General features: G+C 43.9%; 2 protein-coding genes and 3 long non-coding RNA genes across 5 annotated transcripts; all 5 read left to right on the plus strand.

Annotated features, from left to right (window-relative positions):
• Window positions 1-21,287: 21,287 nt before the first annotated feature.
• Window positions 21,288-23,622, plus strand: LOC136534436 (nuclear transcription factor Y subunit C-2-like). The gene is made up of 2 exons (XM_066526873.1): window positions 21,288-21,445; window positions 22,606-23,622. The coding sequence occupies exon 2, from the start codon at window positions 22,683-22,685 to the stop codon at window positions 23,415-23,417; it is 735 nt and encodes a 244-aa protein (XP_066382970.1). The 5' UTR covers window positions 21,288-21,445; window positions 22,606-22,682; the 3' UTR covers window positions 23,418-23,622.
• A 246-nt stretch (window positions 23,623-23,868) lies between these two features.
• Window positions 23,869-25,606, plus strand: LOC136540250 (uncharacterized). Its single transcript, XR_010779910.1, has 4 exons — window positions 23,869-24,154; window positions 24,686-24,946; window positions 25,025-25,226; window positions 25,305-25,606. It is a non-coding gene; the product is annotated as an uncharacterized lncRNA (long non-coding RNA).
• A 1,396-nt stretch (window positions 25,607-27,002) lies between these two features.
• LOC136540251 (uncharacterized) lies at window positions 27,003-28,025 on the plus strand. Its single transcript, XR_010779911.1, has 3 exons — window positions 27,003-27,205; window positions 27,480-27,680; window positions 27,762-28,025. It is a non-coding gene; the product is annotated as an uncharacterized lncRNA (long non-coding RNA).
• Window positions 28,026-28,187: 162 nt separating this feature from the next.
• LOC136540253 (uncharacterized) lies at window positions 28,188-29,242 on the plus strand. Its single transcript, XM_066532253.1, has 3 exons — window positions 28,188-28,324; window positions 28,406-28,721; window positions 28,807-29,242. The coding sequence occupies exons 1-3, from the start codon at window positions 28,307-28,309 to the stop codon at window positions 29,151-29,153; spliced, it is 681 nt and encodes a 226-aa protein (XP_066388350.1). The 5' UTR covers window positions 28,188-28,306; the 3' UTR covers window positions 29,154-29,242.
• A 38,501-nt stretch (window positions 29,243-67,743) lies between these two features.
• Window positions 67,744-68,409, plus strand: LOC136540254 (uncharacterized). The gene is made up of 2 exons (XR_010779912.1): window positions 67,744-67,894; window positions 68,006-68,409. It is a non-coding gene; the product is annotated as an uncharacterized lncRNA (long non-coding RNA).
• The last annotated feature ends 3,680 nt before the right edge of the window (window positions 68,410-72,089 follow it).

Here is a 72,089-nt window from a genome sequence, read left to right on the forward strand (position 1 = left end):
AAAGTTCGGTCATCTAAAAACGGAGATCAATCGGTTAGTTCTAAAACTTAGGACTAAGCAAATTCAGTCTCGATTAGTTCAGTTCGGTCTCGGTCATCGAACTAACTTGACTAGACAAAAACAATAAGTAGCATAATTTGTAGAAAAATTGATAATATTTTTTCTATTTAAGGCAAAAAATGAAAATACAACATATAGATTAAATAAAGTGATAAGAGTGATAGTTGATATAAATTCACTACACCACTAATAATAATATAAAGTACACACTATGTTAACAAAATCCAAATGTTCAGTTAATTCGGTTGGCATATAACCGAGCTAACCATAAAAAGTTCAGGTAGTATGGACTCGGGATTGAACTAGTAGTAGTAACCGAAAACTTCGGTCTCGATCTCAATTTGTTCAGTTTGGTCTTCAGTCTTCGATCAATTATGCCCATGCCTAGTTTTCTCCTCCTCTCGCCTGATTTTGCCCCTTCTGCTAAGATTTCAAGGTTTAGGAAACTAACAATTGGAACTATTCGAATTGGACAAAATAGAGCTTATTGCTAAATATTCTGTTCACTTGGCATGCCTGTTGATTTACCAAGTTATTTTTATGAAGCTTTTGGAGATGCTCTAACAATTGAAAGCCATTAGAGAAAGACAAACAAAGACCTCCTATTCGTTTATGCACTTGGCATAGTCATTGGTTTAGCAAGTGATTTTGAAATCTCATTCCATTTGGTTCCAGTTACACAGTTACATATAGTAGTCGTACGTAATTTCTATGCATCATGGTTTAGCGCTGTTTAGTAATACTTCCTCCATCCTAAATTATAGTTTATTTCAACTTTCTTGCAATATCAAAACATCGATCAAGTTTATATATAAAATAATAACATTTAAAAAAATCGATCTGCGGTGGCTAGGCAGGCCTCGGATATTACGGCTTCAGAAGATCTTCTCACGCAGATCGAGAAAACCTCCGAACGTTTGTCCACCCATACACAGCGGCACCGTAGCTCCGTAAGATGAGCTAGCCATAGACTTGTGCTTTGGATGTGGGACAGACGAGGGAGTTTTTTTCCCCACCCCAGTCATTGTAGCCGAGGACACGAGAGTGAGTCCCTCAGGACTCGAACTCTGACCACCCCAGAGAGGTACTGAGCCTGCACTAACCACTCGGTCAGTCAGCTGTTCCCAAATAATAACATTTATGATATCAAATAAGTATCATTAGATTCGTCGTTAATTATATATTTATAGTATATACCTATTTGATGTCATAAATTTTCGTAATTTTTAGGACGGTTACGCCTAAGAGGGGGGTAAATTAGACAACTTAAAATTCTACTTCTAACTATGGCTTCTAATTTTTACCTTAGTAAAATCTATGCAAGAAAGTAATCTATCTAAATGTGCAACCTATTGGACTACAAATTAAACACTAGCAAATTCATTAGTCTAATTTGGTTGTGTTGATCATCAAACACTAAAATCCAAAGTAAATGGGCCTAGGATCCATTTTCCTTACTATGGCATATGAATGATAAATGATAATTGATCACTCAGAGTACTCTTTTCTATGGCATTAGCATGATTAAATAGATATTAGAGAAATAATTCCTAAGTTATTCTTAATTATAAGTCAAAGCATACGTTGATTAGTGCAATTACACTTAATAATCATGGCTAAGATTAACTTGATATCTACACATATGGGATATTACTAAGGAAAATCAAGAACAGAGCATGATTTCCTTCATAACTAGATCCTACTTGACCTATATTCGGGGAGTGGATTACAAAGGACTCAACGAGAGTGTCACATCCGCGATCTACCATATGGCCCGAAATATAGGGTGCATCCGTAGGTAAACAACGTATAAGCACCACACTTACACAATGTTGACCACTCACCTCGTGTACATTAGAGCGAGCGCTATACAAACTTATGCTTGAATATAATGATAATCTAGCTATACTAAGCATATAATCAAAGTAGACGATGAACATGATAACTAGGAACGTGAACAATATTAAGAACAATGTCATATCAATTGTAGCAAACATATGAAATATGAAAGATACAAGAGAGGATACAGGGGCTATACCAAGCCACACTCGTGATAAGATCATGAATCCAAGCGAAGCTTACCTCCCTCTAGATCTAACCTAGCTAGCTATGCCCTAGAATATTGTGGAGCTCTGAGGATGATCAGGGTTTGATCTCTTGATTGATTGATGCAATTATTGATTGATGATCTCTGGGGGGTGGCAGGGGCTGATATATATAGGAGAGATCATCAATCTTGAGCCTTTGGATCAAACCGACTTAAAGCAAAGGCGTAGATGCAATCCCTAAGGCGGTGGAGAACCGACCTCACAAAGTGAGGTTGACATGTGGGCCCCTTGGGCTAGCCGGCCTGCAGGTGGGGACGGCCAGCGACGTCTTGCCCTCTGCTTTGGTGGTTCGCCTTCTGGTGCCTTCTAGAGTCTTCTAGAGTTGTTTTCGTCGCGTATAATTACGATTAATTCCGACGTTTGGGTCCACCTTGACGTTTTTCTAGACAATCCCTGCAGAAAATATAGATCCACCAAAACTTGTGAAATTTGTTAGTTTAAACCCCTAAACCTATGTTGGTGATCATATTCATGCATTATTTTGACGGTTTGTGATGGGTGTTAACTACCATCAACAATAAGTAAAGTTTATTTTTTTGTTCTGCAGAACCATCTCTAAATGTTGATACAAGACATCTCGAGAAGCTTATTGGTATATTTAACGTACACAGATAAATCCGCAAGCGCACGAATACCGCCGTAGCTTTCACCCGGAAGTATTACAAGTATCGTATCCACATGGAAACGTATGAGACTAACTACGGTCTAACTCAACTAGGGGTAGCAACAAGGTTAAGATAAATAGGAGCGTAAAGATAAAAACTAAGGTTGTCTAGTTCTGACTTGGGTAAGCTATATCTTCTACTATTCAACTAAGGACATTACTTAAGGAAAGACACCAACAGAGGATGCTTCCCGTAGTAACCGTGTCCTACTTGCCCTACAAATAGGAGGTGGACTACAGAGGATTCAATGAGGCTATAAGAGTCACCCTCGCGAGCTACCACCGATCTAGAATGTAGGATGCATCCACAAGTAACCAGAGTCTAAGCACCATGCTTACACTATAATTACTATTTTACTCTTCCCGGATAAAGAATAAAGCACTCAAACAAGCTGTGAACCTAATGAATAATATAAACAAGAAGCATACTTGAATTAGAAGTTGATTACCAGAGAAATCATAGAGGCAAGCTTAGATAAAACTTGGATCCACTGAGGTACAAGCCATAGAGAGAGCACCGATAAACCGGCATCTCCTCCAAACTCTTCCCTCACTCTCCATCTCACTATTATTTACAAGACTAGATCTCATGGAGGACTAATCTTCTCTTAATAGCTGGCTCTGATCTTGAAGATATGAATTAGGATTTTGGGGATCTACTGAGGGAGGGGGGTAGGGGCTGATATATACAGGTCGGAGCATCAATTCTGAGCCCTTGGATCAAATCGACTTGAATAAACGGCAAAGATTGGATCTCAATGGCGTTAGGAAACTGACTTTCAAAGCAGAGGCTGACTAGTGGGACCCACAGGCTGGCTGGCCTATAGGTGGGGTCGGCCGGCCCCACATGGCAGTCCCTCGGGGTTTGCTTCAGTGGAGGGCCTCCTGGAGTCTTCTAGAATCTTTCCACGCTGTTTACGCGGTGGAATTCCATAATTTCCTTTGACGAATAGGTCCCCCTTGATGATTTTCTAGATAAACCCTGTTGAAAATATAGATTCACCAAAACTCATGGAATTGATTAGTTTAAATCCCTATACCTATGTTTGGTGATGGAATTAAGTAAAAATGCAGGTTATGTTGACGGTTTATAATTGGTGTTAGTGACCGTCAACAAAGCTAAAAAGGCAAAGAACATTTGTTTCTTGATCTTTTCTTTTATACCATAAGAAGTTGTACATGGGTTGTAATTGATATATCTATGTGGGTTGTAACTGCTAAATTCTAGGACATATTAGGGTTGTAAACTATGTTTTTTGTTGAAATGGGCAAAATGTTTTCTATGAAGAAGTGTGGGTTGCCACATCATCAAACTGGTGTTGCCGCATCATCGCAAACGTGACTGTCACCTCACCACACACGTTTCTACCAAGTCATTGTGCATGTGTCGCCACGCCATCGCTCACGTGCTACCATGTAAATGCACATGAGAATGCCACGTGTCAACTAGGAAATTGTACACGTGTCGACCTCCCCATCATACATGTGTCGACCTCTCCATCATACATGGGTCTACTGGACCGTCAGCTAAAACAGTTTAGTGATGGGGGCTAAATCGTCATGTTTGTAAATTTATCTATGATGGAATATGCCAAATCATCATTGTGCAACAAATGTGACACTACAAAGGTGACGAATAGAATTTCGTCATAACTTTGTCATAGATATGTTTCAATGACATTATTGGCCTTTACTATGACAAAAGTAAATTGTCTTAGAAGTGGACTTTTTTAGTAGTGTATTATTGTCACTATCACTTGGGATAGACTTTTTGTTATCTCGTGCCATAAGGCACACATGTGAAGTGCTTGATGATGAGTGCTTGTGCCCTCGCCTCTTTGTGATGGTCTTCTTCTTCACTTGAAGAATCATCCCAGGACCTCATTGATGTGAGGGCTTTGTCCTTACACACCTTCTTTGTCTTGGGTGTGGGCTTATTTGGACAAACTTCAACAAAGTGCATTTTCTCGCCGCATCCATAATATCCTTTCTTTCTTTGCTAATTTCTTTGATTGGTGAATATAAAATCTTGAATTTAGATGGGCACACCCTTGACATTGAGATTTTGGATCATCTTCTCCACCTTGTTAATAAGTTTGATTGATTCTTCATCAAGGTCAGAGGTGGAGGAGGAAGATTGATCATCATCTATTGAATCGTCATCCTCATCATCTATTGAATCGTCATCCTCATCATCATCATCCTCCTCATCATCATCATCTTCTTCACTTGAGGAGCTTGAGCTTGAGCTTGTCTCAACTTACTTGCCCTTCATCTTCTTATGCTCATCACATGTGAGAGTTTTGCTTTTGCTTGATGAAGAGGCTTCTTCTTGACCCATCTTGCGTGACATCTCAAATGCCACTATCTTGCCAATCACCATGGCTGGGGTCATGTTGCTCAAGTCATCCATGTTGTGGAGGATGGTGATAATGCTTGCATACTTCTTTTGTGGTAGCACAGAGATGATCTTCCTCACGATGTCTACATCATCTAGCTTTGTTAATCCTATTGAATAAAGCTTATTGATAATTAGATTCAAATAAGAATACATATCACGAACAAGCTCATCATCATTCATTTTAAAGGAATCATAATTTTGTTTAGCTAGATAATATTTTTGCTCACGGACATTACTTGTGCTGTCATGGAGCTCTTCAATTTTAACCAAATTTCATGTGCTGTATTGAGCGATGGGTGCTGATGGTATCCCAATCAAGGCGTGGAGATGTCTCGGGGGATATAGCTATAGTATGGCTAACCAAGATGTTCAACAATATCTTTCGATCGAACAAGATGCCTAAGAATTGGAGAAGAAACATATTGCTACCATATATAAGAACAAGGGAGATATCCAAAGTTTTACTAATTATTAGGGAATTAAGTTGATGGGCCACACTATCAAGTTATTGGAGAGAGTCATCAAGCAGCGCCTGCGAGGAACGACGCAGATATCAACAAACCAATTTGGTTTCATGCCCAGAAGGTCAACCACAGAAGCAATCTTCTTAATAAGATAGGTTATGGAGCGGTTTAGATAGCAGAAGGACATCCACTTGGTTTTCATTGACTTGGAGAAGGCTTATGACAAGATACCAAGAAATATTATGTGGTGGTCTTTGGACAAACATAAAGTCCCATCAAAGTACATGACCCTCATCAAGGACATGTACAACAATGTTGTGACTAGTGTTCGAACAAACGATGGTAACAGAGATTACTTCCCAATTAAAATTGGACTTCATCAAGGGTCTGCCTTAAGCCCGTATCTCTTTGCCTTGGTAATGGATGAGGTTACCAGGAACAAACAAGGGTTATCCCTTGGTGTATGTTGTTCGTTAATGATGTAGTGTTTGTGGACGAAAGCCAGATGGGAGTAAATAGAAAACTAGAGTTATGACGGCAGACCCTTGAGTCTAAAGGTTTTAGATTGAACAGAACTAAAACCAAATACATGAGATGTAACTTTGGTGAAGTTGCACAGGAGGAGGTAGATGTGAGTTTAGAAGGTCAAGTAGTGCCTAAGAAGGATACCTTTTGGTATCTGGAATCGATGCTACAGAGGGATGGGGATATTGATGCAGACGTTAGCCATAGAATCAAAGCAAGGTGGATCAAGTGGCGACAAGCTTCTGGCATTCTCTATGACAAGAGGGTACCACATAAGCTAAAAGGCAAGTTCTACAGAACGGCGATTAGACCGGCTATGTTGTATGGAGTAGAATATTGGCCTACAAAGATTCAACATGTTCAACAACTGAGTGTTGCAGAAATACATATGTTGCGATGGATTTGCGATCACACAAGAATGGACCGAGTTCAGAACGATGATATATGTGATCATCGAGAGGTAGCACCAATTGAAGAAAAGCTTGTCCAACATCAGTTGAGGTGGTTTGGCCATATCCAAAGGAGACCTCTAGAGGCACCAGTGCATTGTGGAGTCCTAAGCCAAGCTAATAATATGAGAAGAGGTAGAGGAAGACCAAAATTGACATGGGGGGAGGTAATAAAAAGAGATTTGAAAGCTTGGGATATACCTAGAGATCTATGTTTGAATAGAAGTACTTGGAAAGCAGCTATTGAAGTGTCTGAACCGTGACTTGGAAATCTTGGTGGGTTTTAACTCTAGCCTACCCCAACTTGCTTAGGACTGAAAGGCTATGTTGTTGTTGTCGTTGTTGTATTTAGGTTGAACACTTGGTTAAAGACATTCATGCTAAAAGATTCAAACAAATAATTTTTAACTCTAGCATTGAAATTCATTTCTTTTTCTTCACTCTTAGTGGGTTTATCGAGGATTTTTAATGGGTTTCATCCCATCACGGGTGACTCTCCAAACACCTCAATCAACTAACAAGCCATTCTAACTTTATAGTAGGGGAAACTAGTGCCATCAAAGTGTGGAGATCCAGAGGTATCCATTCCAACCGCTCTAAATAGCATCGGCTCAACATCAGTGAAGCCAAAAGTTTAAATTGAGCCAACCGGCTCTGATACCACTTGTAAGGGATTGTGATGCCTAAGAGGGGGGTGAATTAGGAAACTTAAAATTCAACTTCTAACTATGGCCCCTAATTTTTACCTTAGCAAAACCTATGCAAGAAAGTAATCTATCTAAATGTGCAACTACGGTTTTGCTAGGTGTGTTGCTATCTCTACCGCAAAAGAGTTATGCAACCTAGGTTCTAATCCTATCAACTAAGCTATGAAAGTAAAGCACACAACCAAGGTAGCAATAAAAATGCGGAAGATAAATATGAGGTAGAGATGCAAACTCCCATTGATGACTCTAGTATTTTTACCAAGTATCGAGAAGTGCGTAAGCTTCCCCCTAGTTCTTGTTAGAGGCCCTCGCAAGGCATCCCTTACAAGGGCCAAGCTTCCAATCGGGTAACTCCATAGATAGCCCCGGGCCTTCCCCACGCTCAAGTGGGTCTCCGGTTGAAAGCTCTAGTTTGGTTTTGGATAATTGATGAAACCCTAAGTGCTAACCTAGTTTATCAAAGTGATCATGAGATAGGTAGCACTACTCCAAGTGATGAAGCAATGACGATGATCATGACAATGGTGATGGCATGGTTATGATCAAAGGCTTGAACCCGGAAAAGAAGAAAGAGAAAAACAAAAGGCTCAAGGCAAAGGTATAAAATATAGGAGCCATTTTGTTTTAGTGATCAAGACACTTAATGAGTGTGATCACATTTAGGATAGATAGCCGTACTATTAAGAGGAGTGAAACTTGTATCGAAATACAGTTATCAAAGTGCCACTAGATGCTCTAATTCATTACATATGCATTTAGGATCTAGTGGAGTGCTAACACCCTTGACAATATTTGTGAAAATATGCTAACACATGTGCACAAGGTGATACACTTGGTGGCTGGCACATTTGAGCAAGGGTGAAGGAGATAGAGATGATAGAGGGTCAGTCTTGCTATTTTACAACTGACCGGACGCTGGTCTCAGGGGGACCGACGCGTCTGGTCAGGCGTCATGGCAGTGATACCCAAGTGTCAGTCATGTGACCGGACGTTGGGCCTCTGACTGACTGAACGCTGGAAGGCAGTGTCTGGTCAGAGGTGACGTAGCTACACAGTAATCAGGGTGACTGACCGGATGTTGGCTGAGTCCGGTCAAGTACCACCGGACGAGTCCGGTCGAAGAAAACTGGTTTTGGAACCTTATTGTAAACGACCGGACATTGGGGGTTCAGCGTCCGGTCACTTGTGCTGGAGCGTCCGGTCAACTATCAACTGTTGAGATCAGACGACTCCTGTTGAACGCAGGATGACACGTGGCTGCCATCAGGCGACCGGACGCTGAGCCCTACATCCGGTCAGTAGTACCAGAGCATCCGGTCACCCCGATTAGTACCCAGTGAAGGGGTACAATGACTCTATTTCATTGGGGCTTCTATTTAAGCCCCATGGCCGGCTCAAGCTCACGCTCTTGCACATTTTCATTGACATAGCAATCTTGTGAGCTTAGCCAAAGCACTCCCACTTATCTCCATCATTGATCCTTCATCTTTGTGAGATTGGGAGAGAATCCAAGTGCATTACTTAAGTGATTACATCTAGAGGCACTTGGTATTCGTGTTGCGCTGCAGATTTCGCTTGTTGCTCTTGGTGGTTGCCACCACGTAGACGACTTGGTGCAGCAGTGGAGGATTGGCACGAGTTGGTGATTATTCGTGGCCATCTCCGGTGATTGTGAGGGGATTTGTACCTTCCCCGGCGGAGCGCCGAAAGGTAACTCTAGTGGATTGCTCATGTCATTGAGTAATCTCACTTGTGGGTAGGTTCTTGCAGTGTCCAATCATGTGGACGAGGTTTATGCAATACCTCTTAGCCGCTGAACCACCAAGTGTTGGTCGACACAACGAGGACGTAGCATGTTGGCAAGCACGTGAACCTCAGGAGAAAATCGGTTGTCTCTTGCTATTTGACATTCTCTTGGTGATTGATTTCATCTTCATCTTGTGATTGGTTCATCCCTCTAAACGGCGGTATAATCACCCTACTCACTCTTTTATATTCTTGCAAACTAGTTGTGGCAAGCTCTTTAGTGTAATTAGAATTGAGAGCTTGATTTGTTATTTAAGTTCATCTAGTGGAGCTCTTTAGTGTAGCAAGATTGAGAGCTCTTAGTGAGTAGTATCATAGCAATTTGTGTGTCTAGTAATCATTGCAACTAGAATTGTTGGATAGGTGGCTTGCAACCCTCGTAGAGCTAGAGTAAGTTTGCATTTTGTTATTTGTCTTACTAATCAAATTGCTCTAGTTGGTTTATAGAATTTAAATAGGCTATTCACCCCCCCTCTAGCCATATTAGGACCTTTCAAGTGGTATCAGAGCCATCGTCACCGTTTGATTGAAGGCTTAACAACCTCGGTGTCAAATTATGGCTCAAGTTGTGTTCAATCATGTGGGGGGGGGGCAAACCACCGTTCTTTGATGGCACATGCTATGATTATTGGAAGAGAAAGATGTGGATGTATCTTGGTTCAATCAATGATCAAGTATGGGAAGTGACCAAGAATAACTATGCTATCATTGATCCCGATGATCCCACCAACCAAGATAAGATCAACAAGCAATGCAATACAATGGCTCTCAACACCATATACAATGCCATTGATTCCAAGGTGTTTGAGCAAATCAAGGATTGTGAAAGAGCAAATGAGGTGTGGAAGAGTTGGAGGAAATATATGAGGGTACACCGGTGGTGAAGAGTGCCAAATTGTATATCCTCAAGGATAAATTAACAAGCTTCAAGATGAAGGAAGATGAGAGCATTCTGGAGATGTTCCATCGTTTGCAAGTGATTGTTAATGATTTGAAGGCATTAGGAGAGAAGATCAAGGATGATGATGTCTCTCATCGGTTCTTGATGTGCTTACCTCCAAGATTTGAGATATTGAGATTGCTCATCATAAGAGGAGGATTGAAAGAGATTACCCTCAACCAAGTACTAGGTGATGTCATGACCCAAGAGACATACCATGTGGAAAGGAAGGGGGATGACAAGGAGGACAAGAAGGAAGAAGAGGACAAGAAGAAGAAGAGCGTAGCATTTAAGGCTAGCTCATCATCATCCAAGAACAAGGGCAAGTCAAAGAAAGAATCAAGTGATGATGATGATCTTAGTGACATTGATGATGAAGCCATGGCTCTATTTGTGCGCAAGATGGGCAAATTCATGAAGAAGAAGGGATATGGTGCAAGAAAGAGAAGAGATCACACCAAGAGCAAAGAGTATGTGAGAAGATGCTACAATTGCAAGAGCCTCGATCATGTTGTCGCAAATTGTCCCTACAATAGTGATAATGATGAAGATAAGAAGAAGAAGCACAAGAAAGATAAAAATGAAAAGAAGGAAAAAAGGAGAAGAGAATGACCTTCCAAAAGAAGAAGGGTGGAGGCTATGTAGTCACTTGGGATAGTGATGGTTCCTCGGATGGTGATAGCTCTAGTGATGATGACAAGAAATCTATCAAGAGAGCACTAGCAAGTATCGCCATCAACAAGAAGCTCTCCATCTTCAACACTCTATTGACATGTCTCATGGCAAAGCCTACCAAGGTAAATTATGATGAGAGTGATGATGAAGAATGTGAAAGTGACTCTTGTAGGAATGATAATGATGATGATGAGGATGAGGAGTACACCAAGGAGGAGCTCTTGGACATGTGTGAGCAAGTGCACGCTTGCAATGAGATGAAGAGAAAGGAGTGCAAAGAATTGCGCAAGAAAGTAAAATTTCTTGAGCAATCCTTTGATGAGCTCAATGCCACTCATGAGAGGCTAATGGAAGCCCATGAGAAGCTTGGCAAAGCTCACTCTAAGCTTGAAAAGGCTCACTCCTCTCTCATTGAGCAAGTCAAAGTAGAGGAAGCCAAGAAGGAGCAAGTGATCATATCATGTGATGTGGGACTAACATGTGATCTTATTGATGAATCTAATTTTGTTGCTCCCACTAACACTTCTTGTAGCACTACCACTTCTACTTCACCTTTGAATGATGGTCTCACTTGTGAAACCTCACTAATGGTGGAAAATAAGACCCTCAAGAAGGAGGTGAATGAGCTCACTCGTGCCTTAGGCAATGCCTATGGTGGAGAAGCCCGCTTGCTAAAGTGCTTGGGTAGCCAAAGGTTTTCTCTCAACAAAGAGGGATTAGGCTATACCCCCAAAAAAGGCAAGGCAGCCTTTGTCACTCCCAAAGTTAGCTTTGTGAAGGGCAATGGTCGGTTTTGCAATAGATGCAAGCAAGTTGGGCATATAGAGCAATATTGCAAAATTAACAAGAACAAGCTACCTAATGTATCCTTAATCAAATTTGATTCTTGTTACATGCTTTTTAAGGGTGCAAATGGTGTGAAGGCTAAGTTCATTGGTACACCAATTGTGGGCCCAAAGAAGAAGGCCATTTGGGAACCAAAGACCTTGGTAACTAACCTTCAAGGACCCAAGCAAGTTTGGGTACCTAAAAGGAATTGATCTTCTTTTGTAGGTCAATTATAAAGCCAGAGGAAGGCATTGGGTGCTTGATAGTGGGTGCACACAACACATGACCAGTGATCCAAGAATGTTCAATTCATCAATGAAAATAAGAGGAATGGGATTGATAGTATCACATTTGGTGACAATGGCAAAGGCAAGGTTAAAGTGCTTGGTAAGATTGCAAAATCCAATGATTTGAGCATCTCCAATGTGCTACTAGTAGAGAGCTTGAACTTTAACCTATTATTGGTAGCTCAATTGTGTGATCTTGGTTTCAAGTGCATATTTGGTGTGGATGATTGTCGATGTTTCACCACCGATAGCCTACCACGAGGGTACCCGGGGCAGTTTGTTTGGGCTTCAGCGTATGCAAAACTCGACGGTAAACGTAAGAGACAGTCAATTTATTCTGGTTCGGACCCTTGATCATGATCGAGTAATAGCCCTATGTCCAGTCGGCGTTAGCCTTTGCGTTGGATTGATTGTAAAGTGTTGTCTCTCTCTCCCTTCCAGGAACCCCGCCCTCCTTTATATAGTCAGGAGGCCAGAATCCTAGTCGGTTTACAATGAGAGTTTCTAGTAGGATTATAGAATAATACTACTACTAAGATTACATGGAAAGAATCCTAGTTAGACTAGATCTTCTCCCTTCCTTGTGGGGTATCCCGTGGGTCCCGTATCGACAAGCCCCCGAGCACTTCATGGTTGAGCTCTGGAAGCCTCGTCTTGTTCCTTCAGGTCTTGCCGAGCAGGAATAAGCGTCGTCCGAGTGCTTTCTTGAGTGAAACCGTGTAGCGCTTCTTGGGATCTTCGAGTGGTGTGTGCCTTTTTGAAGAAAAAAGCACTCCCATCTGGATGTAGCCCCCGAGCCTCTTACTATTTGGAACAAGGAGCTGGAGGGTCTTGTTTTGAAATTGCTCTGATTCTTCATCGAAGGGTTCCCAAGCATATACCTAGGTTCTTTATCAAAAAAAACTCGGATATAGCTCAGTCTGGGTTCTTTTTGTCTTGAGGCCTTGAAGTGGTCTGTCTTGAAGAATTCTTCAAGACAGGAGTTTTCAAAAACATAAGATTCAAGACCCTCCAACTTTTTGTTCCAAATAGCAAGAGGCTCGGGGGCTACACTCAGTGAGTGCACTTTTTTCTTCGAAAAAAGAAGCTGTTGATGTTTTACCACCGATAGCCTGCCACGGGGGTACTCGGTGCAGTTTGTTCGGGCTTCAGCGTATGCAGAACTCGACGATAAACGCAAGAGACAGTCAATTTATCCTAGTTTGGACCCTCGATCATGATCGAGTAATAGCCCTACGTCCAGTCGGCGTTAGCCTTTGTATTGGATTGATTGTAAAGTGTTGTCTCTCTCTCCCTTCCAGGAACCCCGCCCTCCTTTATATAGTCAGGAGGCCAGAATCCTAGTCGGTTTACAATGAGAGTTCCTAGTAGGATTACAGAATAATACTACTACTAAGATTACATGGAAAGAATCCTAGTTAGACTAGATCTTCTCCCTTCCTTGTGGGGTATCCCGTGGGTCCCATATTGACAATGATGTAGAGATTATAAGTGTAGATGGCTCTAACTTGATATTCAAAGAATTTAGATATGATAATCTATACTTGGTTGATTTCAATGCTAGAGAAGCTCAATTGTCAACATGTTTGATCACTAAGTTTAGCATGGGTTGGTTATGGCATAGAAGGCTTGGTCATGTTGGAATAAAACAATTGAACAAATTGATTAAGCATGACTTAGTTAGAGGCTTGAAAGATGTCACATTTGAGAAGGATAAGCCATGTAGTGCATGTCAAGCCAGAAAGCAAGTTGGTAACACACATCCTAAGAAGAGCATGATGAGCACATCCAAGGCATTTGAGTTGATGCACATGGACTTGTTTGGACCAACCACATACACTAGCATTGGTGGAAACAAATATGGATTTGTGATTGTGGATGATTTCACTAGATACACATGTGTGTTCTTTCTTGTTGACAAGAGTGATGTGTTTGCAACATTCAAATCATTTGTCAAGGGCATTCATAATGAGTTTAAAACAACCATCAAGAAAGTTAGAAGTGACAATGGAAGTGAGTTCAAGAACACTAGAATTGATGAGTTATGTGATGAATTTGGAATTAGACATCAATTCTCGGCCAAGTATACTCCTCAATCAAATGGGCTAGTTGAAAGAAAGAATAGAACCTTGATTGATATGGCAAGATCAATGTTGAGTGAGTACAATGTGAGTCATTCATTTTGGGTCGAAGCAATCAACATGGCTTGCTATTATAGCAACCGTCTCTATTGTCACCCCATGATGGAGAAGACACCTTATGAGCTATTGAATGGAAGAAAGCCCAACATAGCATACTTTTGGGTTTTTGGTTGTAAATGCTATATATTGAAGAAAGGCACTAGATTGAGCAAGTTTGAAAAGAAATGTGATGAAGGTTTCTTGCTTGGTTACTCCACTACTAGCAAGGCTTATAGAGTTTGGAATTTGGCAAGTGGTACTCTTGAGAAGGTTCATGATGTGGAGTTTGATGAAACAAATGGTTCCCAAGAGGAAGATTAAAATCTAGATGATGTGAAAGGAACTCAATTGGTTAAGGTAATGAGAAACATGGACATTGGTGAGTTAAGGCCTAGAGAGGTGATTGATGTTGAAGATAACAAGAATCAAGCGCTCTCTAACTCAAATGTGCAAGCTAGTGGTTCTCATGATCAAATCCAAGTAAGCACCATTGATGGCAATGTGTAAGATCAACAAGTGGATAGTTCATCATCTCAACCAAGTGATCAATCAAATGCTAGCAATCAAGTGCAAGTGCTTCAACCAATCAATGTTGTAAGAGATCATCCATTGGACACTATCATTGGTGATATTTCAAGAGGTGTGCAAACAAGATCAAGATTGGCTTCATTTTGTGAGCATTTCTCATTTATGTCATCCATTGAACCTAAGAAGATAGATGAAGCTTTGAGGGATGTTGATTGGGTCAATGCTATGCATGAAGAGCTAAACAACTTCATAAGAAACCAAGTATGGGATTTAGTAGAGAGGCCTAAGAATCATAATATGATTGGAACCAAGTGGGTCTTTTGGAACAAGCAAGATCAAGATGGGATAGTAATAAGGAACAAAGCAAGATTAGTGGCTCAAGGTTACACTCAAGTTGAGAGTCTTGACTTTGGAGAAACATATGCCCCGATTGCAAGATTGGAAGCAATTAGGATCTTGTTAGCCTATGCTTGTACCCACAACATCAAGTTGTACCAAATGGATATGAAGAGTGCATTTCTTAATGGGTACATCAATGAGCTTGTGTATGTTGAGCAACCTCTCGGTTTTGAAGATGAAAAGAAACCCAACCATGTTTACAAGTTAAGAAAGGCGTTGTATGGATTAAAACAAGCACCAAGAGCATGGTATTAGAGATTGAGGGATTTTCTACTCTCTAAGGAATTCAAGATGGGAAAAGTTAACACCACTCTCTTCACCAAGAAGCTTGGAAATGACTTGTTTGTAATGCAAATCTATGTTGATGATATCATATTTGGGTCAACAAATCAAGATTTTTGTGAGGAGTTTGGTAAGATGATGGCAAGTGAGTTTGAGATGTCCATGATTGGAGAACTTAGCTACTTCCTTGGTCTTCAAATCAAACAAATGAAGAATGGCACATTTGTGAGTCAAGGCAAGTATATCAAGGACATGCTCAAGAAGTTTGGAATGAATGATAGTAAAGCTATTAGTACACCAATGGGGACAAGTGGAAGCTTGGATAGTGATGCTAGTGGCAACATGGTGGATCAAAAGATGTATCGGTCTATGATTGGAAGCCTACTCTATGTGACCGCATCAAGACCGGATGTGATGTTTAGTGTATGCATGTGTGCTAGATTTCAAGCCTCACCAAGAGAGAGTCACTTGAAAGCAATAAAGAGAATATTGAGGTACTTGAAGCATACACAACATGTTGGATTATGGTATCCTAAAGGAGCAAAATTTGAGTTGATTGGATATTCGGACTCCGATTATGCGGGATGCAAAGTTGAGAGAAAGAGCACATCGAGCACATATCAACTATTGGAAAGATCACTTGTATCTTAGTCATCAAAGAAACAAAATAGTGTAGCACTTTCAACCGCCGAAGCGGAGTACATTTCAGTTGGTAGTTGTTGTGCTCAATTACTTTGGATGAAGGCTACTTTGAGTGATTTTGGAATTAGGATCAAGCAAGTGCCATTGCTATGTGACAATGAGAGTGCCATTAAATTCACAAACAACCCGGTTCAACACTCAAGAACAAAGCATATAGATGTCCGTCATCACTTCATAAGCGATCACCAATAAAAAGGGAACATTTGCATAGAGAGTGTGGGCACCGAAGATTAACTTGCCGACATATTTACCAAGCCACTTGATGAAAAAAGGTTTTGCAAGCTAAGGAATGAATTGAACATACTTGACTTCTCCAATATGTGTTGATGCACCCCCAAATTTATATGACATGCCTCTCCTTCGAGCAATACAAGGTATAAATTGATTGACATGACATTCATCCTTGCTAAGGACATGTTTAGTGCATCTAGTTATTCCTATCATGTCCTAGGCTCATTCATGAAAATCAAATGAATTTGATGCTTGTATGGTACCACTATTGCTTGTATGTTTGAAATGATCTAGTGGTAGCATATGACATGTTTGTGGGCTTGTAAACCTAGTGTTTGATCTAGAAAATAAGCTACAAGTGTTTAATTCAACATAGTACAAGATAACCCTTATTTGGAGGTGTGAAGAAGCTTGTCCTTGGATCAAACCGAGTTAAATATCTTTTGCAAGTAATCTAGATTGAACCAAATTAGGAAAATGATCCTCATTTCATATGGTTTCACCCCAACCTATCTATAATTTGAACCTATCTATACTTTAAGCCTTTGTGGTCATTGATGACAAAGGGGAAGAGAAACAAAGATAAGTGATAGGGAGAGAAATAGTGTAGAGAGATAAGATATGACAAAGGAAGGGGATCAATTAAAATCTTGAGCACACAAGTAGGGGGTGCAAGCTCATGAACTTGTATGGTGCATTTGAATGTGCATCTCATATGTTTTGCTTGCATGGCACAAGTTTTAAATTTCAATATCCATTCTTGTGTGGTGTATGCTAGTTGTAGGTTTGAATGATAAAATGAAAAACTAGCATGCATAGGATATCTAATGATTTCATTTCCAAGTATTTACAAGTGGTATCTAGCTATCAAGTGGTATCTAGCTAAAGTAACTAGACTTATGTTCATCATATGGAAACTAGACCCTTACTTGTAATATTGATCTCATGGGGTATTCTAGTTTTTATGTATGTCTAGTTACTAATGGTGCTAAGGATGGTATATTGGTGCACTCCGATTGGTATCACGCTTCAAAGGTCCATCTCTTATACCTTAGCATCATTTGGTATAAATTGACTCCTATATTTCCTATCTAAGCATATGTGCAAGCTACAATCCAAACTCTTAGCACATATGTAGGGGGAGCAATTGCTACCATATGGAGTTCATGAAACTTGTCCATATCCTTTACATATGCTTGGGCAAGCAACATGTACTCAATTGAATCTTATTTCATATCTTTGTATAAGGGTTGTCATCAATTACCAAAAAGGGGGAGATTGAAAGCTCTAGTTTGGTTTTGGATAATTGATGAAACCCTAAGTGCTAACCTAGTTTATCAAAGTGATCATGAGATAGGTAGCACTACTCCAAGTGATGAAGCAATGACGATGATCATGACAATGGTGATGGCATGGTTATGATCAAAGGCTTGAACCTGGAAAAGAAGAAAGAGAAAAACAAAAGGCTCAAGGCAAAGGTATAAAATGTAGGAGCCATTTTGTTTTAGTGATCAAGACACTTAATGAGTGTGATCACATTTAGGATAGATAGCCGTACTATTAAGAGGAGTGAAACTCGTATCAAAATACGGTTATCAAAGTGCCACTAGATGCTCTAATTCATTGCATATGCATTTAGGATCTAGTGGAGTGCTAACACCTTTGACAATATTTGTGAAAATATGCTAACACATGTGCACAAGGTGATACACTTGGTGGCTGGCATATTTGAGCAAGGGTGAAGGAGATAGAGATGATAAAGGGTCAGTCTTGCTGTTTTACAACTGACCGAACGCTGGTCTCAGGGGGACCGACGCATCCGGTCAGGCATGGCAGTGATACCCTGGCGTTGGTCATATGACCGGACGCTGGGCCTCTGACTGACCGGACGTTGGAAGGCAGTGTCTGGTCAGAGGTGACGTAGCTGCACAGTAATCAGGGTGACTGACCGGACGCTGGCTGAGTCCGGTCAAGTACCACCGGACGAGTCCGGTCGAAGAAAACTGGTTTTGGAACCTTACTGTAAACGATCGGACGCTGGGGGTTCAGCGTCTGGTCACTTATGCCGGAGCGTCTGGTCAACTATCAACTATTGAGATCAGACGACTCCTGTTGAACGCAGGATGACACGTGGCTGCCATCGGGCGATCGGACATTGAGCCCTGCGTCCGGTCAGTAGTACCGAAGCGTTCGGTCACCTCGATCAGTACCTAGTGAAGGGGTACAACGGCTCTATTTTATGGGGGCTTCTATTTAAGCCCCATGGCCGGCTCAAGCTCACGCTCTTACACATTTTCATTGACATAGCAATCTTGTGAGCTTAGCCAAAGCACTCCCACTCATCTCCATCATTGATCCTTCATCTTTGTGAGATTGGAAGAGAATCCAAGTGCATTGCTTGAGTGATTGCATCTAGAGGCACTTGGTATTCGTGTTGCGCTGCGGATTTCGCTTGTTGCTCTTGGTGGTTGCCACCACCTAGACGGCTTGGTGCAGCGGTGGAGGATTGGCATGAGTCGGTGATTGTTCGTAGCCATCTCCAGTGATTGTGAGGGGATTTGTACCTTTCCCGGCGGAGCGCCGAAAGATAACTCTAGTGGATTGCTCGTCATTGAGTTACCTCACTTGTGGGTAGGTTCTTGCGGTGTCCAATTATGTAGACGAGGTTTGTGCAACACCTCTTAGCCGCTGAACCACCAAGTGTTGGTCGACACAACGGGGACGTAGCATGTTGGCAAGCACGTGAACCTCGGGAGAAAATCGGTTGTCTCTTGCTATTTGACATTCTCTCGGTGATTGATTCCATCTTTGTCTTGTGATTGGTTCATCCCTCTACACGGCGGTATAATCACCCTACTCACTATTTTATATTCTTGTAAACTAGTTGTGGCAAGCTCTTTAGTGTAATTAGAATTGAGAGCTTGATTTGTTATTTAAGTTCATCTAGTGGAGCTCTTTAGTGTAGTAAGATTGAGAGCTCTTAGTGAGTAGTATCATAGCAAGTTGTGTGTCTAGTAATCATTGCAACTAGAATTGTTGGATAGGTGGCTTGCAACCCTCACAGAGCTAGAGCAAGTTTGCATTTCGCTATTTGTCTTACTAATCAAATTGCTCTAGTTGGTTTGTAGAATTTAAATAGGCTATTCACCCCCTCTAGCCATATTAGGACCTTTCACCGGTGTGCCTCTTTCGGACCACGCCGCGCCGTTTTCACTATCAAGCTTCCGGCCTAAACGTCGCGGGCCTTGTTCCCTTCGGTACATGGTGGTGGCCACACCACAAACGCGGTTGGTGTGATCTCGCAAGACTACAAGCCCCGCCGAGTATAAACACGGTGCGCGTAAGCACCTTGATTTTAGAGGTATGCAAACCTCACTAGCAGCTAAACCTAAGCCTCGAGCAAGCGTATATGAACATGGTCTAACTAATCTAAGCACTTTGTAATGCAGCTATGCTAATCACCAAGTGATCTTCAAGCTCTATGCATGTGGAGGGCACAAATGAGGTGCAACAACACCCTCCTATCTTCCCACAGCTCCCTCACACTTCAAATGGTTGGTTGGGGTTTCTTTTATAGCCCCAAAGTGAAGAACTAGCCGTTGTGCCCGAGATGGTCATCTCTGCGAGGTCACCGGACAGGGCGGTGCCTAGCACCGGATAGGGCGGTGCCCTGCCACGTCAGCTAGCCATTGGTCACTGACACCCGATTGTTGGGATACTATTCATAGGGCGGTGCACCGCCACCCTTAGGGCGGTGACCAGGGTGGTGCCCAAGTCCCCCTTCGCTGCTCTTTGGAAATATAGGGCGGGGCACCGCCACCCCATGTCCGATGCACAACCACCCCATGGCGGTGACCAGGGCGGTGCACACGGTGCTGTTCGGTGCCCCCTTTCCTCCAGCTGCAGCAGCCCTCTGTCTTGGTGGCACCGCCACCCCCGGCGGTGCACCGCCATGCCTAGGGTGGTGACCAGGGCGGTGCTCCTTCTCCTCCAACGACGTCGGGGCTTCTTTATCTTCACGTCTTGAACTTCTTGCTTCTCTTCCATGCTTCCAACACTTTCTCTAGTATTTTTCTTTGAGTGATGAACCTCTTCTTCGAGCTCAGGTCCAAGTCCGCCGTGTAACCTATTGGACTGCAAAATAAGCACTAACAAATTCAGTAGTCCAATTTGGTTGTATTGACCATTAAACACCAAAATCCAAAATAAATGAGCTTAAGGTCTATTTTTCTTATACTTTCTTTTTTTTTTTTTGTCAAACTTGAGATATTTTGACTTTCCAATAAAGCTGAAATGAGTTGTAATTTGGACGGAGGGAGTAGTACCGAAGCCATACGTGCGGCAGATTTAGATTTTCAGGTGATGCATAGATCGGGATCGCCGGATCGATAAAAGTAAGCGCGAAATTTGAGAGGCTGCGGAACTTCCAGAACGGATAATATCCATCCATATGCATATCCCAAAAGACCAAGCCTGGCCACGAAACGCCTGCTCTCCCGATCTCCTCTTCATCTTTTCTTATCCGCAGGTACCAGCCAAAAAAGACACCAGCGACCCTTTTGACGGCAGATTTCGTGGGCGCGCGTGGACAAGGCATGTCAGTGCGACTAATAAGCAAGAGAGAAGCTGATCGAGCTCTGTTCTGCTAGCTGCGTATAATTCAGTAATTAACTCTGGTGTTAATAATCAGCTGGTGAAAGCTGATAACCACTGTCGCCATTTTCCTTTCGGAAGGATGAATACTTTTCCCCCCTTCGTGGAGCATTTAACCACGGCTTGACAACCATGAGTACTATATATATGGTCTGTAATAATTAACGAGAGAAATAATAACTCTCCATTTGCACCATGTCATTTACAGTTGACAGTGAACAAAGCATAGCTCCATATGCACGTCATTTTAACTACGTCCCAAGCAGCCAAAAATGACGTGCATATGCTTTCAGATATGCAATGTCTCCGTCTACTGCACGATTTTTTCAGTCCCGTTGGTTGGACCCAACCCAACCCCGGCCCAACCCCCCTTTCTCATAAGAAAATGAAGCTTGCCATTTTGCTCAGGCCTGCAGCGGCGGCAGCTGGGAGAGCTTGGGACTGGTCGGCGGCGGCCGCGAGGAACTCACTCCTGTTCCTGTAAGATAGCTTCATATATATCCATAGCCGGCAGTACGTATATGTAGCTACGCAAAAACCTCAGTTCAGGCGCAAGGTTAGTCTGATCTGACTTCATTTTGAAGCTCGATTTTGCTGCTGCATGCATGCATCATTGATCGTGTGCATTTTTTTTCTGAGATATGTCGTTCGCTTTGCACGTACAGATCAGTTTTCTTTAAGTTTTCTACACAAATATATGACAAACTTGAGCAGGCGTAGTGTCTGCATATGTAATTTCTTTTCTTCCCCTCTCTCCTTCGATCTAAGCATATATTTTATTTTTCTTCTTGGCTCGATCAAATAACTAACAGAATCATTTTGGTTTCTATTTTGGTTCAAATTAAGTAATGGATCGTACATGGATACCATCATTTACTTGTTCATTACTTTGTCATCCGACCCATACTGCTTTCTCACGGTCAATGCATGAAGTTTTTGTTTCTGAAAAGAAACATGTATTTTTCTCTCAACTCGATCCAAAATACTGAATATCACATGCGTCTAGCTAGTATCCAATATGTTCCGTTTTTCCTCCTTCAATTTGAAAACTGTGGAGTTCTCTCATCGAACTAGCACGCACTTCAACATACGCACAAAATTAATAAGGAGTAACACCCTGCACAAAACGAGCTTATATAACCCACCACCACGCACCAAGCTAAGATCGAGGGCAATACATACACGGGAGGACATGCATATAATCGATGTAATTTAGTTATGAGGCAATTGGGAAATTTAATAATTCCCTAATTATTACGATATATATAGGTAGCTAGCTTCTTCGATCGATTTGCATGCTTTGATAATTTTTAGACCAATTTGTATGTTTATTTTGAAGATATAGGTATGAAAAAGCCTCTCAAGAACAATATATGCAGCATGTGCATGATATATAATTATTAGCAGAACTAGATAAGTAGGCCCCCACGTCTGCGCTCCGCCACCTATAGCGAGTCTCCCCTCGTCATCTCCTGATCCGTTTGCACCACCAGTCACTAGAATTTGGATACCGATTTCAATTCGCAGTGGCTAATTCTCACCACAACGAAAATATCGATTTGCAGTAGTACTTATAGTAGACCTGTTTCTCTTCAGAAATAGTACGTCCGAAACGTTGCATGTGTATTGTGAACTGCTAGCCATTTGCTGCATACGTGGGACACGTTCAGATCATTCATTTGCAGCACGTAACCTAAATTTTCTACATCCATGCAGCTAGCCACAACGCCGACGACCAGGCGAGAAGAAGCATTGATAGGGTCACAAGCTACCCAGCAAATTAATCCAAATCCATGGACAACCAGCCGCTGCCCTACTCCACCGGCCAGCCCCTTGCCCCCGGAGGAGCGGGCGTGCCTGGCGCAGCCGGCCCTCCGCCGGTGCCGCAGCACCACCTGCTCCAGCAGCAGCAGGCCCAGCTGCAGGCGTTCTGGGCGTACCAGCGTCAGGAGGCGGAGCGCGCGTCCGCGTCGGACTTCAAGAACCACCAGCTGCCGCTGGCCCGGATCAAGAAGATCATGAAGGCCGACGAGGACGTGCGCATGATCTCCGCCGAGGCGCCCGTACTGTTCGCCAAGGCCTGCGAGCTCTTCATCCTCGAGCTCACCATCCGCTCCTGGCTGCACGCCGAGGAGAACAAGCGCCGCACCCTGCAGCGGAACGACGTCGCCGCGGCCATCGCGCGCACCGACGTCTTCGACTTCCTCGTCGACATCGTGCCACGCGAGGAGGCCAAGGAGGAGCCCGGTAGCGCACTCGGCTTCGCGGCGTCCGGGACCGGCGTCATCGGGGGTGGTGGCGCCCCGGGCGGGGCGCCGGCCGCCGGGATGCCGTACTACTACCCGCCGATGGGGCAGCCGGCGCCGATGATGCCGGCCTGGCATGTTCCGGCCTGGGACCCGGCCTGGCAGCAAGGGGCAGCGGATGTCGATCACAGCGGCAGCTTCAGCGAGGAAGGACAAGCAGGGTTTGCAGCAGGCCATGGCGGCGCCGCTAGCTTCCCTCCTGCGCCTCCGAGCTCCGAGTGATCGGCGCGTCTTGGTGCTGGCTTAGCTACATGTGCATGATATGTGTCACGCTGCGTGTATACTCTATAGCAAACATGGTAATGGAACTGCATACAGAACGAATAAGGCGTGACGTGTGAGACAGTGAGAGTACGTAGAATTTGTGCATGCACGTGATGTGTCAATTAATCAAAGATTAACATGCAGTCAATTAATTAATTAGCTATTCACTCCTCGTCCCACCCAGTGCCTCAAATCTCTATTTTTTATGGGAGTGGCTAGCACCCACACGCTCCGACGGACGCCCGCGCCTGCTGCCATCCCCAAATGATAAAATCAAACATGTCTACACATACCAGTAACGTGCAGTTTTTTTTTTATTTTAACACTTTTTAAAATTAATTTTAAATCTAATACAGTCGTTTTTTTAACTAACACTTTTGGCCGCGCCTATTACCCTAGCACGGCCAAATGCCTGTGCCGTGCCATGCATGGTGGCGCGGCAGAGGGCTGACGTGGCGGCGACTGGAATCGCTGACCGCTGACGGGGCAGGGCCTGCCGCGCCACCGATCTTGACGCGACATTGCTGCGCCCTGATTCGTGGCACGGCAGAGCCGAATAAATATCGCGAGCGAGCCCTCTGCCCACACGCACCCATGCCCGCCCGCCCGCCGCCAGCCGCACGCGCCCGCACGCGGCCGCGCCTGCCCGCGCCCGCGCCACGAACGCCGGCGCGTTAAGGCCGCCCGCTCCTAAGGTACCTCACTCTCGATTTTATGTTATTTTGATTATTATTGTTTTAGGATAATTAGTGATTTAGGATAATTAGTAATATAGGATAGTTAGGGTTTTATGATTGTTATTGATTTATGATAGTTAGTGATTTAGGATAGTTAGGTTAGTGAATTTGTTTGTGATTTACGTAGGTAGTTTTTAGGTTTGAGGTTAGGATTTTAAGTTTAGGGATTGATTAGGTATTTATTATTTAGTTTATAGTTAGTTATTTAGTTAGGGATTTTGGGTATAGATACTAGTTTATAAATATCGGTACTTACTAGTGCGTGATACGTCGATTTTGATGACTTCATGAAGTTTCATCAAATGCTTATATTCCTAGTGAAGTTGTTTATATTACTAGTGCGTGATATATCTGTTAATTTTACTTTGAATATATACATGTGCTTTCATATTGTATAACAAGTAGTTCAAATTTTACAATGCTACATAATGTTAATTTGAATTTTGTTAATTTGAATACTCTAACGCTTTGTTTATCAATTTGTAACAGGATGGCCCCTCCCACGCAGCACCCGTTGTACCCCATTCTTGAGGTGGAGTACGACGACCAGCACCGAGCACACATCTTGAGCGACAACGACGCAGAGGTGGCCTTGCCTACTTTGAGGCCCTGCACGCACACCAGGGCGCACCAGTGGGATGAGCGTTATGCGCCTTACATACGGCGTGCCGGCTTCCTAGAGCTTGTCCGTGTTGTCAACCACGGTCTTCCGCCCCTTGACCTAGCACTACTTACTGTAGCTGTAGGCAGGTATGATTGCATTCTTTGTACGTAAACTTTCTTGTAACAAATTTGAGGCAACTAACAGTCGTTTTATTCTTATAACAGGTGAAGGCCTGAGACCCATACATTCCACCTACCTTGTCGCGAGATGACCTTGACCAACCATGCAGGATGTGAAGGCTATTTTTGGCCTTCGGTTGGAGGGACTTCCAGTGATAGGGATAGTTGACAACGATCACTAGAGGGAGCTGGTGGCTCAGTTTACTGGCTTTCTTCCACCGGACGACGAGGCTTCCAAGAAAAATAAGTGAGAAATTAAAGCCTATTTAATACTTGCATTGCTTTCCTGCAGCCATCGGGTCTCATGTTCTTTGGTAAATTTCAGGAAAACTTCCGGTGTTTTGTCATCCTGGATCACGAAGTGCTTTGATTACTTGGACCCATAGGCTGAGGAGACTCAGATCGACAGGTTCGCTCGAGTGTGGCTCTGGCACTTTCTTGGTGCTTTCCTCTTCCCAGACGCCTCGGGCAAACCATCAGCTAGATCTTTCTTACATACTACGCCAGCCGTAGGAGAATATAGCGGCGTACAGCTGGGGCAGCGCAGTCCTGGCATGGACGTATAGACAGCTATGCGTTGCCTGCCGTCGCACCTCAGGATATGCGAACCTTATAGACAACCTAATATTCTTACGAAATATATAGCTTTTCAATTAAAAAATAGAGTTTCATTCTGAAAAGCAATGAAAAAAGCTATTGACTTAACTAAAAAGGCGGATATAAAGGGAATAAAAATCCAAATTGCGGGTTGTCTAGCAGGAAAAGAAATTGCACGTGCCAAATGCATCAAAAAGGGTATACTACCCCTCCAAACAATTCGCTCTAAAATTGCATTTGAGAATGTGAATACAGGGAGGAATTTTGTGTTTGGGAAAGTCTGAAGAAAAAAGGATTTGGAATCTACCTTTTCTTTTGCTTTTTCCCTTAGAAAAATAACTCAATCAAAATCCAATTATCTACTCTACAAGAATGAAATGCTTGTTATGCCTAATATACTTAGTTTAACCTGCTATCTGTTTTATTTCTGTTCTATGTCCGACTAGCTTTTTCTTCAGCCAAATTACCCGAAGTTTATGCCATTTTCAACCCAATCGAGATGCATGTTATGCCTGTCATACCTGTACTCTTTTTTCTATTAGCGTTTGTTTGGCAAGCTAGCTGTAAGTTTTTGATGAAATCTTTACTATTATGCCTGCCAAATTGAATGATGTATTCATTCCAAAAAAAATGGATAAGAGCCGAGAAGTCTTATATTATGAACCTTCGACTCTAAAATTCAAATTCTTCTACATCGAATGTATAGCTGCAGCAATAAATTTTGATCAGCCTTTCTACCCCCTGCGCCCATGTTGAGTTGAACGTAGTTTTAGGTACCCACACAATACCTAAACTAATTTTTTATGTTGATAAGAGTGCTTATTATAAAGCAATTCTTGCCATTTTTTGTAACTAAGAGCTAGTGTACGTGCTCCTGTAGGGTTACGCCCGCAGCCGCGGCCACCAACGAGTTGATCGCTACCACCGCCGCCGCCGAGGCCCCCTCTCCTTCTTCCTCTCCGGTGCATCTGCTGGGGACAAGAAGGGGAGGTGACCCATCTTTTTTCTCGTAGTTTTCATATCTAGTTGCTTTGGTTTTGGTTCAAATAAATCTTCTGGCAAAATCAGATGATTTTCGGCCAGGTTCGTGTTTCCTGTGATGACTTCGGTGATTGCCACGATGAGATCGCCATTGCAGTCGTCAATTTCATAGGTAGGTAACCAATTTGTGACCTTTATCTGCAAGGGGAGGAGTGTTTCTGGGAGCCCTTTTTTTAATTTTAACACTTTTTCGAACTTAATTTTAAATCTAACACTCTCGGTTTTTTTTAAAACTAACACTTTTGGCCGCACCTATTGCCCTGCGCGCGGCCAAATGACTGTGCTGCGCCATGCATGGCGGCGCGGCAGAGGGCTGACGTGGCGGCGACCGGAAGCGCTGGCCGCTGACGTGGCAGGGCTTTGCCGCGCCACCGATCTTGGCGCGGCAGTGCCGCGCCCTGATCGATGGCGCGGCAAAGCCGGGTATAACCTCCACCGTGGCCAGTCCCGCTACCCGAGCAGCAAAACGGCCTCCGCTCATCCAAGCACGCTGCGCCACGAACGGTGGCAGCCCGGCCCTCCATTGCCGCCTCCCTCCCTTCCCTTCCATTCCCCGGCCGCCTCCCTCCCTCCTCATCCTAGTTCAAGGTAATAACGCACATTTTATTTTCGTTTGAATGGTGGATAGGATATTATGAATGGGAGTTAAGGTTAGTAGGAAAATTATGTTTGAGAACTATGGTGAAGATATTAGTATGAGTTTGTCAATGTTAAGGTTAATTATTTAGTTAGAAGTATGTTTGCCATGTATACTTTTGTTGCTATAATTGTTGTTTATAATATTTTAGTTGCATTGCAAATGATTACATTTTGCATTAATTTGCGTTGTTTGATTGGTGTTTAATTTGAACCGTTTTATTAGATGGAAGACATGTTTCAGGAGCAGTTATGGCGAAAACAGGGTCGTCCTAGAGAAATGTACCCCGACGAGTCTAGCAAAGATGCCCCCGTCCCTCCTGAACTCCCTGTCCCTAATTGTGACTGTGGTCGTCCGGCCGACGTGTTTCAATCGAGACATCCGGACACAGTGGCTCGTTGCTTCTACACGTGCAGTCGTTTTAATGTAAGTTATTGTTTTTGTATATTTTTCTTCTTCATTTGTATTACTAGGTTACTAATATTTTGTTGAATTTTTGTTGTGTAGGCCCATGAGAGGTGCTTTTTCTTTCAGTGGATCGACGGTGCAGACAAGTTTGACCCCAGGTACCTCCTTTTCGACGATTGGTGGAGAGGGCAACATCCACGAGAGCACTTTGAGCGGTGGGTTCCACCTCCCCCTAACCCCCCTCCAATGACGGCTAAGGAGAAGCACTTAGCCGTAGTTAGACGACTCGAGGAACCTCCTCTGTGCCATTGCGGAGACCGAGCCATGATAAACCCAGACAATACATTGGAGTTTGTGTGTCCAAACAAGCATGAAGTAAGTGCAAAGTGTATGTGTTGAAATGTTGAGCTATATGTGTCATGTACTAATGTCACGTTATTTAGGTGTATTCAATGGCAAAGTGTCATTTCAAGGAGTGGTTGTATGGTCCTAAGAACAAATGGCCCGAAGAACCTCCAAAAGCAATACAAAAGAAGAAAGGAAGGTTAATTTACAAAGCACCACCAATCAAGTGCGAATGTGGTGTTAATTCTAACTATGGCCTAGTCCCTTCGGAGCTTGGAATAGGCCATTATTGCGGTCATATGGTTGAGTACGAAGAGGTTCGTTATTTTTGTGGTAAATATGAAATGGTATTTTGTTTCTTTTGCTAAGACATATGATATAATATTTCTTTTGAACAGAGCACTAGGAAATTCAGGTGGGAACGTTACAATGGTCAAGCTAAGTTCTTGGATGAACTGAAGAAGAGGCAACTACTTGCAAGGAAGAAGGGATATGGACCTGACTACATCAACCTATTCGTTAAACATCACAAAGAAAAGATGCGTGAGTTTGCTAGACAGCGCGGTATTTGTAACCCGATCGATGTTGGCCTTAACAAATGGGGATTGGAGAGACGGATGATGTTAGAGGAGGGGAGGGCAAGGAAGGAGGCAAGGGAGGAGACAAGAGTACAGATGCAGGTCTTAAACGAGCATGTTGCTGCATTATGTGCCAGTGAGTGCTTGAACGTCTATTTTCGTTGCCTGATTGTAAATGTAATATAATCATGTTGCTAACTGATTGCATTTTATACATGAAGGGATTGGATACAGCGAGAAACATGCTATAGAGGTGGCTCATGCAAGGTACAAGGAAAAGAAGTTAGATGAGCACAGAAAGCGAGCTGGTCGCACCGTTCAATCACCGATTGTGTTGTCTGATGAGGGGGACGAGGATGAGGATGACACTGCCAGACTTAGTGAGCTAATTGCTATAGCAGAGGCGGGCTTGCAGGCGAAGGAGGATGAGGACGACACTAGCAGACTGAGCGAGCTCATCGCTCTAGTAGAGGTGGGGTTACAGGCGGAGGAGGATGACGACGCGTTCTTCACTCAGGCCGCAGCGGCCGTAGATGAAGCGGGGCCGCTTACTACAGGCGATAGGTAGGTCAGAGCAACGCAGGTGAGCCTAGCCATATCAACAGGGTTGTGGTTGAGGATTGGTACTCGAACGATGAGTTGCTTACTCAGTATGTTTCTGACTGAGGGTTTTTGATTGCGCCGTCTGTTAGTTCCATGCTTTATTAATGATCAATGTAGCCATGTAGTAGAAATTCTATTGTGTTGTCTTATATTCCATTTGAACTAACGATGTATTGTACCCATGTATGATGTACTCGGATTACCCATGATCGATCTTAAGTGATCACATCTGTTTGTATCATGCGTTAAAAAATTCTAAAATAAACGTAATCATTTGTCGCGCCATAGCCCACGGCGCGTCTGTGTTGTACAAAACTACAGAACTACAAGCGGAGGTGGGCTTACAGGCGGAGGTGCTGTACAAAACTACAAGTGCTGTACAAAACAAACATGAAGCAAATAAATGGACGATAAGTTGACATACAACATTTTCATTGGTTTATGAGTCTACAAGTTTTCGACGACAATATTCGTTCAACATAAGTTGGACGTAATGAACTAAGTCCCACGACATAATGAACCTCGTCGTCCGGTACAAGAAGGGGGTCATCGTACTCCACATCAAGAAGGGGGACCAGCTGGTGCGGCGTGGGAGGGGCCATCCTGTTACAAAATAATAAACAAAGGGTTGGAGTATTCAAATTAACAATTTTTAGAGTAACATTATATAGCATTGCAAAATTTGAACTACTTGTTATGCAATATGAACACAATATGAAATCACCTGCTGTCTTCTATGCCGGCTAGCCTTGTGGCCAGATTGTTTGCAAACGGAGCAAAGATTCCTGCCACGGGTCTCGTTGAAGTCTCTCCCACGGGTCTCATAGCGTCCATGTCCCCCTTTAGTTGTTTCTTCTTCCTCCTACCCTTCCCTACCTTCATTAGATCCAGATGCGGCACGTAGTCATAACCATTATAAGGTGGCCACTGTGTTGGGTCAAGGTATGGCTCGAAGCTCATCTCCCAAATACTAACGGTGTTCGAACGAATATACAAGGTTGACATATATGTCAGATCCTCATAGTTGTACCCACGAACCCTGTAGGCCGTGATCATATGAGAGCAAGGGGCATGCATGATCTGAGGGACGTTGCAACTACACTCTACCTTTTCAAGATCAACTCGGTAGTTTCGTCCACCATAACGTTCGCCGCCTAGGCTTGTGCCACCCTTGCCTCGTACACTAAAGATATGGCGACGGGGTCCATATGCTCGGCGGTGTGCTGCTTGGCCAATTCCTCGGCCTCCTTCAAATGTTCAGCTCTAGCCTTGCCAAAATGCCCCTGCTTAGCTATATTCCTCTGCGCACGCTCCCACCTCTTCACAAAATATTCGTTGCACTTATGAAAGGAGAACTCAACAATTCCAGACATAGGCAACAATTGAACTCTAGTGAATACACGGTTGAAGGACTCCGAGGAGTTAGTGGTCATGATGCCATACCTGAAAGCCCCCTCGTCATATGCTAACGCCACTGAGCCTTCTATTCCATCTGCGCCTCTAACCAGGCCTTCCCTACTGCATTTACCATCTTGTCTAGTTCTCTCTTTGTCTCCTTGAACTGGTGCTCTGTATGTACACAACATAGAGCCTTTACCTTGTCACATACCTCCTGCTTCTGCTGACGCCGCTAGAAATTAGCGGCAAAGTGTCTCATGCACCATCTATGTACTAGAGGCGGGAGCCCATCTATATGCTCAGCTGCAGCATTAAGAAGCCCTACATGATGGTCAGAGATCAAACATATAGTGCGAGTTGGGCCAAGCACTTGCACACGTAGAAGCCGCATGAACCATGACCACGATTCATTGTTCTCTCCCTCTACCAAAGCAAATGCAATGGGTACTATCTGGTCCTTAGGATCAACAGCAGTAGCCATCATCAAGGTGCCCCTGTACTTTCATGTCAGGAAAGTGCCATCAACAAGTACGACTGGCCGACAAAACTGGAATGCATGTTCTATTTACGCAAACGACCAGAACACACGATAGAGGACATGCCTCAATGGGTTCTAAAAAAATATCCCTCCGGTGTCTACAAACCATTTCAAGCTAGGGTTGTAATAATGCATTGCACATAAGATGTGGGGCACCCTGTTGTACGCTTCCTCCCAAGTACCCCATCGAATCGCCAGAGCAATTTGCTTAGCACGCCAAGCCTTTTCGTACGTCACATCGTACCTAACGAATCCAGATATGGACTGTTGTAAAGAAGACACCGAGATGTCGTTGTTGTCATCAACGAGCCTCAATATACGATGGGCAAAGTAACGTGTAGTGAGCTGCTGATGATTTTCCTTCCCCCTATTGTCTAAGCAAGTGTGGGGTTCAACAACTTTAGTTATCCTCCACTTGCCATCATTCTGTCTCCTTCGTGCATTTAACCTCACAGACAACTGTTTTTGCATATCAAGTGGTACCTCAACTCCTGGTCCGAATGAGTGACGGTGTACGGTCTATGGTGGTACATAGCATAGTCCTGAAGGAAGAGTTTCATCTCTGACATTATGTTGAATATCATCCCCTTCCTAAGGATTTCTGTCTCATGGTTATACAATGAATTCCTACACATCTAGAGACCGGTATCACAAACTGCCATATCCATCATGCTGACATCCCTATAGTTTGGAACGCCCCTGAAAGGTACGTTCTTGGACCTTAGTTGCTCAAGCTCAGTCGATGTGTAAGGTGGTGGTGGAACATACTGCTGCGCTTCGCTAATTCTGGCCCATGAATTATAGGGGATATCATCTGCAGCCAAATCTGTGACTAGTCTACCCTGAGCATGGACACCTTGCAAAACCTCAGTTGATACTAGTAATGGCATAGTATGTACCGGTACTGGCATGTCATCAGTCGTTGTTGCCATAGCATCTGTACCTCCTTGGTCATCATCAGAATCGTCTGAATCACTACTAACTACATCACCGATCCTGTCCTCCTCCTCCTGCTCCTCCTCTTCCCGTTCGAACTCATTCACATCGAAGTCATTACTTATACAGCCTACTGCAGTTGAATGAAACTGCTCCTGCATCAACTGACCATCCAAATCCATGTTATCCTGAGTTGCTTCCCCTTTGACCCCTAATTCTTTTTTATTGTCTCCAAAACCATCAATGGACGGACCGTCCTGAACGCCATGCATCCTGTACCCATTCTCCACCACCACCTCAGCCATGGGCACATTAGAACCTTGGAGAACCGTAGTGTAGCAGGACCAATGAGCAGGGTCACTCAAGGGCATGAGAACATAGTGTGCCCTAGTCTTCCTAGTATCAAACCTCCCCTTTAGTGTGAAATCACCGCCAAACTTTATATTCAAACGGACATAAAGGTCGTGGAAGCTAGGAGGTTCATCAAACCATTCCAATTCTTCTTCCATATCCTCAAACATACCATCCTCTCTCCTAACACTTCCTCCGTACATACTCTAACACAACAATCCATCTGCAGAAGCATTTCAAGAAACTTCATTAAGTCGTCGAAATCATCGTACGTAATGTCCATACTAACATTAATATATTTTCTAACTATAACTATACTAACTAATCAAATATTAACATCTATACAAGGCATACTATAACTGTACTAACTAAACTACCTAACTTTACTACCTATACTAACTTATTATATTACGTATACTAACTAAACTATCTAACTTTACTAACTATACTTTAATAATTTTACTAACTTTATTAACTGTGTTAACTATATTAGTGGAGTACCCTCGTTGCAGCGCGTAAGACCGGACCGGGAGGCGCGGGCGCAGGGCAGCCGCCGTGAGTGACCGGAGGTTCTAGCCGGAGGGGGAGGTGCGCCGGCGTGCGGGCGCGGCGGCCACACCCGGCGGCCGGCGGCCTGCGGCCTGGCTGCCTGGCTTGCTGGCGCAGGCGGGCTGGCTGGCGTGGGCGGATGCGGCCGCGGTAGACGGCATGCACGGCGGTGGGCAGGCGCGGGCGAAGGCGGGCGCGGCGGCCAGCCTTGCTGCGCTACTCGGAGAACGAAGACTGCTCTGGCACGTGGGCCGTGGTGGAGGTTATACCCGGCTCTGCCGCGCCATGGATCAGGGCGCGGCACTGCCCGCGCCAAGATCGGTGGCGCGACAGAGCCCTGCCACGTCAGCGGCCAGCGCTTCTGGTCGCCGCCACGTCAGCCCTCTGCCGCGCCACCATGCATGGCGCGGCACAGGCATTTGGCCGCGACAGGGCAATAGACGCGGCCAAAAGTGTTAGTTTTAAAAAAAACCGAGAGTGTTAGATTTAAAATTAAGTTCGAAAAAGTGTTAAAATTTTAAAAAAATATACGAGGACAGCGACTCTGGGACATCGATCTCGTCGATGGTCGAGGAGGGAAAATCAAGATCTCAAGGTGATGTATCTCCATCCTATGTCGTACCCGACGATACAACTGCCGATATTCTTTCAGCGATTTAGATGCGTTTTGGACTGGTTCCAAAACGTTGGATCTTGCGGCATGTCCAATGTTTTTGGAGTTAGTCTTTGGATTCGGCATAAAGACTACACTTTGGTTCCAGCATTCGAGAGAAGCCATTTGGGAAGAAGTCGTATCATAGAAGAATCTGGATAGATTATTATGTATTTTTTATTTCAGTTTTTTTCATGTGTAATTTGGAAATGTACTGTGCCATGATTTAATATAAACCCCCTTCCCCTTCGTAAAAAAAGAGCTAGTGTACATAGCCAGAAACCTAGAATGTATTTTTTTAGCAAAATAAAAAAAATAAGAGTTTCTAATAAACGACATTAATACAAAGTAGTACTGGTAGTGATAGATCGATCTTCGCCGCCATTACCGTACCCTTCAAGAAACTTGCAACCTGGCTCATTGACGAATGACGATCGCGGCCCGGGCGCGGTGGCTGCTGCATGCCTATAAATAGTTGCTATGCTCGATCGTCTTGAAGCGAGTCACACACGGTTGAGAACACTGAACACATATATATCTGCGGTGCAAAAGCTAGCAAATAGCAATGGCCTCTAAATCCATCGCTTCCCCTGCCCTCCTGCTCCTTGCTATGGTGCTCGTGCTTGAGGCTTCTGCTCATGCCCATTTACTGGAGCCTTCGACACTACTGGCACCAGCGCCATCCCAAGATCTGTGCCCTAATGGCTTCAAAGACACTCAGGCCCTTGAAACGGCAGCTAGAGCGCTCGTGGACAAGGTCCTTGTGACTTTCGTGCCTAACACTCAGCGGATCCTCGATACCATCCTTGCGAAGTTGGGTCTCCTATACCCTGAGCTGGCAATATGTGTGTGCGCCAACAATCTCGGCCCGGGGCCCAAGATCAAATGCTTCGGAGGCAACCTCAGGGTCTAATAGCATGCACGCAGCACATGCTCGCTCGTATGCATGCATGTGTCCTGCTTGGTTGCTAGAGTACGGACCTGCACTACGTATTTATTAAATTACCCGTACTACTAGCTAGTAGCTATGGGCCTGTCACAACTGCAGACGCCCTCTTTGCCGAGTGCTGGGCACTCGGCAAGGTCAGCCCAGCATTCGGCAAAGGCTTTGCCGAGTGCCGCACTTGGCAACGGTCTCTCCGTAAAGATTTTGTCGGCAAAAATTTCTTTGCCGAGTGCCAAAAATCGACACTCGGTAAAGTCTTTGCCGAGTGCCAAGTCCGCACTCGGCAAAAAATAACTGCCGTCAACATTTGACGTCGTCTTTGTCGAGTGCCTAGGGACTGGCACTCGGCAAAATTTGAATTTTTGTCGAGAGCCAGGGCTCAGCACTCGGCAAAGAAACAATTTTTTTAAAAAAATCTTTTTAAAAATAGTCTTTGCCGAGTGGTACCATCTGGCACTCGGCAAAATTGACCTCTTTGCCGAGTGCTAGGCTATGGCACTCGACAAAACTGGAGAAGTGGCTGTTTTTGCAGCATTTTTTTTTCCAGCTTTGCCGAGTGCCACACCCCTGGCACTCGGCAAAGACTTCTTTGTCGAGTGTTGGCACTCGGCAAAGCTGGAAAATTTGCAATTTTTTTTTGTTTGTTGCTTTCCTTCGAAAGCAAACACGCAAAACTCATATATAATACATGAGACAGCACACAGGCATTTAGCATCACACAAAACGCATACATAATCCATCACATACATCCATAATACATCACAAGCACATCCAACATCCATCACAAGCACATCCTCCTGCATAATCCATCACACGCACATCCAATGTGCAAATCCATGACAACATCTAAGAAGTCTTCATCCAACATAAGTCCTAGATCAAGAAAAGTCAATGAAACATGAAGGGGCACCACCTACTGCCACTAATCCCAATGGGAGCCTGAAGGGGCACCTCCGTGCGGTGGTGGACCTGTCCAGCCGAGGTGTGTGTGCTGAGGCGAAGGAGTCGGGTTCGAACCCGACGACTGTTGCACAAAGGAGAATTGAATTCATTAGTATCTACACAAACTAAAGGACTTGATCAACCATATATATATACTCACTGGAGTGCCTAGAGCCAGAGGAGTAGGAGGCACAACTGGAGCGAGCAACGACTGGGGCACCACCACACCCGGGAGAGTGGTGCCGAGGCTCGACATGAATGAGAACATGTTCTGCATCCTCTGCGCCTCGACTGCCCTCTGGGCCCTCAGGACCTCCCACTCGGCCCTCTCAGCCTCCCTCTGGGCCCTCTCCCTCTCCCTCTCGACCCTCTCGGCCTCGCTCTCGGCCTCCATCCTCTCCATAGTGGCCTATAATATTCAATCACCAACGTTTAAACAATGCAAATGCAAGGTACATGTGTAAAAGTAATGAACGGCGAATGAAATAGAACTAACCTGGAGTGCTGCCATCTGCTGCAGTGTGCTCGCCTGCCGAGGTCGAATGGGGACGGAGGAGCTCGTGCTCTGTGCTTGGATCTGGACGAGGTTGGGCACAGAGGTCGAGTCGACCATGTTGGAGGCCATCCAGTACCGGCCGTGCTGCTTCCCTCCTCCGAGCCTCGTCACGAGGTCGGTATCAAGGGGCTGGGTGGCGGGGTCAAAGTCCTCCCCATGCCGCTCGCGGGCCGACGAGGCATAGTCGGTGAGCTTGCTGTGGGCGCTCGTGTTGCTATACGCCTCGGGCCCGTCCTCCGGGTTGTAGACAGTGTCCGGGGCTGTCGCCTTGCCCTTGTGTGCCATGGCGTACGCCATGAACTCGTTGCATTCCTGGCCATCTTGCGACTGGGACTACGAGGAAAACACAAAGACGATTAGAAGTAATGAGAATTGAGCGTTAGAACAAATAAATAAATAAATGCATAGCGTGTACCTAGGCCTGGGCGTACGAACTGAGGGGCCGGTTGCCTTGGTGGTGCGCCGGCCCACCCATCTGTAGGCGGCACTCCCGACGGAGGGCGTGCCTCTCCCTCCACTCATCGAAGACCCACTTGTCCACGATGGCCGCCCAACAGTCTCTGTGCCTGGCGCACCAAGAAGGACACATCTGCATGCCATCAAGTATTGTATTAGAAATGTTAGAATATAAAATGAAGGCTACCTATTCTTCATGGAATGAGTCAGTAACAATGTTTTATAACTTACTGCGAGGTACTACTCCCTGGTGAGTGTCATGGTCCTGGCCGCGCTCTTCCCCGGGTACCGACCAAGGATGTCACACGAGTGGTTGATGTGGCACTGCAGCCTCGCCTCGTAGTACAGGTCCGTGACTCGGCCCCTGCATGCCCTGTCCTGCACCTTCATCTCCCAGGCGGGGTCATGCCCCTCCTCCAACGTGAAGAAGTCCTGCATACAGACATCATGTGTCCTTTCATTATTTCAAGAACGTCTAATGATTTCATAGTATTGAGCAATGTAGTGTGATGTAGACTCACCCAGAACTCACGCCTGATCTGCTCCTGTACGGTGCCATACACGGCGTCCACGGCAGAGTTGAAGTGGTCCCACGTCCAGGGAGGCGACTCAACCTAGGCGTGGGTGACCAAACCAGGGTAGTGCAGGTGGATCAGGCCACCGAGGATCCCATTGCACTGCCGATGATCGCCCCCGGACACAAGTTCCCAGTTCCTATAGGAGTCAGTAAGAAGAATTGTTAGTCCGCAGTTCGGTTTTCAGCATATGAACAAGAAGAGATGCAAAATGAACGGATACTTACTTGTCGCCCTTGGGACGAATCACCGGCCTCCTCTGAAACAGGATCGGTCGCGTCGGGAGCTACGAGGACCCACGCAAGTACGGTGCCGATGAGGTGCTCGAAGTGGAACCCCCCACCACCCCCAGAGGAAGTGTCACCCCCTCCTGTCTGGGGGGCCAGCTGCTGGTCCTCGTCGTCAGTGGTCGTCGTCCGGTCCTCCTCGGGCGAGGGGACGGCAGACGACTGCACCGCCCTCCTCGGACGGCCACGGGGGCGGCGGGCCAGACGGCTCCTCACCTCCGCCTCTGCCTCCGCCTCTGCCTCTTGAGTCATCCTTGCGTAGAGCTGAGTTGCAGGTCTGGGTCCACCTTCCGCCCGGCATTTTGTTGAGTGCCTGCAAATACACAGAGTAAACCAGTTAGCACAATATAGACAAATATAGAGATGCAAAATGAACGAAACATAACTAGAAAATAATAATAATATAGTATTACATGAATTAGAAATAATCTTCAGGATCGGCAGCGGCCGGATCATAAGTGTCGTCATCACTAGCAATATTGTCTAACATTTCTGCCTCATCTCCATCGTTGTCATCAATGGCAACGCCAAACCGTAATCGCTCAAGCAGTGCTAAGTCTTTGGCATTTTGCACCTCTTCTCCATCGTCCTCATCTCCATTGTCCTCATCAATGTCATTGTCTACTTCCATGCCCATCAGCGAAAACATGTCTATGTGAAACATGCCATCTAGCCCCTCGGGTTGATAGAACTCCCCTGTATATGTGTTTGGGTCAAAGTTGTAATCCTCATCGTTTGGGACAGGCACTTTGCCATGCGGTGATACCAACTGCGCATGGTACCAACCCTCAAGAGTGGGATCTTTTTGGCACGCCCATGGAAGATAATAAACTTGCGTGGCCTGTTGAGCCACAATATAGACATCGTCTCCTTGATAGAGGGAATCTTGTCGAATTTCAACTTGTCCAATCTCAGGGGCTCTTCTCGTGACATTGGGATCGAACCAATGGTATTTGAATACGACTGGCTTATGACCTCCGCGAAGCTCAAAGTTGAGCTCGTATATTTCTTCGACTATGCCATAGTAGTCGTGGTCATCGGTGCCGGGCGTACGAACTCCAGTATTCGTGGTTTTTCGATTGGGCCGACTGAGCTCGTGGCTTCTTGTGTGGAAGCGATAGCCATTCACATCATATATGGTGAATGACTTGACCCTATAGGGGAAGCCTTTGACAACCTGTTTCAACTCTTCATCCATTTCCGCATCCGTGCGTGCCTATAAGGTGAGGGCGGATAGATCATTACTCGCTCGTAGGAGCAAAGTGGGATGTCACAGATGGAACGATGTAAATTGGATGGTACCTTCTTTTTGAACCATGAAATGAAATCGGGCACACCACCTTTGAGAAGACTATCTTGTTCTTGAGGGGAAGGATCCCTATTTCCTGTCCAGTATGTATTCAGAAATTCCCTGAAAAAGCAAGAGACAAGGGGGTTGGATAGATAGACGATAGTGACGGCGTATGTAACAAGCTCATTGAGAACTTACTGCACATAAGGGTTCACTTCATCAAGGTTCAACAACACATACAACATGATAGTGCGCCACTCATCATTCCACAAGGTCTTGGTGCTCGAAGCGCTTGCCCTGCCAAGTTGACCTTTGAAAAGGCTGAGATTTGATGACCTCTCGTTGGTGTTGTAACGAGGGATTGGATTGTGCACGCTGGGAAGGCTATCCTTATAGTATGATGTTGTGAAGTTTGACACCTCCTCAAGAATGAATGCCTCTGCCATGGATGCCTCAATTCTGGCTTTATTTCTACACTTTTTCCGAAGAACCTTTAGACATCTCTCGATTGGATAGCACCAACGGGCTTGCACGGGCCCCCCCATTCGTGCCTCGTGAGGCAGGTGCAAAATCAGATGCTGCATTGAGAGGAAGAAGCCGGGTGGGAAGATCTTCTCCATCTTACAGAGCAACACAGGTGCCACTTTCTCTAAGTCATCAATCACGGCCCGAGATAGCTCCTTGGCACAAAGCTGGTAGAAGAAATAGCTCAACTCTGCCAGGACGCGCCACACATGCTTGGGGACGAAACCTCTGGTCATCGTTGGAAGGAGCTGCTCAATCCATATGTGGAAGTCATGACTCTTCATCCCTAACACTCGGCAAGTGGACATGTTCACTCCCCTCCTCAGATTCACCTCATACCCATCAGGGAACATTAACGACTGAACCCACTGACATACTTCCCTCCTTTGGTCCTTCTTCAAAACGAAATCGACCGAAGTCCTTTTCCATTTCTTGCCAGGCACGGGAGTCTTCATCACTTGCTTTGGTCTATCGCACAGTGCTGCCAGGTCCACTCTTGCCTTAACATTGTCCTTTGACTTTTCTGTGTCCATGAGTGTTCCCCAAAGTGCCTCGGCAATATTCTTCTCTGTGTGCATTAAATCAATGTTGTGTGGAAGAAGAAGATCATTGAAATAGGGAAGCCTAGTCAAGCCCGATTTATGAGTCCACATGTGGTACTAACCATATCCATCAAAACGATCTTTCTCTTTATCAACTTTGAGAGCCTCTATCTCAGCGCGGATCTCAGCAGCGGTCATCATCTGAGGTGCAGGATCGGTGACTTCAACACCTTTCATGAAGTTCTTGATGTCTCGTCTAAATGGATGGTCAAGGGGGAGGAACTGACGATGTTGGTCGAATGAAGAAAACTTGCCACCACTCTTCAGCCAAGTGAACCTCACACCTGCCTTGCATATTGGGCATGGGAACTTCCCGTGAACACACCACCCGCAGAATAGGCCATATGCCAGGAAGTCATGCAGGGAGTAGTGGCACCACACATGCATTGTGAAGTTTCTCTTTGTAGCTCAGTCGTATGTCAGTACCCCCTTTTCCCAAGCATCGATCAAATCATCGAACACAGGCTCCATGAACACACCCATATTGTTCCCTGGATGTCTAGGAATTATCAGCGACAAAAATACGTTCTTGGGTTGAAAGATGACACCGGGGGGGAGATTCAGGGGTATCACGAACACGGGCCAACAAGTGTATGGGGCCACGGATAATCCATATGGGTTGAACCCATCTGTTGCCAACGCTACACGTACATTGCGAGCCTCCTCAGCTTTAACACGATGTATGCCATCGAAATGGGTCCAGGCGTCGCCATCCGATGGGTGTATCATCTTGTCCGAATTGTACCTTTTGCCATTTTTGTGCCATGTCATCTGTTTCGCGGACTCCTCTGTCATGTACAGCCGTTGGATCCTCAGTATGAAAGGAAGGTACCGTAGGACCTTCGTAGGGATACTCAGCTGTTCCTTCTTGCCATCACTAGTGTCGACCTCCAGGTACCTAGAGGATTTGCACTTTGGACAGTGCGTTGCTCCCTCGTGATCTTTCCTAAAAAGGATGCATCCATTCGGACAAGCATGGATCTGCTCATATGGCATCTTAAGTGCACAAAGAAGTTTTTGTGACTCGTACAAGTTCTTCGGTAGGATGTGATCCTCCGGAAGCAGGGATCTAAAAACTGCCAACATACCATCGAAGTTGTCCTGACTCATGCTAAACTACGACTTCAACCCCATGATGCGTCCAATTGCATCTAGCTGCGATACCGTTGTCTTTTCGTGCAAGGGCTTCTGCGCTGAAGACAACATATCATAGAACGTCTTTGCGCTTTCCTCTGGCTTCTCCTCCAATCCTTCACCGAACCGTGCCTACTGAATGTCATCCATCCAGTCTGCTACCCCGCCATCTCCATCATAATCCTCAAGACGCTGTCTCACCACCTCCTCTCTAATACGATCGGCTTCACCATGGTGGATCCAGCGGGTATAGTTTGCCGTGAATCCATACTTGATAAGATCTTCCCCCACGAGCCTCTTAATTTTTCTTTTCTTGTTGCCACATCTGCTGCACGGACACAGCATCTGGGCTGACCCTTTAGCAGCCTCGCCAAATGCATGCTCTAGGAAAGCATTGGTCTTGGTCATCCATTTTGGGGTCATACTTGCGTGGCCCGTGTACATCCACTCACGGTTATCCATCCTCTGGCACATGCATATGTAAGCGAGTAATAAAAACTATAGGTAAATCCACAAGGTGTTCCTACTATACATCTAATAGGTGAAGGATAGGTCCCAATCCCACCCAAGGATGCGTAGATGAGGTTGGCTTCCATGGTCCGCTCCTATCCAAGACAGAATTTCGGCAGCACCTCCCCGCTGTTCTCCCAATACACGTCCTGGCAGGGAGATTGTGTATCAGGAGAACAACGAGGAGGTGGTGCCAAAACTCTGTCTCGGATAGGAGCGGGCCACGGAAACCAACCCATCTACGCATCCACGGGCTGTCCAAAAAACGTGGACAATCCGAAACAGGTACGGAATTTGGTATGCAAAGATCTGCATACCAACGACCGTATCTCTTTCGGACGGGAGATGCCTAACTGGGGTTACACGAGATACAAGTATGCAAGATGGGTTATACCTAGGGTGTCGGTGAGGTCAGGCTAGTGGGGCGGTGGCGAGTCGCTGTAGTGGTGAGGCGACGCGGTGCAGACAGAACCGCAACGCCAACGAAGACGATCGGGGTCACCGAGTGCCTCCCAACGGTCCTCGTCCTGCAAAGAAAAGGCAAATGGTTAGACTCCATTGAAAATTTCGGCAGCACCTCCCCTACACGGAGAGGTTCCCAAAACCTACAGAAAACATTAGCACAAAGGCCAACAACCACATGTATACCATACATAGGCACGAAGGCCATCAACCACATACATACAACAATAACTACTACTAACACTAAAACTATGAACAACAACTACAACTACTGCTGTCACTATGACTTACTAACTAATACTAACACTACTAATTAACTACTACTACTAACACTACTACTTACTAACTAATACTAACATTAGGGCATACCTTGCCAGCGAGAATGCGAAGACCAAGGGCCGGCGACGACAACGGGGACGACCACTACGGCGTGAGGGTCGACGAACCGAGGCGGCACCTTTCTTCTCCTCTTCTCCCCTTCTCCTTCTCTCCTCCCTTCTCTTTCTTCTTCTTCCTCCTCCCCTTCTTCTCCTTCCTCCTTTCCTTCCTCCTCTTCCTCCTACCTCCTCCTCCTTCCTACAGCGGGCGCGCGGGCGCGGCGGGCGCGGGGCCAGAGGCGCGCGGGCGCGGCAGGCCGGGGTGCCGGCGGGGCGGGCGCGCGGGGAGCCGGCGGCTGCGGCGCGGCGGCTCCAGTGGTGGCGGCGCAGCGGCTACGGCGCGGCGGCGGGGCGGCTACGGCGCGCGTGTGTGTGCGTGTCTGGTGTGTGCGTGGTGTGTGTGCGTGTGTCCGGTTTTTTTTTATATTTCAAACCTCTTTGCCGAGTGCCAGATCCGGGGCACTCGGCAAAGAAAGTATTTTGCCGAGTGCCCCCGATCTGGCACTCGACGACATAAAAAATTAAAAAAAAATCATGTCCTAGCTTTGCCGAGTGCCTAGGGCTAGCACTCGGCAAAATATTCACTTTGCCGAGTGCCAAACCTTGGCACTCGGCAAAATAATTTTTTTTTGTTTTTTGCCACCAATTTTTTTCTTAGATTTGTATTTGTACCATGAACAACATGTTCAAATTTGGCACAATTTCATTGCTGTTTGCTATATTTCTTCACTTTATTTCGTTTTCTTGCAATTTTCTGAAAAATGTAGGTTTAAACTGCAGGTGCATCGAATAATAGTTTTGATCCATTCCAAAAATGTTATTCTTGTTTGTTAGTGTCACTTTATACTAAATCTAGGAACTGTCTCCAAATTTCGATCAACGTGCTCACGGTGCAAAGTCGCGAACTTGCGTGCGAGTGGTTATTTAATTCTATAAAATTCAAACGAATCCCGAAAATCTTGAAACTTGGCGAGATGTCGTGATATCACATGCATATGTGGTGGTAAAAATTTGAAAACGTTTGGAGGACATCATCACGTATGGTGTTCACAGACCAGGATGATATCACATGTGATGATGTCCTATAAAGTTCTTCAATAATTTCATAATTTAATTTCAATCAGTATTTTGAAGTAGTAAATGATTTCAAATGAAAAAGTTATCAGCTATAAAGTTGCATAACTTTTCGAGATCTACAACTTTTGTTTTGGGCGTTTCTCCATCTGAGGTCGTTTGAAAAGTTCAAATTTTAAATTTTAGAAATCAAACGTAATTTTTATTAGATAGATGATTTTAAATGAAAATATTTGGACATCCAAACAATCTCAAATTAAAAAGTTTGAACTATAAAGTTCTAGGTCTCATCAAGTACTACAACTTTGATATAAAGTTCGTCTTCATCGGACATCATATGAGAAACATAAAGTTTTCTTGTAGCATATCACTATCGGTTCAAGCCACGAATCGACAGTGATAGTATCAGTGTCGGTTTTTGGCTAAAACCGACAGTAATGTCCCAATATAACTGCTGGTTCTTGGCTAAAACCAACAGCGAAGACCCGAATATCAGTGTCCTATCACTGTCGGTTTCTCAAAATCTGACAGTGATGTCCAATTCTATAGTAGTGAGAATCCTAATCTAATAGAAAAAGATACCGTATATACCTAATATTAAAAGGCCAAAATTTCTCCTCAATTTTTTTGGTTTGGTCCTCCTAGGTAACTAACTCAGTTAATGTATCTCTGCTTGCCTCTCTACGGCTCTTCTAAATACCTAGAAATCCTAATCCAAATAGATCTCTCCGATCTGGAGTAATAGGAATAAGAATCCTAATCCAATAGAAAATATACAAATAGAAATTGTTAGCTTTAATGTGGGTCAAGACTAATATTTTATCTAATTAAATCGAATAAAATTGTAAGGTTCATATTAAATATTGTGCACAATATTTTTTTCTCCCATAATACAGGATTTTGATTAGAGGTTAACTCCACTTATATGTGCGAACTGTGTATGTCTACATTGAGAAATTGAGAAAGGATGAGAGCAAACCATGCGCGCGCCGTCGGACCGAGCCAAGGCATGTCCATGGCCTTGGCCATGTCGAGCCCGACTAGACCAGACCTGGTGCGGTGTTAGAGTTGGTTTTGCCACTCAAGACAGTTAATAACTGGAGTTATGGAAGTTTTAGGAGTTTTCGCTCGTAATGACGGACCTGCTTCTGACTTCTGACCTTCCAAAGCGTCACTAGACGCTAGCTGGTTCGGCTTCCGCATGCGATCGGCACTGCGACATTTCTGCATTGCACCAAACGAGATGACTACAACAACAGATGCTATGTCGACTAGTGTAACCAGCTCTGGTGCTGCTAGGTATGTTGCATATCATCTTCTTTTTCAGTGATTAAAATCATGGTAATTAGTATTGTCTACATGTTGGCAACACTTAGATCACATGTGCACATATCTGAGGTCACAAACTTGTTTTTAGCCTTTTTCTGGATTAAAGTGATTCTAAAATTGCCTAAATATGTAACAATCCAAAAACCCGATAGGCATTTTTCGGTAGCTGGATTTGCGAGTATGCTGAAACCAAACATTTTGGGCACACGTTACCAGTGGTGGCGTTAGAGATGCATACTATAGTTGACTGATATGCATTGTTATTTTGTTGCCAAACCTAGATCAGCTAGACCGCATACTCCTGAGAAGTGTGTGTTCCAAAGTGTGTGTTCCAAGACACTGATAGGGGGCAATAATCATCGTGCTAGCAGACTCCATAGTAGATGCATATGTGATTCTACATATTGGAAAAGAAATGTGGGATGCACTTGAGACCAAATATGGGGTTTCTGACAATGTAGTGAGTTGTATGTCATGGAGCAATTTCATAACTACAGAATGATCAATGGCCGTTCTATAGTAGAACAAGCTTATGAGATACATATATACACTATGAAAGAACTCAAGAATTTTGGTTGTGCGCTGCCAGAGAAGTTTGTGGCGGACTGCATTATTGCCAAGTTGCCACAGACTTGGATAGACTTTGCTACTTCTCTGAAACATAAGAGAGGAGTTTGGCATTGCCAGCCTCATTGGCTTTTTAGATGTTGAAGAGAAGGCGAGAGCTAAGGATGTCCGTGGCAAGAAAATTGTTGAGGGAAGTTTGTGTCCATGTGGTGCAAAAAAATCCTCAAAATTCCCACAAGAAGAAATTTCAACAAGAACTCAAACAAAAGACCACTACTCCTTTTAAGAAGAAGAAGAAGAAGAAGAAGAAAAGAAGAAGAAAGAAAATTGCTTCACTTGTGGCAAGCTTGGGCATTATTCTAGAGACTGCAAGGAGAGCAAGTAGAAGCCTAAAAAATATGCAAACATGGCTGAGGCTGTTGGAGCAACATCAAAGCATGGTAATTTATTGCCTATAGTTCTTTCAGTTTGTTATTCACCCTATTGGTGGGTTGACACATGTGCTAATATTCATGTGTGTGCTAATATTTCTTTATTTTCTTCTTGTCAGGTCGGACGAACTTCCTCCTTATTGATGGGGAATGGAGCACGAGCGGCTGTTCAGGGTGTTGGTATAGTCAATCTAAAGCTTACTTCAGGAAAGACCTTGTAATTGAAGAACGTACAACATGTCCCCTCAATAAAAAATAATTTAATTAGTGGTTCTATGCTATGTGGAGATGGCTTTAAACTCGTGTTTGAATCTAATAAGTGCATACTTTCTAAAGTATGGACCATTTGTGGGTAAAGGCTATGAGTGTGTAGGCTCGTTCCACCTATCCTAAACTGATGCATGTTTTAATTCTGTGAACAATGTGAGCTATGATATTGAATCGAATGTTTGGCATTCACATCTATGTCATATAAATTTTGGTTGCATGACTAGCTTAGTTGGTATGAATTTAATCCCAAAAATTCATTTGGTCAAAGGTTCTAAATGTCACGTATGCGTACAATCGAAGCAACCTCGCAAGCCTCACAAGGCTGCTGTGGTGAGGGACTTGGCACCGTTAGAACTAATCCATTCTAATTTTTATGAAATGAATGGCGAGTTGATCAAAGGTGGCAAAAGATATTTCATGACTTTCATGGATGATTGTACTAGATTTTACTATGTGTATTTATTAAAATCAAAAGATGAAGTGTTCTTTATTCTAATCATGAGAGAATATTTCTAAAGTGAATTTGTGAGTTTTGCGCGGAGCTTGGTATTATTAAATGAGAGGACACTGCCATACTCACCACAATCTAATGGTATTGACAATATAACAGAACCGTTTAATTTATAAGAGCACAAGTATAATGGCAGCTGCCGAGGTAGTCGCACTTTCATACTTGAGCCTATATAAACCCGGTGGTCCGTCGAGAGTATCACGAAGGATCTCAAATTTTAGCCACATACAAACCAAGATCATACATGATTCAACATCCACATGTCATATGTTACATAAAGTTCACAAATAATTCACCGTACATCAGAGTGCAAAGATAGTTATTACAACATCAGGTTTGAATTTAGTAGCGGAAGCAACATAGTTTTGAAACCATCACACGCATGGTTCAGATACATGTCAGTTTCATTATTGTTTCCAACAAAAGCACATAAAGAAGCTACTAGAAAAGGCCTTGCTGGTCGACCTCATTCCTCGTTCATGGTGGGAGAGAAATAGTTTTTGTAGTAGCCATGATATACCATGCCATCTACCATAGGTGGGAATAAACCTTGAGTACTAGAATGTACTCAGCGAGACTTACCCAACAAGAGAAAAATAAAAAGACTCTCAAGGATATGCAAGACTTATTTGATGGAGCTGGTTGGATAGCATAACTTTGCAAAAAGAGCATTACTATCATGAGTCCTCACTTTCAATATTTTAGTCAATATTTAGCATCCGATTCAGTGAAGTTATTATAGCTAGATTTGCACCTATGCTATGGCAATCACTTGATTAATAAGCATCATAATAGTAACCATATCAGGTTTATCATATAATCATTATAACCATGATGATCCATCAAGTGTTACTATGAATGAAGAAGCCCGATCAAGTTTCTCACTATCTAGGAGAGATGGCGTTTCAAATCGATTGCAACCAGCTGGACAGAAATCCTAACACAAACCCAGGCAAGCTCTAGAGCATTATAAGCCTCCTACCCTCTCTTTTTATAAATGCACCTGAGTACAACTTTTGTATGATGCATTAGGTGATAGGAGTTGGATGAAACCATTGGTGCATATTCCCTACCTTGTCCACTATATATATAAATACCTATACCCTTACTAGATGAATAGGTCGATCTATGCTTATCCAAGCTTAGACATGTAGAAGTCAGGTGATTTCCTATCACCTGCAAGATATAGATGGATACTTGGTCATAGTTAGCTATATTTGCTATCGAATAAACATGTGATGATTATATAATTGGAGGTCGGACAAAGTCTATGTTGTAGGGTGACTCATGTAATTCCGTCTTTGATGATTAAGGAATGCATCATTGTTGGTCCTCGGTCATATTGAACATAGCCTCTCACTTATCTGGCTGGATAACTCGTTCTGACCGTGAAGCTGAGTAGCTCAACTTAGGCTAGGAAGTCAAGCTGTTGGGTGCACACTAGAGGAAGTAAGGGTGTGTGGGGACATAGATTGACCGTGGGCAGGCTAGCCTGATTCGACATGGCAACCGGTTGGTCCCTGAGTGTGCCACGTTGTACGAACCCATGACTATTTCTAGAGTTGTACCAAAGATGACCTAAGGCTGCCTTTGTGCGACAACACTAAGTATCTATTCACAAGGCAACTAAAGTTAAGCTATCATAAGGCCCTCAACTAGCACAAGCTAAATAAGCTTAACATCACAATTGTAACATACCAAGCTTAGCATCACCACTAGTGTGGTGATTAGTGTGGCAGAACCACCCGAAATAACACACCTTCAGAGGCACTTGTCTTCCACTAGACACTAAGCACCCTGAAAGCAAGCTACATTGGACGTTTCCTTCGAGCACACCCCAAGGGAGAACTCGAACAATCCACATTTTTCCTCTAGGATCCAATAATGGGAACGAGTTTACAATACTTAGTCCATTTCATACATCAAGAGTTCTCATAAATACATTATTATAATACCAAGTTCAGAGTGTGGAATTTAAACAGTGGAATTGAAATAAACCTCTAACGATAAGATACAAGGATCCATCTGTGCCCACTAGAAGAATCCTCCACTCAATAGCTACTCCTCAAGCTGCACCTATAATAGGGGTAAATAAACCCTGAGTACACAATGTACTCGCAAGACTTACTCGACTAGTGGGAATAACTTCTCGACTCCAAAGGATGTGATAAGCTTTATTGTTTGCTGGGTTTCCTTTTGCGAAAAGTCTTACTAGTAGTGAATTCTTATGGATGTTCTTATTAGCAGTCAAGATTAGTTCAATTATGTAGCCATTCTATGTAAGCACATGTTCTACTATCAAGCAAGAGTTGAGCAATCAGATCCATTTCACCATCTTTCATCTTCTAGTTCTTACTACGGTGCTAGATCATAGACAAGTCATACCGTATTACACGACGATTCATGAATTAATGTAGCCCAGCTAGGTACCCCGAAACACATGCCCCGCTTGTACCCCAGGCACAAGCAGGACCAACCCACCACTTTCCTATCAAGGGGTCTAGGTCCCCATCCAAACTTGGACTCCAAGCCCCTACTCTTGAGTCCTAGGCTCAGTGTGGTGCTTAGACCTCCAACATCCCCACCTCAAATCAGTCGGTCCAGAAAGAGCCAGAACCCACGACAAGAGAGCAACGAGCCTTCCCTGCTCCCATAAACAAGTATGTGCTTAGGATAATAAGTCTGTGATCTGACTAAAATCCAATGCAATGGCTGGTCCTTAACTGACACGGATAGGGAAAACAGTGTAACCAAGCTATGCCCCATTGGCCGCGAGACACAACCTCTTACACCCACCAATACCCGCACCATATCCCTACTCGGTCTCCATTTCCTTTTACCTTTTTATCATGAGAGTGATAATAATAATCGCCTATTGTGAGTAACGGTAGGTTACTCACACTAACGATAGCCTAAGCATAGCAACTACTCAACTTATGCTAGTAGGACTCCTAGGTAGGTATATCTATGCATATAGTTTCAATATAAATCCTATAACATAAATGCTCATCACATATATATATATATATATATATATATATATATATATATATATATATATATATATATATATATATATATATATATATATATATATATATATATATATATATATATATCCAGTGATCATTCAAAATTAGGGTTATGCACCGGAGCTTGCCTTGGGCAGGCGTGGTGTTAGCTCAGTCAGTCAGTGGTGGCTCTAGGACTATGAGCAAAACAACCCACAATCCATGTTACTATTTCTATAGATAGCGACTTTGCAACAGAACCCTTGGATATTTCTCCTCTTTACAACGACAAGGTCCTCGGCCATCCTCGTGCCCTTCGACATGATGAGCTATGTCACTGGCGCTTACAGCGGCCACACAGGACCCCTGCTGACGTATCTATGAGGCCGACACTCACCTAGGGTTCAACGCAAGATGATGGGCGGCTATTGCACAAGCTGAGATGTCATAGAGGGACCTCTCCATGATGGTGGGCACCCTACGGTAATGACAATGGTGTTTAGGTGAGCCACAACAGCAACAAGGTAGTAGGGGTAGCGGGTGAGCAACAACCACTCACTAGTGACCTTACCAAGAAGCCGGCTTGGCCGGAGACGACACGAGCGAGGCTAGCCACGTGCGCATTGCGAAGTGAATGGCGGACTGCAAAGGCATAGCCGCATCAGTGATGAGGAGGCAGCACTAGAGCTGTGACTAGCATGCACACGATGAAGAGGGAGCCAAGGCTAGCTAGTTGTGTAGAAGAATTGGCATGGGATGAAGCGGTGGAGGCTAGCCATGATGCGGGCGGTGACTGGCCTTAACGGCATGGTGGTGGGCAAAGCTCCAAAATTGGAGCCTGGCCTGACGTGAGTCAAGGCAGGGTGGGGTCGGCTAGAGAGGGGGCGTGAAGGCGGAGATGCGAGCACGAGGAATTAATGAGAGGTGCTCACTCTCTAACTCGCCATGACATGACTCGGCGGCGGCGGACATTAGAGAGAGAAGAGAGAAAGAGAGAAAGAGAGAAATAGAGGGTGGTAGTGGGCTCGGCTTGTCCTTGCCTTGGCAGGACACGAGCGGCGAGCTAGGCCCATGCACCGGTGCTATGGACAACGTGTGTCCACATCCGACCGGCATGGCCCATGCACCGCAGTGCCATAAATGGCATGGCGATGGAGGCTCACCCATGTGCGCACGACAGAGATGACACGCATAGGACCGGCAACCGCGTAGAGATGAAGTGGACTAGCGTGGACATGAGGATGGTCCGACGGTAGCGATAGCATCACGACACGAGGAGCAGTGGCGGACATGATGGTAGCATAGCGTGGGACGGGGTAGGTGGTAGCGGTGGTGGCTCCACGCTGCGGGCCAGTGGTAGCCAAGCCATGGCCAGGCCAGAGGCGGCCATGGCCTGCCGTACATGGCAGTGCATGCACACGCATGCGTGACCAACGCGGCGACGTCGAGCACCCGAGCATGGTGATCGTAACCATGTGACCAACCAGCCCAAAATCGGTAACCACATTTTAGTTGATCATTCTGAGTTACAGAAATTGATCTACACACTTTATCACTTGCATTAACACATAAACATGATGCTCATGACATGTTTTAGTAAATGATTTACGGTGTAACACCGAGGGTGTTACAAATCTACCCCCCTCAAACAAAATCTCGTCCCGAGATTTCATGTGCCTAGTGTGGGAAAAGAGAAAAAATAATTTCTGATTTAAACAATTACCTTGATGAACTAGAAAGAAGGTGGGGATAATGCTTCAAGATATAGCTTTCTTGCTCCCATGTTGCTTCATCCTCTGATTGATTTTGCCACTGAACTTTATAAAACTTCACCACATTATTTCTAGTCACTCTTTCTTTTTCATCTAAGATCTTAACAGGATGCTCAATATAAGACAAGTTGGGCTGGAGAGGAAGTCCTTTAATTTCCACCGTTTCATCGGGGACCCACAAACATTTCTTTAACTAGGGAATATGGAAGATATTATGCACTACTGACAAAATATCCAAGAGCTAGATACGGTAGGTAGTAGAACCACACCGGACCAAAATCTTGTAAGGTCCAACATAGCGAGGGGCTAGCTTCCCACGGACACCAAATCGATGCACCCTTCTCATGGGAGATACCTTGAGATACACATGATCACAAACTTCAAATTGCAAGGGCCTTCTTTGCTTGTTCGCATAAGTTTTCTGATGACTTTGAGCTGCCTTCAAATGACTCTGAATAATACTGACTTGCTCTGAAGCTTCTTTGATAAAATTAAGCCCAAAATATCCACGATCATCCACCTCAACCCAATTAAGAGGAGTTCTACATTTCTTGCCATTCAAGGCCTCAAAAGGTGCCATACAAATGCTTTCTTGATAACTATTGTTATAAGAAAACTCAACTAGAGTCAAGCATTTGTCCCACTTTTCAGGAAAAGAAATGGCACAAGCTCTCAACATATCCTCCAGTACCTAATTTACCCTTTCTATTTGGCCATTAGTTTGCGGATGATAAGCTAAACTTCTGAGGAGACTAGTACCAAGACATTGCTGAAGTTACTCCTAGAAATGAGAGACAAAGATTGACCCTCTATCAGAGATGATAGTAAGAGGAACTCCATGCAGGGTCACAATCCGGTTAAAATACAACTTGGCATACTTCTTGGCTGAATACCTTGTATCCACCGGGAGGAAATGAGCGGATTTGGTAAGGCAGTCCACAATGACCCAAATAGAGTCATACCCCTCTGCCGTGTGGGGCAAACCCACCACAAAGTCCATGGTAATATCCTCCCATTTCCAAATAGGGATAGGCAAGGGCTATAAAAATCCAGGCGTACGCATATGGTCTGCCTTAACTCTTCCATAAGTGTTGTATTCCATGACGTACTTGGTGATATCCTGCTTCATATTTGACCACCAATACAAGTGGCACAAATCATGGTACATCTTGTTACTTCCTGGATGGATGGACAACTTGGAATGATGAGTTTCATCCAAAATCTTTCTTCTAAGCTCATCACTTGACAAAACAACCAATTTGTTCTTGAACCTCACTACACCTTGATCATCAATACTAAAATGTGGACCATGCCCTTCGGCAATTAACTCCTTGATATGCGGGATTTTCAAAACATCTTACCTTTGCTCTATAATAAGTTGCTCAAGTAATCTGAGACTAGAACAATATGGGCTAGCACCTCAGCATGGTTGAGAGACAAGGAATCTTCTTTCACTTGATGCGACTTCCGACTTAAGGCATCGGCTACCACATTAACTTTTTTAGGATGGTAATGAACCTTCAAATTATAATCCTTGATTAGCTCCAGCCATCTCTGTTGCCTCATGTTCAGCTCGGACTGAGTGAAAATATATTTGAGGCTCTTGTGGTCTGTATAAATATGCACTTTATTTCCCAACAAATAATGCCTCTAATTTTTAGAGCGTGCACCATAGCAGCTAGCTCTAAATCATGGGTGAGATAATTCACCTCGTGCTTTTTTAGCTGACATGAAGCATAAGCTATCACACATCCATCCTACATAAGCACGCATCCCAATCCTATCCTTGAGGCATCACATTACACATCAAATGGTTTGTCAATATCTGGTTGGGCAAGAATAGGAGTAGAGGTAAGAAATTTCTTCAGGGCTTGGAAAGCTTCTTCACAAGTCGGACTCCATACAAACTTGACATATTTCTGGAGCAACTTGGTCATTGATTGGGTTATTTTGGAGAAGTCAGGGATGAAGCACCAATAATAACCAGCAAGACCAAGGAACTGATAGAACTAATGCACTGACTTTGGAGACTTCCAATTTAACACATCTTGCACCTTGCTTAGGTCTACATAGATACCCTCAGGTGTCAGAACATGTCCCAAAAACTACACTCAATCCAACCAAAACTCACACTTGCTAAATTTGGCATACAACTTGTGTTTCCTTAATCGAGTTAGTACTATCCGAAGATGATGTACATGCTCTTCTTTGTTCTTGGAGTATATCAAAATATCATCAATGAATACCACTATAAACTTATCCAACTCTGGCATGAAGACTGAATTGATGAGATACATAAAGAATGCAGGAGCATTGGTGAGACCAAAAGATATGACTAGATATTCATACAACCCATACCTAGTAGAGAAAGCTATCTTTGGTATATCTTATGGCTGGATCTTAATTTGATGATACCTAGAACGAAGATCAATCTTTGAAAACACCTTGGCACCAGCCAATTGATTGAATAAAGTATCAATACGAGGTAAATGATACTTGTTCTTAATTGTTACCGCATTGATAGGGCGGTAATCCACACACATCCATAGAGTACCGTCCTTCTTCTTCACAAAAATAGCTGGACAACCCCATGGTGAAGAACTAGGATGGATAAAGCCCTTCTCCAATAATTCCTCTAACTGCTTCTTCATTTCTGCTAGTTCTTTAGGAGCCATGCGGTAGGGATGTCGTGAAATAGGAGCAGTGCTAGGTTCTAAGTCAATGGAAAACTCCACATCTCTATCCAGTGGCAACTCAGGTAGATCTTTAGGAAAGACATCCGAGAACTCACAAACCACATGAATAGAGGCAATATCAGGAGAAGCTTCAACATGAGCAACAACCGGTAAGGCTAGATTTGAGGGCTAAGGAGAGACATCCTATCCTCGGAAGAAGGAAGCCATAACTCAACAACTCTCTACTTAAGGTTCAAGACTACCCCATAAACTCACAACCAGCTCATGCCCAGAATTGCATCTATGCCTTGCCCAGGTAGCACCATGAACTAGAGATGGTAAGTGTGAGTGGCTAGCACTAATCTGATGTGTTTGTCCGAGTATTAACGCACAACTACGCACCAAGAGTACTGATTCTATAGGCAATAGGAATAGCCATAAGAGATATATTGTGCCTCTATGCAAACCCTATGCTCATAAATGAATGTGATGCACCAGAATCAAATAACACATATGCTAGGTGGGAATCAATGGTAAATATACCAGCCATCACAGGTTCATTCTGCAAGATCTCCTCAGCCTCAGTGAAGTTGACTTGTCCAGAACGGTTTATGAGCACCTTCTTCTTGATAATCGTCCTCTTGACTAGACAGGAGTTGGCTGAAGGCTAGGAAGACTACGCAGGCTAGTTCTGTGGACACTCCAGAGCATAGTGGCCCTCCTTGCTACACTTGAAACAAGCACCTAGCTTGTTCCCCTGCCCCTGACAAGGCAGAACTTGTTGTCCTTGAGGTTGTTGTTGCACTTGCTGAGTAGGTGCATGATACTGAGTGGGAGGTGCCTGATAGGTCTATTGAGGCTGATGGAATGACTGCCCGCCCGAAGACTAATAGGGCACCCACCTGGCAACCTATACCTTCTGAGCCTGGGGGTGACTAGAAGACCTAGTAATCACCCGCTTGTGTTTCGACTCAGCCTAAGACTCACGCTGAAGTCTTTCCATGGCAAGAGCAGCATTCATCATAGCACTAAAAGTCTAGTAGTTCCCTATGTACAACTCCTTCTATAGACTACAAGAGAGGCTGCGATAGAAATGGTCCCCTTCTATTGACTGTAAGAGAGGCCATGATAGAAATAGACCCTCTTCTTCTCATCAGTATCGACATGGATCCTAGCATACTATGCCAGATGGTTGAACTTATTCACATAATCCATCACAAACATGCTCCCTTGCTTCAGGTCTAGGAACTATGTCAACTTCCTATTCAGCACACTAGCCGGAATGTAGTACTCTCTAAAAGCAGCTGTAAACTCCTGCCAAGTCACACGGTGGTCCACCGTCTGCATAGCATTGAACGTCTCCCACCATGCACTGGCAGAACCCAACAGTTGTTGTGTGGCAAAGCACACCTTCTGCTCTTTAGTCACAATGAGCAGTAGAAACTTCTGCTCTAGAATATGAAGCCAATGCTCCGCATCCAGAGGCTTAGCAGTTGGCGTGAACGTGGGTGGGTGCATCTTCAAGAAATCCCAGTAAGAACAGGGCCCCTTGGGACCACAGGCACCATCTCCATTCCCACCATTGCCTCCGTGGCCCCCATGGGTGAAGCCACCAATCGCTTGGGCTAGCATCTCCAAGGCACAAGCTAACTCGCACCGAGTAGCCAGCATTTCCGCCATCATCTCTACATGGGTCATCGAAGGTGGTGGTGGCAGAGGAGGAGGAGCCAGAAGTGGGGCCTCGTGACTGTCCCCATTGGTGTGCCCATTATCCTCACCACGACTATTTTCGCCCTAGTCTTCACCAAGACCATGGCCCATCTCAGCACTGGTGCTCCCACGACTAGACCTCAGGTTCATCTGTAAACAGATAGAAACCCACCATTAGGGACAACACCTCCAGATCAGGAACAAGAGATTAGAGAAATGGTAAGGCTTTTAGATGAAGCATTCTTTTTAGTTATTACATTAATTCACTAACCAAAATTATACGTGTGGGGGGATTTAGTTTAAGCAAGATTCTCTTTTCATGATGCATGCATCGGCCTACCCGTTCACTCAAGCTAGAATATAGCGATATTCGCAAAAAAAAATTGGCACATCGCACACTCACTTTTCGCTTGCTAAACGATTCTTATGCAGCGTAAGTTAGTGTACCTATAGAAACTTGATTAGATAAAACCAGTGCCGCTATCCTAGATAGACCATATTGCTAGGGCTTATACTTATTTACATAATTTTATCGCATCCTACTTTTCGCAAAGCTTTTGTTGGTCAAATTTTAGGTTTTGAAAAGAGTTATGAAACTCGTAGACTCATTATTGGCTTTGATAGCACCTGTGGCAGAAATGCCTGAAATAACACACCTTCAGAGGCGCTTGTCTTCCACTAGACACTAAGCACCCCAAAAGCAAGCTACATCGGATGGTTCCGTCAAGCACACTCCAAGGGAGAACTCGAACAATCCATGTTTTTCCTCTAGGATCCAATAATGGGAATGAGTTTACAATACTTAGTTCATTTCATACATCAAGAGTTCTCAGAAATACATTATTACAATACCAAGTTTAGAGTGCAGAATTTAAACAGTGGAATTAAAATAAACCTCTAACAATAAGTACAAGGATTCATCTGTGCCCACTAGAAGAATCCTCCATTCAATAGCTACTCCTTAAGCTGCACCTACAATAGGGGTAAATAAACCCTGAGTACCCAATGTACTCGCAAGACTTACCTGACTAGTGGGAATAACTTCTTGACTCCAAAGGATATGATAAGCTTGATGGTTTGCTAGGTTTTCTTTTTGCAAAAAGCCTTACTAGTAGTGAATACTTATGGATCTTCTTATTAGCAGTCAAGATTAGTTCATTTATCTAGCCATTCTATGTAATCACTTGTTCTACTTTCAAGCAAGAGTTGAGCAATCAGATCCATTTCACCATCTTTCATCTTCTAGTTCTTACTACGGTGCTAGATCATAGACAAGTCATACCGTATTACACGGTGAGTTGTGAATCAATGTAGCCCAGCTAGGTACCCTAAAACACACGCCCCAATTGTACCCCAGGCACAAGCAGGACCAACCCACCACTCTCCTATCAAGGGGTCCAGGTCCCCGTCCAAACTTGGACTCTAAGCCCCCACTCCTGAGTCCCAGACTCAGTGTGGTGCTTAGACCTCCACCATCCCTGCCTCCAATCAGTCAGTCTGGAAAGAGCCAGAACCCACGATAAGAGAGCAACGAGCCTTCCCTACTCTCATAAACAAGTATGTGCTTAGGATAATAAGTTTGTGACCTGACTAGAATCCAATGAAACGACCGGTCCTTAACCAACACAGATAGGGAAAACAGTGTAACCAAGTTATGCCCCATTGGCCACGAGACACAACCTCTTACACCCACCAATACTCGTACCATATCCCTGCCCGGTCTCCATTTCCTTTCACCATTTTATCATGAGAGTGATAATAATAATCACCTATAGTGAGTAATGGCAGGTTACTCATGCTACTGATGGCCTAAGCATAGTAGCTACTCGACCTATGCTAGTAGGACTCCTAGGTAGGTATATCTATGCAAGTAGTTTCAATATAAATCCTATAACGTAAATGCACATCACATATATATATCCGGTGATCATTCAAAATAAGGGTTATGCATCGGGGCTTGCCTTGGGCAGGCGTGGTGTCAGCTCAGTCAGTCAATGGTGGCTCTAGGACCTCCTCCTACATGAGGATCTCCTCCTCATACTCCTCGATCACCTCCTTGAACTCGTGGTCTTCGATGCTCATGATCTCCGCCAACTCATTCTCTACATGCATGCGATGATGATGCAACACTTAGTATTTTAGCCACAACAGCTCCTACATTAAGAATACACATGGTAAACTACTAAGCTAGCTCTAATGACTAAGATACTAAGCTAACTATCATCTTCATCAAGTAAAGTGTTGGGTTCAACTAACAAACAATTAGCTTTACAAATGAAGGATATATCTTTATTTCTACTAATGATTTAATCTATATTTGAAACAAAGAGCATTTAACTACCCTTATGTTAAGTCTATTCTAAAGCTACAAAAATTATAGTGAGCACATAATAATACCATGAAGCTACTATAAAATTTTCAAAGCTATAGCTATCTCCATATTGCCACAAAAATTCCTACAATATTTAACCTAATAATATTAAACACTCTCAAATGATTTAATAGTTCCTGGTATCAACAAATATATATATATATATGAACTAAATACACCAACAGATAAATCACAATTTTAGGAACTAACAAATTAGTTTAATAATTTTTGGATATCTACATGATTTTATATGATTTACCAAAGTTTAGCTCAGAATTAAAATAAAAAGCTATTTCTATTCTCCACGAAAAAGATAAACTCAATTCGGCCCAACACGGCCCACACGGTGCAACGCGCGCGTGCGAGCGCATGGCGGCCCACAGGTGAGGCGTGGCCCATGCATGGAGGCGGCCTGCGATAAGGAAGCCCACGCGTGCTGGCACTATTTCAAAAACGCACCTAGACTATGAGCAAAACAACCCATAGTCCATATTACTATTTCTATAGATAGCGACTTTGCAATGGAACCCTCGTACATTTCTCCTCTTTACAACGACAAGGTCCTTCACCATCCCCGCATGTTCCAACATGGTGAGCTATGGCACTGACGCTTACGTCGGCCACATAGGACCCCTGCTGACCTATCTACGAGGTCGACGCTCACCTAGGGTTTGATGCGAGACGATGGGTGGTGGTTGCATGAGCCAGGATGTCATAGAGAGACCTCTCCACAACGACGGGCACCCTACAGCAATGGCAATGGTGTTCAGGCGAGCCGTAGCAGCAACAAGGCAGTAGGGGTAGTGGATGAGCAATGACCACTCACTAGTGACCTTACCGAGAAGCCGGCTCGGCCAGAGATGACCCAAGCGAGGTTGGCCTCGTGCGCGCTGCGAAGTGAACGGTTGACCGCAAAGGCACAGCCACGTTAGCAGCGAGGAGGTAGCACTAGAGCTACAACTAGTGTGTGCACGATGAAGAGGGAGCCAAGACTAGCTAGTGGTGTAGAGGAATTAGCGCAGGATGAAGTGGTGGAGGTTGGTCACGACACGGGCGGTGACAGGCCTTAACAGCACGGTGGCGGGCAAAGCTCCAAAATTTGAGCCTAGCTTGACGCGAGTCAAGGCGGGGTGGGGTCAGCTAGAGAGGGGGCATGAAGGTGGAGATGCGAGCATGAGGAATTAATGAGAGGTGCTCACTCTCTGACTCGTAGTGATGCGACTCAGCAGCGGTAGAAAGCAAAGAGAGAAGAGAGAGAGAGAAATGGAGAGCGACAATGGGCTTGGCTCATCATTGCCTTGGTGGCACACGAGCGGCAAGCTTAGGAGGCCCACGCACTAGTGCTATGGACAACATGTGCCCATGTCCGACCAGCATGGCCCGCGCATCGTAGTGCCAAAAATGGCATGGCGACGGTGGCTTGCCCACATGCGCGCAACAGAGACGACATGCATAGGATCATCAACCACGCAGAGATGCAGTGGACCGGCATGGACATGACGATGATGTGACAGCAGCGGCAGCATCGCAACGCGAGGAACAGTGGTGGACGCGACTGCAGCGCGGTGCGGGATAGGGCAGGTGGCAGCAGCGGCGGCTCCACGCTGTGGGCCAGCGGTAGTCGAGCAATGGCCAGGCCAGAGGCAACCATGGCCGGCCATGTGTGGCAGCACACGCACGTGCATGTGTGACCAACATGGCAATGCCGAGTGCCCGAGCGCAGTGATCGCGGCCACGCGACCAACCAGCCCAAAACCGGTAACGCGCATGAATTTTAAAGCGCTCAACAAGTCCAAACGGTTGCTCCTAAGCCTAAACCATCTTCACCATGCTCAAGATGGCACATGACACTACCAAATCGAGCTATAACACTACACCACCCTTTAATCTAATCTCTCACAATAAATTGCCAAACATAGCAGTGTCTAACTGTTGGCAGACTTGAAAATTTCTAAGTTTTTGAGCTGAATTTGTTTTCCATTTGCGATTTCTAAGCTAGTGGAAATATTGGCTAGTAATATCATTTTTCATCTAGAAATATTTCATTGTGATCTACAAAGTTTGTAGTTCAAACTTTATTTAAGTATCACACACATGTTCTATAGCATTTTTGCTTAATAAAAATTGGTTTTAAACCCTAAGTGATATAACATGACTATCGAATCAACTTTCGCTCCGCATTTTAGTTGATTGTTTTGAGTTATAGAAATTGATCTACACACTTTATCACTTGCATTAACACAAACATGATGCTCATGACATATTTTAGTAAATGATTTATGGTGTAACACCGAGGGTGTTACAATTAGCAACCGACCACTATCAACCAGCATGAATAGGTTTGTGTGATAGCCAATTAAAATAACTTACTCTCTAGTGCTTAATAAGTCAAAGTGGTGTGACCTTGTCCTTGTCTTGTATGCTTGTTGCAATGCATCATGAGTTGCTTTCTATGCATTTATACATCTACATTGTGCATCTCATCTAGGTATGCTAGATGTACAATGCGAGGAGCTGACGGACATGATGTTGGAGCTAGACCCAAAAATGGTGTTTGGTGGACCTAACCTAAAGATGGAAGGACTAAGCAAGTGCTAGGATGGGAGATGCTTGCCAAGCGAGTGTCATATAACAAGCATTGACCTAGTGTTGGATCTTAACAGTCAATGCCCCTAGGTGAAATGCACCGGGTGCATCTAGCAGCTTCTAGGGTTTATAGTTGTCCATGCAGCCCGATGCACGACGGGACGACATGAAGCCCGCTTTTTTAGCCCAACATGAGCACGGTATGGCCCGGTGACATGCGGGCCCAAGCTAGCCTGGCCCGAGGCAGCAGGCCATGCCTAGGCCGGTGCTCAGGCCCGTGGGCTGGCATGGCATGGCTCGTGGGCAGCAGGTCACTAACCAATGTTGTTTATAGTCATGTGACATCGATACTCAAATTAGCTAATTTATTGAGTCACCTTGTCTCTTGCATTATGATTATATTTTTGTTTTGTCACCTCTAATCAAAATGGAACCAACGGGAAATTTTGGTTAGAGGAATAATGTTGTTCTTTGGTTGATGGCACATGTTGATACCTAAGTTGCACTATTATAATCATATGTCATCCTTATGTCTTTCCCAAGTAATTTAGTCATCTCTAATTAGGATGGAACCAACCAGAAGTCTTGGTTAGAGATATAATGATGTTTAGCAATAATGAAGTGATACTTGAATATTTTCTGGCCAACGCTGACTATGTTCACATGTCCCTAATGTCTATCGCATCGCATATTGTGCTTGTGTCTCCCAAGTGATTAAGTTGTCTCTAATCAAGATGGAACTAACAAGAAGTTGCTTAGAGATTAGTGTCATTATGGGATTGTTAGATGTGGCACATGGATATCTTCTGGCCAACGCTGATCATATCTATATGCCCTAGGTATAATTGCTTCCTTAAGAGAACTATGTTATTGTTTTGCTCATAACCATTTCATATGCCCATTAGCAATCTACATTAGTGAAGCTAATACCCTCTATGAGTCTTTTGACAATGGCATTACTAGGAGGGTATGTCCTTTCTTTGTCATGGTGTGATGTGAATGATAATTATTAAACTATGTCTTTTCACATGTTGCTAATCTGATCAACATAGGATTGGCATCATGATAGACAATAATGCACAATTTAAGGTATTTATATTATCCTTACTTATGTATCCTTATTACGTTTATGTAATGAATTCAGTCATTAATTTCTTGTCTGTTTTCATGTACCCTTATAATAAAGAGTAAAGTAATTAGTATAATGTTATTTCCTTTTATTGTGAGTATGCACATGATTATGAGCTCCCTAAAGAAAGGCTTATCTTTGATAGTTAGGACATTGTTGAGAGTTCATGGAATTTCTCTTTTGTCAAATGCCTATTGGAGCAATCTAAATAAATGTCACTTATGATCATGTATATTCATATATGTGTTGGGGTCTGGGGGAGCAATTGTGGTAGAATCGCCTAATCTAATGCCTCCTAGGAGTGCTCATCTTCCATTAGACACTAAGCACTCAAAGGAGAACACTAAATTACTCGGTTCCGTCGGACACACCCCAAGGGAGAACCCGAAAATCCACATTTTTTCATCAGAATCACAAATGAGATAATAAAGCTTACATCATTGTTAACCCTTTCTTACATCACTTTTAATACAATATCAGAGTATAATATTTATTATTATAACAACGGAATGTAGTCATCTTATCAGAGTTATGAACAATTTAAGTTACAACGGAATATTAACATGTTATCAGAATTACAGTGGAAATAAATATCCATTAGTGACATGATGAAGCATTGATATATATACTATGATAACAGATTATAAAACTTTTATTTAGAAAATGTTTAGTGAGATTTATAACAAAAACTATAATCGCAGCGTAAAGAAAATCCTCTCTGAGCCCACCAGGAGGAATCCACACACAAAGGTCAGCTCGAGCATCCACCTGTCACCTGCAATAGGGGGAATAAAACCCTGAGTACTCAATTGTACTCAGCAAGACTTACCCAACAGGAGGAAAGAAAAGACTCCAAGGGTTACGCAAGGCTATCAGGCTTGTGGGTTTATTGCATCTGCAGGAAGCATTACTAAATGTGCGTCCTTATATTCGATTTTTATTAGTAGTGCATTAGTTCATTAACTAACCATTCTATGTAAGCACTTGTACTACTTTCAAGCATGTGGTAAGCAATCAGATTTCCATTTCCATTCCATCTTTCATCTTTTAGTTCTTACTGCGGTGCTAGACCCAAAACAAGTCGTACTAGATTGCCTGGCGATTCACAAATCAATGACCCTAGCTGGGTACCCCAAAAACACACACCCCACTTGTACTCCGGGCACAAAAAGGACCATCCCACTATCCTCCTATCATGGGGTCTCGGTCCCCATCCAAACTAGGACTCCAAGCCCCTGCCCCTGAGTCCTGGACTCAGTGCGGTGCAAGAACCTCCTAACCTAAAAATCAGCATGACAGTCGGTCCAGAAAGAACCAGAACCCATTTCAAGAGAGTAACAAGCCTTCCAAGCGCCCATACACAAGTATGTGCCCAGGATAATAAATATGTGACTTGCCTCAAGACTTATGCAACGGCCGGTCCTTAACCAACACAGACAGAGAAAGCAGTGTAACCAAGCTATGCCCCGCGTCTACGGTGACACAACCTTTTACACCCACCAATACCCAAACCATATCCCTGCTCAGTCACCATTTTCCTTTCCACCATTTATATTTTCCCAAGTGATAATAATACAGTAATATATTTCCTATCTCTTACGAGTGACAGGCAATCACTCGACTTCTATCGGAGTCCTATAGCATAGCAATCTACATGATCCTATCATACTAGTAAGACTCATAGGATAAAGATATATATGCAAGTGGGTTTCAATCAACTCGTTAAAACTTAATGCACAATTATAATTTAAACTATAGAAAAGTAGGGGTTATGCACCGGGGCTTGCCTGGGTAAGATATATATTAAAAGTTAGTATCTGCATCTTCAGATCATCCACCATCAACTGAATAGAAAGCCCATTGCATCATGTCCTAGAGAGAATACCATTACACCATCTTCAATTGATCCATTGATCCATCATCGTACCTATATGATATGTATTGATGCAAATGCATAGATGTAAATAACCAACGACAGCTAAAACGCTTAGAAATCTGATCACGCCTCACAAGCTAACGAGATAGCTCTAACGCTGGTCTACGTATCCATGTTGTCGAATAAGGCGTTACTTCCCAACAATTATTTTAGTTATATAAACCCAAGTTGTTTCTTTATTCTATTCTATCAATTTAATCTTTATTCGCAATAGGACATCATTATCTATTTAGCAAACTAATTATTCCAAAGCTACAAAAATTACAGTGAGTACCTAATATTTCTAGGAGACTACTATCAAGATTTCTGATCTAACACTATTATCAATTTATCACAACCATTCCTATAAGTTTATATTTTTACAATATTAAGTACCTTAAATTAATTATATACCTTCCAAGAATATCATCAAACTATGTGAACAAAATATACTAACAGGTAGATCATGGTTTTAGGAGACTAACAAAATTGGTTTCATAATTTTTGGACAACTACACAATTTTATATTGATTTTATAAGTTTTATTCCCAAAACTAATTAACAATCGCTTATAAGACTAAAGAGCCAGCGGCCACTCATTTGGCCCAGCGGCACGATAAGGGACGCGGTGGCCTAGGCGGAAGTGACACTCGACCAGCCCAAGCGCAAGCGGACCAAGGCCGGTAGCGCGACATGGCCCTAGACGCGTGCATGGCCTAGGTGGCAAATGAACCATCGCCCAGCACGAGCAGGCCGGTCCATGCGCGGATGAGCGTGGCCCAACGCGTGGCGGGGAGCGAGCGGCCCAGTCAAGCCGGAAATCTGATCCAACACGGGTGGGCCACTGGTCCTCATGCGGAAACGGGCTGGCCCAGGAGGGGAGGCTCTATAGCAAAGCATGAGCAGGGCGCCGACGGCGTGACCATGGCCGCGCACGGTGGTGAGGTGCCAGGCCTGGCTCCACTCCAATAGCGAACGCGCGGAACTCGAATGGTCGAGGCGGAGCTGCTACTAGTCATGCTAGGCATGGGGTACTCTGAGCCGAGCTGGCCACGGACACATCCATGGCGGCGTCCAAGGAAGGACTGCGTGCGGCAACCAGCGATGAAAATGACACGCACGTGCGCACCATTGAACTAATGACTTTCGATCCACATCAAAGCTCTCTATAACCTCCTCATGGTTCTAGGGATTCAAGGAATTGGAGGGATATACCTTGTGTACGATTAATTTTGGACCGAAAGGGATGCGTACATGGCAACGATGCTCCTGGCGCGGTGGCTGTGCAGCGGCAACTCGAGAGCCTAGGGCGCACGATGTGGCCAGGGCACGAGAAACAGGCCAAGGCGGCACAGGCGTCAGCAGGAGGACGACCCGACAGCGGTCTAGAGCGGGGACACGGCGTGGGATCCGGGAGCACCTGTGCGCGACAGCCGGCGACGGGCAGGCCCCCTCCAGCACCGGGCGAACCTGGCGTCGTGGACCAGCACTGTGGAGCATGGCAGGAGCCATGGAGGTGGGGCCCCATGGCAGCAGCAGCAGCATCACGGGCTAGGCTGATGACGGCAGAGAAGCGGTGGGGCCGAGGGCCTAGTTCCGACATATAGTTGTACAAGCTTTTGAGTTTGCTTCATTATGTAATCGACCATAATGAACACGGGAGATGAGGTGAACTATGATTAAGCTAAAAGAAAGTGTGCATTTATGAGGAAGGTTAGCAAAAGAACAAGATAAAGAACTTTGTACGGTACCTATGTAATCTTAAATTTAAGGAAGAGTTAAGTGAAGTCTTAGAGTTACACATGGAAATGAGGCTAAATTTAAGTTATGATTACTCTATTCCAGTAACGCAATCATTGTTCCTATTATATGGAGAAATATTTTGTTTGCTTCTCCCTTACTGTTTCAGAAACATTAAGCATGATTGTAGCTCTATAGTTTTTTCTTTAATGAAAGTTCATCGAATTGTGGCACTGACGTTTGACCACATTTCGAGGAGGAGTATTGAATGACTCATTAAGAAAAGGAAATGTTTAATTGAATGTCTCATTAGTAAAAGAGATGCTTCACTATAAGAGGCAATACCCCTATGAATAAAGTTTTAGTTATTTACTCTATTGTTGAAACCTCTGGTCTATCTTATATGTGTCTTTTTAGCCAAAGTGTTTCTAGATGGAGATCTAAGTTGGTTTCATACAAAATTACTATAGACTATCTTATGTTATGATGGATGCCAACACTAAGTTTAAGATCTTATTATTTTCTTTAATCTCCATCTAGATTAAGGGGTACCACTACCGCTATAATTGATCAAAGTGTACCACATAGCTGAATTGCTTGGGCTTATCAGTTCCAATATTTATTTAATACATTGTCACTGATACATACAATTCTCTATGATAGATAAAAGTCTTATACTCAGTTCTAACTAATGAATTAGCCTATAATGATGTTTGTTTTTCTGAGGAGTCAAAACAATGAGTTGTCATGTGTTCACATAACGAAAGTGTTACTCCAAAAGGAAATAATGAAAAACTAGAGCTAATGATTGTAGTAAAGGCATTTCATAAAGTAAGAAATGGACTATACTGACAATGGTGGCACTTATTTCTAAATATTTCTAGAGCTATGAGTGTCTACATAAGAGGTACAGAAGTTGAGTAACAAAGTGGACAATATCTCATTAAGTAATAAGGGTATTGTATTTAAGACCTAGGATTTATTTTCTCGCCTGGGCATTAGAATTATCTTGGTGATGTCTCTCATGATTCTGGACATTATGATACACCAAAATTGGTCCAAAGTGAGAATTAAGTTTGTCTCAAAAGTTATACTTTGATGGAGTACTTAAGTTTTAATGGAAATACTTACTCTGTCATATGATTAAGGGCGACTGATTTTATTCACGCTGCTGCTTTCATAAGCATTAAGTATACTTAAGTCATTATGAGCCCTTGATCTTCTATAAACAGAATATTTGGCAGAAATTGTTCAGGATTGGACCCCTGAAAATCGTTGATATGCATGACACTAATGGATCGTATGTTCACATAAAAGTCAAAAGTGCCCTGAGAAATTAATTTATGCAAGGTGTGGTGATATTATGAAATCCACATAAAGTTTGAATCTTCACCCTTGCGGGGGAGCCATATTGTGGAATGGCTCCAATAGTTTTCTCGAGGCACCATTAATTATGTGTTGTAAGTTGTGACATATTATGATTTAAGACTAAGGAATTTATGATTTATCCCGAAATTAATTACATAATGAGTGCAATTTACTCGAGTAACGTGTCAAGTGGTACTACCAAACCCGAGACACTGTGAAAGATAAATTCCAGAATCATATATCATCAACTATAAATGTCTAAGGTTATGTTTAATGAATTATGTTCTAATGTTTATTCTTATATGCTCCGTATAAGTATTATGTGTCACGCGTGGAGCATATATTTAGTTTGATGATTCCCTACTTTAGGCTTGCCCTCATGTCTTGCGGGCATAATGATAATTGGCAACCTATTATTAAGGGATAAAATTATGATCTCAAATTTTGATTCTGGAAATATGTTTGTTTTCTCCTTTATGTGTGCACATTTATATAAACAAACTGCACAATAGGACCATAAGTAAAGGGCCATCTCCCATTATGCATAAGTGATTATCCTATCGAAGTGGATTGGCATATATTGTAGGTATTAAGGTTACAATGACGTTTATAGATTGTTGTAACATATTACCTATATACGCTTCTCTACTGAGAGTGGACTGATGATGTTAAGTTAAGAGTGGACTTATGTATTACGCCATTCGATCAAAAGGGGAAGAATGTTGGAGATGATCGCCCTATTCGCTTGGGCTTGTTTGGCTCATAAGCCATGGCTGAAAGTACTGTTGGCTGATTTGGTGTGAGAGAAAAATACTGTTCGTTGGCTAAAAAAGTACGGCTTATAAGTCAAACAAGCCCAAACGAACGGGGTGGATCTGGGCTTAGGCTTGCTGACCGAGTCCTCATGGCTATGGGCCCACCACTCCTAACTGACGCATCATGATCGGAGGTCCCAACCGATGTCGTGCTATAAGATAGGACCGTGTGTGGCATCTAGCGGCTCTCTCACTCTAACGATGAGAACACCCAGACCTCCTAACCCACCGATCAGGGAGGCACGGGAGTCGGTTGAAGACCGACGTCCTCTACCGCTCCACCGAGAACCAGGAGGCCGATCCAGGAGGTACCTAAGATCTAACAATGGTCTTCTGCTAATCAAGGTTAGTGCTAATTAATCATGGAATTAGTGTGTTCATGTCATTAGACTAGTGACCCTAATGTGCTGATCATGATTAAGTTCTAACAACTTTGACCTCCATATGGATCTTCAGGATGTCACAGCATCTTCAAGCAGCTACTGTACCAAGCAACCAGGGGCCAGCCGCTACTGTACCAAGCAGCCAGGGGCCATTGATCATTGGCCAATGGCCGCGGCTGCTGGTTGGCCTCGCGCACAAGCCCGCGTTGGCTGTCAGCTCGCCGGAGATGCCACATATTGGATGCCCCGCCACGCGACGTTGCGAGCCCGTTTGGCGGCGGACGAATATCGGGCGATCTAATCTTTGAAAGCCTGATGACGTGGGAGGTTTAAATATGGATAATGAAAATTTACCTAGACTATTGTTACACTCTTCTTTTTTTAGGTGGTTTTATATTTAACATAATAGCTAAATCAAAGGATTTGGCATGCTTTTAGCTCATCTCTTCGAGATGCTCTAATAAGTTTTATCATGCATGTGGTTATCTCATCCTTGTGTTATGGTACCCTGCATTCCGCACACCTCTTTACATAAAATCTCCTGTGTTTTTTATTCGGGTCCTCTATTTTACTACTGCATTCCTCTCATTTTTATGTGTTTTCTCGATTCTTGTGTTTTTTATTCCACCGTTCCAAACAGACCCTTAATATTTCTTTGAAGATGACAAGCATCATGGAAAATTAAAGGACCACTGCAAATTGACCTCGTATGAAAGCTAGTTGGATTTCCAGTTTCAGATATAGTAACATGATGACTGTATGTGCCGGTGCATCAGAATTCGGTGTGGTAAACGAACTAAAGGTAGCGCAGTTGTAGTAATTTGACTCGAATGAAGTACAGGGGATGAAGTCAAAGTCATGGACGACACTAGAGACCACCGAATATATTGTATCACCATCAGTTAAACCACCTACACTACTACTAATAAGCATTGTGTTTACTTGGTCGATCGATCTCATCCCAAGTTATCAACTACATACTCCAAGCAACTTCGGGTACACCTAGCTAGCTTAGCTTAGCTTCTCGACTGACCGTTCATCTTATCCCTAGCTAATCAATCAAACACTTGGAGCTTCTTGTACTCCTCGTCGGCGATCGCAGCATACATCTCGTCCTCAGGATGCACCATGCCACTCTTCTCCAAGAACAACCTGAGTAAGTTGTCGGCCGCTCAAGCACATGACGCCATCCTTGGTCGATGTCAAGGTTGCGGAGCGCTGCCCACATAGGTCCTAGAACACAACCTGAGGCATCCATTCTCCATAGCCCGCCTTGACGAACTTGCCACTCAAGATGTCGTACTCATCCCTCCACATGCGCGGTAATGCCGGGTTCGATGCGGATATTTCTCTTTAAAACCACACAATTACGAGAAGTCCTTGTCACGTCTGATCGGGCCTGATGACACTAATACCCTATCAAAATCCTTATAGCTTAACACGAAGAAGATGGTCTTCACTAAATCCTCTGCCTTGGTTGGTGGTCTCGTTCCCTTTGCAGCGTTGAGCATAGCTTTGAACACTTTCCTCAGGCTGAAGTTGTTGTCACATTCCACCTTGCGAAGGAGCTCTACCTTTTCCATGTGGGTTTTGCCACAAGCACACTGGAGCGGATGGAGCGATTTTTGAACGCCTACACCTGATGCTCCTATGGTTTGCTGATAAGCTCCGAGATGAGCAAGGCGAGCGTGACGCACACCATCCCAGTTTGCCCTCCTCGCCCTTGAATAGGCCACCTAGGAAGAAATTGCAAACTGCCATACAATTGATCAAAGATCTCTTGTTGCGGACCTCAGCGACTATCTTGTCCCACTACACATCATCCCACTTGCTTTCCTTGCCTAGGCATCGGATGATCTCATGCGGGAGTTTCGTTTTGCCCATCTTCTTCTTGGCCTAAGGAAGCTGCTGCAACTCATCCAGAGGCGTCAACACATCAGAACGGAGACACGTGCGCACACGGGAGGTGTAACAATTCTCCTCATAACCATGGTTTTAAATAGCACGATATAGGTCTATTATAGCTTCGCTATAGCTTTTCAGAGGGTCTACCGCTACGCTATTGTCAATTATTCTGCTATTGTCAATTGTTCCACTATTGCTAGCTGCTAATGACATTTTAGCTCCGCTAAACACCACTATTTGGTTTAGCCGCAATGTATTTTTAGCACCGCTAATCCTGACCGAGGTAGATATTCATTCTCTATTCTAGAGAACTCTAATTTATGTCTCTCTCCTTTAGATTATTCACTTAATAAATGATGTAATAAACCATTAAATAATTATTGAATTGTTGAATATTGAGTGCGGATCACAATAATATGTCGATCGATACTATGAATGTTAAGTAATGTGTTGGAATTAATAGTTTCGAATAGGAGAGAGCTCGACGGTCGATAGAAGAACACATAGGGTTTTGAATAAGTAGAAATGAGTGGGTGGTGAGATCCCTTGCCCTCATGCCCTTGGGCACTTATACATGCAATGACTATTTATAAATGTCTCCTTGGTGGGGTTGGATTTCACATGACACTACTCTAGCTGCTAGTTGGGCCTCTTGTAGGGTGGATTTAGCCCACATACCTCATGAGTTCCCCCAATAATAGCCCCTCATCTATTAGGTTATGACCGATACACCATGATCTAATAGATGCTCATACTAAAAGAGGCGCAAACAGAACTCAACCCCTGGTCGTAAGGATCACCCTTTGCAACCTACCCGTGTGCACCTCACTAAAAAGTCCATCCCAAAACCCTACGGGAAGAAGGGGCATGGAGAAAAGAGCACACATATGACTCTAGCCTATAGTGCTAACTTAGGAAGCTACCACTCCAAGTGCCTTGATGTCGATCTCCCTGATATCTTCATATTTGGGCTTTGGCTTCCCGGCTGCTTCTATGACATGGATTGTTAACTTCGCTCAATGCGCAAGTCTTTACCTTTAGGACCTTCTCCTTGTGTAGATCTTCATCTCCTGGACCTTCTTGGCATGCAGATGAGTTTCCATGAGATCAGATGAGTTCCCAAAAGAAAAACACGATTTAGGGTTTGGACTGCCACAACCGGCTTGGGCTGGTTCAAAAACCTTCTAGGCCGGTTTTTACTGGGCCTGACGGAGCCTTATACTGAAACTGGTTTGGGCCGGTTTATCCAAAGTGGTCTGGGCCGGTTTTTTCAAGATCTTTGTAAATTTTGCACAATTTATATTGAATTTGACCTTTTTTTGTTTGCACGTGTTTTTCAATCCATCCTGACTCTTCGATCATATTTTGGATCTCAACAATAACTATGGATCTTCTCTTCTTGTCTATAAAATAGCATGCAGTGGCTCAGAATATTAAATTTCCTGGTATGCAGGTTTTAAGGGTAGAAAGGGCATTATTTACTATGGTACTATGTGTCAACTGTACATAGGGGACGGCTTGACGTATCGTAGTTCGAGCTGCACCTTGCATCTTTTTTCAATAAAAAAGATTGAATTTTCAAGTATGTTCATATATAGTACACATGGACCTGACTTTTTTAATCAATTTGTACTAGCTATATTTAAATGGTAGCACGTGCCTATCGTATGCAAATCTTATACTAGTACGACCAGAAGCCCCAACGGAATTGACATGTTAATACTCGCAAGAGAATCTTAAAAAAACAGATGAATTCTAGAAACTCTCACAGAAACTATAAACATCCAAACATCAATCAATATACTATACTACAAGGCTGTCTTCAACAGGAGACTCGTTGCAGAACCTAAACCCAAAATAGGTCTCCAACACAATACCTATAGTCTCCAACATAGTACATATATGAAAGACCCATTTTAGGTGTCAGAAGAGGTATAACTCAAATCTTAGTATCCTCTCTTCCGTACACCCATTTGCAGAAAGGGTTGTCTTCTGGGTCTTGTTGTTGGAGAAGAACAAAAATAGATATTAAACCATTTACCTGTAGCGCTATCCAAAGGACAAATGGGTCTTGTATTTTGGGTCGCGGTTGTTGGAGACAGTCTAAACGGTAATCTCGTGGGAAAAGTACCCATATTTGGATGGGCATTATATTGGACTAGCAAACATGTCCATGCGTTGCAACGAGATCCAATACATAGTGAGTTGTAGCACGGGTCATGAGTTCGAGTCACAAAAAATAAATTAACTTA

Source organism: Miscanthus floridulus, chromosome 2 (genome assembly GCF_019320115.1).
Source record: "Miscanthus floridulus cultivar M001 chromosome 2, ASM1932011v1, whole genome shotgun sequence".
NCBI lineage: Eukaryota > Viridiplantae > Streptophyta > Magnoliopsida > Poales > Poaceae > Miscanthus > Miscanthus floridulus.

Coding starts and splice junctions, on each gene's coding strand:
- LOC136534436 (XM_066526873.1), top strand. CDS start 22,683: ATGGACAACCAGCCGCTGCCCTACTCCACCGGCCAGCCCCTTGCCCCC.
- LOC136540253 (XM_066532253.1), top strand. Junction 28,722..28,806: donor TGTTGCTGCATTATGTGCCA/GTGAGTGCTTGA, acceptor TTATACATGAAG/GGATTGGATACAGCGAGAAA.